At 46.3% G+C, this 70,310-nt stretch overlaps 2 protein-coding genes and 1 long non-coding RNA gene across 4 annotated transcripts in view; 2 read left to right on the top strand and 1 right to left on the bottom strand.

Moving 5' to 3' along the window:
* LOC116518889 overlaps positions 1-13,180 on the top strand; it is a 13,535-nt gene extending 355 nt beyond the window's left edge. Inside the window, exons 1-6 of one of the 2 annotated variants that reach the window (XM_032232425.1) lie at positions 1-171; positions 1,740-2,065; positions 3,688-3,836; positions 7,166-7,463; positions 11,592-11,690; positions 12,760-13,180. The exon at positions 1-171 is cut by the window's left edge and continues 355 nt beyond it. In XM_032232425.1, the coding sequence (XP_032088316.1) occupies positions 1,877-2,065; positions 3,688-3,836; positions 7,166-7,463; positions 11,592-11,690; positions 12,760-12,978 (954 nt within the window). In that variant the 5' untranslated portion in view covers positions 1-171; positions 1,740-1,876 and the 3' untranslated portion in view covers positions 12,979-13,180. Of the gene's footprint in view, positions 172-1,710; positions 2,066-3,687; positions 3,837-7,165; positions 7,464-11,591; positions 11,691-12,759 lie in introns of those variants that run through there. The other variant, XM_032232424.1, reaches the window with a different exon arrangement.
* Positions 13,181-14,860: 1,680 nt separating this feature from the next.
* LOC116518890 lies at positions 14,861-22,688 on the top strand. The gene is made up of 8 exons (XR_004256596.1): positions 14,861-15,070; positions 16,377-16,450; positions 16,830-16,945; positions 18,125-18,208; positions 18,846-18,959; positions 19,897-20,019; positions 20,617-20,677; positions 22,184-22,688. It is a non-coding gene; the product is annotated as an uncharacterized LOC116518890 (long non-coding RNA).
* A 9,629-nt stretch (positions 22,689-32,317) lies between these two features.
* On the bottom strand, positions 32,318-68,955 carry ARID3B (AT-rich interaction domain 3B). Its single transcript, XM_032233697.1, is given in 9 exon segments — positions 32,318-32,431; positions 32,433-32,548; positions 34,045-34,149; positions 34,543-34,809; positions 36,243-36,502; positions 37,329-37,512; positions 51,626-51,698; positions 53,005-53,076; positions 68,313-68,955. Coding segments are annotated over 9 exon segments (1,686 nt in total). The 5' UTR covers positions 68,886-68,955; the 3' UTR covers positions 32,318-32,395.
* Positions 68,956-70,310: the final 1,355 nt, after the last annotated feature.

Genomic DNA, 70,310 nt, shown 5'->3' with positions numbered 1-70,310 from the left:
GCGAGTAGCGACGATTAGTTGCCCCACAGTTCCCATAGCAGCCATTGTCCTATTGATTCCTCTTGGCCTGGGGAAAGCTGTAGTGCCTCCAGAAGCCAGATTGAGGGGAGATGGTTGATCACGCCCCGTTTCTTCTGAGATTGCCCACTTGGTATCCCTGATTATTAGGAGGTAAGCAGGAACGACAATCGCTTTTTTAAAATTGCTTTTCTCTGAGATTTTTCCCTTTAGAAGGAAGCTGGGCTCATTTGTTCAACGCATCAGAGAGTCTGGGAAAAACATAGCTTTCTAATTAGAATGATTTCTGATTAAGGAACTCTTCCTCTACAGATGCATGAGTTTTGGCTGAATGGGAATCTGTTTTTTCCCCCCCCCTGGGATCTCTTTGCAACAATGACTCTGCTATACAATTCCTTCTTTAATTTGGGCATTTGGTTTCTTTCTCCTCTTTTAGCAGAATTTTTCCAGGTAAAACTCCCCCAGAATCTGCCTTCTCCAGATTACATCCACCAAAAGATGCTCCGTTTTAAAAGTTTTTGCCCCCCCCCCCTTTCATTCCTTTTCTTGTTGTCTTCTGTGTGTGGATCACTTCCGCTCTTGATTAGCAAATCTTTTGTTTCGCATTCTTGATTTACTGAACATTAGTGTATTTCAGTTCTGTTAAACGTTTTCCTTTGAAATAAATAAAGATAACATTTACTTCTGGCCAAAGACCCAAATATGAAAATACAAATATTATCCGAAATTTGGCATTAGATAAAACGGTTCAGTAAACTAATCAAGATTACCTAAAACGTGTAGAACTCAAGCTTGCTATTACTAACATTACTAAAGATCTTGTTTTTATAACTGTCATCTAAAACAATCCGCTGAACAAAATAACACCCTTATCCTGAGTGGCTTAATAAATTGAACCGTCCCTTTTAAACGCTGTTTTGTAGAGTAACAACTTAATTGAAGCCATCTAGTGAATTTACAACTGCATTTAGGAAATTAGAATCCATTACTTCATTGTCTTCGGTCAAAAGTACATTATAGTACTTAAAAGTACATTCCCTCCCGATCAGCTGGGACTCAGAAGGCAGAGAATAGATGGGGCATGGCCAGCCAGAGGTGGCATTTGCCGGTTCTCCGAACTACTCAAAATTTTCACTACCGGTTCTCCAGAACTGGTTAGAACTGCTGACTACAATCTTGCTTTGGACCGTTTTAAATGTCCTGATTGTGAGACTTTCGTTCTGTTGTGAGAAACTTTTTTCATGTATTGGGGAAAATGCTGTGACCTGACAAAAGCGCGCCGACAAAATCGCGTCGCTAAAACCACGACGTCATCAACACGCCGACAACAGCGCGGCGACAGAAGGTCAATTTACAGCAGTGCGTCGACAGAAGGGCGATTTAAGTTAAGGTAAGGGTTAGGGTTAGGGGTTAGGTTTAGGGTTAGGTTAGGGTTAGTTTAGCGTTAGATTTAGCGTTAGGTTTAGGGTTAGGTTAGCGTTACGTTTAGGGTTAGGTTAGGGTTAGGTTTAGGTTTACAGCACCCTTCTGTCGGCGCGCTGTTGTCAGCGCGATTCAGCGCTCATTCATCGGCGCAGTTCAGAACTGGCGGTTTTGTCACCGCGGTTTAGTCGGGCGTGCTTTTGTCTGTCGCCCTTTTGTCGGTGAACCGGGAAAATGCTAGTTTTTGGAAAAACTGTCAAACCCCCCCCCTCTATTTTGGGTCATGGATTATTTTTTAGGTTCTTCAGGCTGGATTCACAAACCTCCATCAGCCAGAATTCCAGATTGGATCATCACGTTGATTTTGGCCGCATTGCTCAGGCAAGGGACGTTTCCCTGGGATTTTCAACGCCTTAAATGTTTCTCCGTAAGTGGGATGGATTTCGGAGTTTGCCTTCCCGTTACGGAGGCGTCGGTGGAGGTTTCCAACGCAGCTCTGGGAGGCAGGAAGCTCCAGGTCCCCAGCGAAGAGTCGGAAAATACCAGCGGAAACCCTGTGTCCTTCTCTCGGTCACTTTTGGCCTCAGAAAGGATCCTTCCTTCGAAGAGTCCTTTTCCATCGCAGGTAAGCGCTCAGGTGTCTCTGCTGGCTGTTAACCTTTGCAAGTCAGGGGGACTCGCAAAAGGAAGCCCTCAACTTGCCATCTGTTTAGGGACATGTTGTGGCTTGGCAAGATTTGGGAGCTGCTATCAGACTCTGACAGCGAGGGGCCCTATGAGTCAGGCCTGGAGGAGGCGGAGGCCCTGGACAGGGTTCTGACTCCGAGCAGGGCTCAGAGAGACTAGTTGGTCCCCAGGTAATGACTGAGCCTTGGATCTGAGGAGAGGCTGACACAGAAACCTCCTGTGAGTTGTTTCGGGATGCACGCAGGAGAAGGGCTGACCGAGGAACAATTGAGGACTCACAGGGGATGATAACGAGCAGCTGTTGCTCGTTAGGATCTCCTCCTGTGGTTAAAAGACTGATGGTGCCACGCCCTGGTTGCAGAAGTCAACATTCCATTTCTGTTCTAGTCAACGTTCTCCATTCGTGTGCAATCATCGAGAAAAGCACTTGGATAAGTGAACTTGATTTATATAATCCTGCTTTGTCGCAGTTTGTGAGTTAGGACTTTTGCCAGAGCATTTGTCTGTGTTTATTTTGGGCTCGCAGCCAGCAAGAGCCGGGACTGATAAAAAACTTTCCTTTGAACGTTCTGTTTGGCCTTTCGTTTTTGAACGGACAAGGTGGGGGTCAGAACAGGACGGTTCAAAGTTACAACAGCACCGAGAAAAATGGACTCACTGCCGTGTTTTCCAGAGTTAATCCCCATTTGCCGCGTTCCCCCATAGTCCCGTGATCAAAATTTGGATGCTTCTAGAAATTCCCTGGTGTTTTTGGACTTTAGAATGGAATAGACCTGGGAGGGATCTTGGAGGCTTCTAGTCCAGCCCACAACTTCTGGTGGCAAGCTGTTCTGTTGTGGCCTGCCAGTGGTCAGCAGAGCTGGCAGCAGATTCAAACAGTGAGGAGGTTGGGGATGGGCCAGTCCTGGAGTCTGGGGAAGGCTCTGATGAGGGCTCTGTGTCGGAGGCAGAGAGGGGCCAGAGCCTTCTGACAGTTATCAGCTGCCTCCAGAGTCAGACATCAGTGAGGCAGAAGAACAGCTGGAGCCTGTTCCCAGTGTGTGCATGCACAGAGTTGCCAGACGAAGGGACCAGCTAAAGAACAAGGGTCGACTTGGGAGTAAGGGTACAGGGGGACTGTGAATGGCCCCTCCCAGAAGGAATAAAAGAGGAGCAAAAGGGGAGTGGAGTTTGCAGGAGACAATTAGTTTGCTTAATTGGTTTTTGACTCTCCGAAACTCCTTGCCAAGTTCTGCAGATCTCGGCCTGGCAGCTCTCCAAAAGCCAGATGAGGTCTGTGACTGTAAATCCTCCCTCGAAAGACTTTGCTGGATGTGAATGAGCAGAATTCAGTCAATTAATTAAAGGGTTTTTTGTCAGGACCAGGAGTTTGCTTCCTGCTCTTGGAAAGGTTAGGACGAGCATGTTCCACTGGTTTATTGTCCTCACTGTTGGGAAGTTTCTCCTTAATTCCAAGTTGCTTTCTCTGCTTGATTTAGTTCCCACCCATTATTTCTTGTCCTGGTTTAGGATGGTCACATCTTCCCAATTGAGTTTTGAAACTCTTCCTCTCTCTTCCAGCTAAAGAGCAATGGGGTAACAGCAGCCCTGGAGCTCAGCAACCCACAGAGCAACCCAGGAGGAGCCACCATGAAGTTCCTACACCCTGCACCTCTGAGAGCCATGTCTGTGGGGTCCCAGCCTGGCTCTCAGGCCAGCAACAAAAGAATGTAGGTTTGGAATAAACTGGATACGAAGGGCAGGTGGGGCAAGGGAAGCTTTGGCATGAAATCTAATGAGGGGTTTACTCTTTTGGATACAGCAGGACTTGTTCTCCTGTAACACACTGCAGCCAGGAGGAAGAAACCATACAGGACTGGGGTAGTTTGCTCTCGGTGGTTGGGTGAGGACTTGAATCTGGGTCTCCTTAGTTCAAGTCCAACATGCTAACCACTGCATTCCGTTAGCAAGCTAAACTCTCAATCTCTAATCTACCTATCTTCTATATCTCTTCTATATCTTCTACTTTCTATCTATCTATCATCTATCTATCTATCTATCATCTATCTATCTATCTATCTATCTATCTATCTATCTATCTATCTATCTATCTATCATCTATCTATCTTCCATCTTTTTCTCTCTCAATCTATCTATATTTTCTATCTAACTATCAATCTATCTTCTATCTATCTAAATATCAATCTATCCTTATCGTCTATCTATCTTTTGTCTTCTTTGTTCTATCTTCTATTGATCTATCTATCTATCTATCTATCATCTATCTATCTATCTATCTATCTATCTATCTATCTATCTATCTCTTATCTATCTCTTATCTATTTATCTATCTTCTTCATCATCTTTCTATTTTCTATTGTCTCTTCTATATCTATCTATCTATCTATCTATCTCTATCTATCTATCTATCTATCTATCTATCTTCTATCTCTCAATCTATATCTTCTATCTAACTATCTATCAATCAATCTATCTTCAATCTATCTAAATATCAATCTATCTATCTATCTTCTATCTTCTATCTTCTTCTATCTTCTGTCTTCTTTGTTCTATCTTCTGTTGATCTATCTATCTATCATCTATCTATCTATCATCTGTCTGTCTGTCTGTCTGTCTGTCTTCTATCTATCTATCTGTCTATCTACTCTATCTATCTATCTATCTATTTTGCAGCCTGTTGTGCCTTTAGATAGCTTCTACTGTACTACCGTAAAATGGCTTCTACTGTGCAGCACAGTGGTGTTGCCATGGTAACGGTTCACCGTACTCCACAAGGGGGGGCTCCCTCTGGTAAGGGGGAAAATCCAACATTAGAAATTACGTTTGGTTCACACATTTCCCCCCCTCTAAATAAATACCCGAGCAATGCCAGGTTATCGACTAATGTCATATAATCCGCCCGGAATGTTTTTGGCGCCATCAAGGTCATGGAAGGATGGGAGAAAAACATCTCAGAGGGTTATTATACTTCCCGGGAAATGGGTGTCTCGCAACTGACTTGCTCCTGATCTAAGCGGGTCTTCCACAAGAGTGCTTTTGGGGAGCATGCCGAGAACATTTTTCAAACTTCAAGCCCGTATCCAGCCTCCCGTAACGTTGCCTGTCTCAGGTGCAGCTGAATTAATTGGACATTCTTGCTTCTTTACGAAGCTATTTCAATCCCATATTCATGGATTGTGTTTTCTGGATACCTGGAAAGATCACATCACTTCTCGTCCCATTTTGATGGCATCTTAAGAGATACAGAGCCAGTCTGGTGCAATGGTTAATAATACGTCAGGCTAGAAATGGGAGACCGTGAGTTCTAGTCCCCATTCGGGCACGGAGCCAGCTGGGTGATCCTTGGGCCAATCCCTCTTTCACTGTCCTAAGAAGGAGGCACAGCCAAACCACTTCTGGAAAACCTTGCCAAGAAAAGGGCAAGTCGAGGCAGAGAATACTCACACCCTTGTCACCTCTAGACTGGATTACTGCAATGCACTCTACATGGGGCCACCCTTGAAAAGCGTTCGGAGACTGCAGCTATCCAATGCGGCCGCGCGAGTGATATTGGGTGTACCGAGGTACACCCATGTTACACCTGTGCTCCGCAGCTGCACTGGCTAGCAATTGGTCTCCGGATGCAATTCAAGGTGTTAGTCATTACCTTTAAAGCCCTACATGGCTTAGGGCCAGCATACCTGCGAGACCGCCTACTGCCACATACCTCGCTACGGCCGGTGAGATCCTGCAGATTGGGCCTCCTTCAGATGCCGTCAGCCAGACAATGTCAGCTGGCGGCTCCCCAGGAGAGCCTTCTCTGTGGCTGCTCCGACCCTTTGGAATGAGCTACCCCCAGAGATCCGGAACTCACCCACTCTCATGGCCTTCAGAAAAGCTGTTAAACCTGGCTATTCCGGCAGGCCTGGGGCTGTTGACCTCACTGTTGAGGTCCAGTCCTGATCAGATCGAACGCATGTTGTGATTTTAAATCTGTCGTCTTTTTGTCTTTTTAATTTTTTTTTTTATTATTTCTTTTCCTCTTCTTTTTGTAAGCCTCCTGGAGTCCTTCGGGATTGGGCGGCCTATAAATTTTATTAATAAAACAAATAATAAATAATAAATTGGACACAATTGAATATAAGAGGGGAAAAAAGAGAAAGGAAGGAAGGAAGGTACGGTCAGCTAGAGGGCAGCACCAAGATGACCACTGTAGCCAAATCACCAAACAGACAGCCAGTCCCTAGCTGGCATGAAAAAAATTAAAGGACAAACCACTTGGTTAGTCCATAGAAAGTGATAAAGCAGAGATCTCAGATCCCTTGTCTAGATTGGACAGTTTTGAGCAGGAGGTTGGACTAGAAGACCTCCAAGGTCCCCTACCAACTCCGATATTCTGTTTCACTGTCGGAAAGTTTCTCATTTCTAGGTTGAATCTCTCCTTGATTCTTTTTATTTTCCCCAAGAGGCAAATGGACTTCCTTGTTTTTCTTTGAAGAGGTTTCGCTTCTCATCCAAGCAGATTCAATACAATAGCAGAGTTGGAAGGGATCTTGGAGGTCTTCTAATCCAACCCCCTGCCTAGGCTGGAAACCCTATACCGTTTCAGACAAATGGCTATCCGATAGCTTCTTAAAGACTTCCAGTGTTGGAGCGTTCACAACTTCTGGAGGCAACTTCTGTTCCACTGATTAATTGTCCACACTGTCAGGAAATTCCTCCTTAGTTCTAAGTTGCTTCTCTCCTTGATTAGTTACCACCCATTGCTTCTTGTTCTGTCAACAGGTGCTTTGGAGAATAGTTTGACTCCTTTGTGGCAACCTCTGAGATATTGGAAGACTGCTATCATGTCTCCCCTAGTCCTTCTTTTCATTAAACTAGACCTACCCAGTTCCTGCAACCGTTCTTCATATGTTTTAGCCTCCAGTCCCCTAATCCTCTTTGTTGCTCCTCTGCTCTCTTTCTAGAGTCTCCAATCTTTTTAAAATCATGGCCACCAAAACTGGTTCTTCAGCTCTTTATTTATTTATGTCTTTATTTACACATTTCTTTTGGGCAGAGATGTTCCAAGGAATCTGGCGTACAACACACAGCCTCCCGGCTCAAGTCTTAGGAGGAGAAATTCCTTTCCTAACCACCATACAAAGGAGTTTAACACCGTTCAGCCATTGGCTAGAAAGAGGTGGAGCGGCTCGCAGCCGGATCTGCAGGCAAACGTTTTGAAAGAGACACCAAGGAACGTGAAGCTTAGAGAGGCGGGCGACTCGCTGTCAGGGCAGCCTCGAGAGTCTGGAGCCCGTAACCTTGATTTGGAAGTTGACATGATGGAATTTGAGCTCTCTTCCCTGAGACAGAAGGTAATGTACGACCTCTCCCCAATCTGCGGACTGTATAGGCAGTCCTCGACTTACAACAGTTCATTTAGTGAACCCTTCAACGTTACAGCAGCACTTAAAAAGGGACTCGAGATCACGTGATTTTTGACCTTCTGAAAAGCAAAGTCAATGGGTGTTCTGACCAAGGCTTCCCAAGAGCAGGAAGCAAATTCCTTATCCTTGACAAAAAACCCTTTTCTTAATTGACTGTGAATTCTGCTCATTCACATCCAGCAAAGTCTTCTTTCGAGGGAGGATTTACAGTCACAGACCTTATCAGGCTTGGAGAGCTGATAAGCTGCAAAACTTGGCAAGGAGCCTCAGAGAGTCACAACCAATTAAGCAAACTAATGGTCTCCTGCAAACTCCACTCCCCTTTCGCTCCTCTTTTATTTCCTCTGGGAGGGGCCATTCACCATCCACCTGTGGCTTTACTCCCAAGTCGACCCCTGTTCTTTAGCTGTTCCCTTCCTCTGGCAGCTCTGTGCATGCGCATTCTGGGAACAGGCTCCAGCTGTTCTTCTGCCTCATTGATGTCCGACTCCGAAGGCAGCTGATAACTGGCATACGGCTCTGTCCCCCTCTCTGCCTCCGACACAGAGCCCTCATCAGAGTCTTCCCCAGACTCCAGGACTGGCCCATGTTCCTCCCCAACCTCCTCACTGTCTGAATCTGCGGCCAGCTCTACTGGCTGCTGGTGGGCCACAACGGGGAAGGCAGATTCACTTAACAACCATGTTGCTTGTGTCACTAACCACAGCGATTCCCTTAAAGAGTTGCAACAAGGAAGATGTTACAATGGGGCAAGCGATCTTCTCCGTGAAAGAATTTCTAAAGCAAATTCTATTTCACCGAAGAGAAATTGTTAAGGGAGAAGATACAGATTATTATAATGCATAGGGCGGCCTGTGAAATTTTCCCTGACTCCTGTCTTTCCTGCAGCAGATGGAGAGTTCCTTTGCCTACCTGGAAAAGGAAAGAAAATGGTTGGAAGTCATTCGTTCGGAAGGCAGGAAACGAAAAGGGGAACTGGATGAGTGAGTAGCCCCTTTCTTGGAGAACAGGAGTATTTGTTCTGACTTAGGCTTCCCAAAGGAGGGACGCAGTGGCTCAGTGGCTAAGACGCTGAGCTTGTCAATCAGAACAATCGGCAGTTCAGCGGTTCGAATCCCTAGTGCCGTGTAACGGAGTGAGCTCCTGTTACTTGTCCCAGCTTCTGCCAACCTAGCAGTTCAAAAGCATGTAAAACTTAGAAGTAGAACCTCCCCACTGCCTGAATCTGCCACCAGCTCTGCTGGCGGGCCACAACAGTATTTACAATATTTACAACAAGAGTAAATACAATATTTCTGATCGTATATCAGAAATAAAAGAAAAAAGAAGTTGAAATTTTCCGAATACCGTCCGTTGCTGTTCTTCAGAAGAAGCCAACTCTGTTCACTCATGAAGCTGGGAAATATTTCATAACCATGTGGCTATTTCGTGGCTTCTAGAAAACCCGAGATATTCCTATTAACCTTTCCTAGGAAAACAGGAATCCATCTTCTTGTTTGGTGTGTCTTTCAGGATCTTCAAGATGGAAATGGAGCTGGCGAAAACCAAGTCTTACTTTGGTCAAAGGGATCACTGCTTGCTTCCCCGGGTTTCAGTCAGAGCGAACATGTGGTAAGGAAAACCTTCCAAATCTTAACATCTGGATCTGAAACGAGAGGTGGGCATCACATAATGTAGCAACCAGTTCCCCCAGAATCGAAAATGTGAGCGCGCATGCTTATTGCCCACATCAATTTGGGTCCTTATTTTATCCACCTTGGAAGGATGGAAGGCTGAGGTCAACCTAGAACTGGTCAGGATCAAACTGCTGGCAGTGAGCAGAGTTAGCCTGCAATGCTGCATTCTAACCACTGAGAGGGAGGGAAGGAAAAAAGGAAGGAAGGAAGAAGGAAGGAGGGAGGGAGGGAGGGAGGAAGGAAGGAAGGAAGGAAGATAGCAATAGTGCTTACACTTATATACCACTTCACAGTGTTTTTACAGCCCTCTCTGAGCAATTTATGGAGTCAGCCTCTTGCCCCCAACAATCTGGGTCCTCATTTTACCAACCTTGGAAGGATGGAAGGCTGAGTCAACCTTGAGCCGATCGAACTGCTGGCAGTCGGCAGAATTCGCCTGCAATACTGCATTCTAACCAGAGGGAGGGAGGGCAGGAGAGGAAGGGAGGAAAGAAAGTAGCTATAGCACTTAGACTTATATAGTGCTTTACAGGCCTCTCTAAGCGGTTTTACAGAGTCAGCCTATTGCCCCCAACAATTTTGGCTCCTCGCTTTACCCACCTCGGAAGGACGGAAGGCTGAGTCAACCTTGAGCCTGATGAGATTCGAACTGCCGAATTGCAGTCAGCCGGCAGTCAGCAGGAGTAGCCTGCAGTACTGCACTCTGACTACTGCGCCACCGTGGCTAAAACAAAAGGGGAAATTCTCTCTTCAGACCCAGGAAACATTGGACGTTGGCCAAGAGTTGAGGAGCCTTCAAAAAAGCCTGTCTGCCTTGAAGACTGCATCAAGAGCTTAGAAGAAAAACGGAATGAGATGGTGCAGCAGCTGAAATGCGTCAAGGAGGTTAGTCTGAACCAGCGGAGGGAGCAGCTGGACTGCTGCCACGGGCTCTCCCGCATGGCTTGCCCTTGAAGATGTTAAGATTGAAAGAGTGGGTACTGCTTTTGGTAAGAAATAAGCAATGCATGATATAATTCATAATACAGGGGATGTGGTGGCTCAGGGCTAAGAAGCTGAGCTTGTCGATCAGAAAGATCGGCAGTTCGGCAGTTCGAATCCCTAACGGAGGGAACTCCCATGACTTGTCCCAGCTTCTGCCAACCTAGCAGTTCGAAAGCACATTAAAAAATGCAAGTAGAAAAATAAGGACCACCTTTGGTGGGAAGGGAACAGCGTTCCGTGCGCTTTTGGCGTTGAGTCATGCCAGCCACATGACCACGGAGACGTCTTCGGACAGCGCTGGCTCTTCGGCTTTGAAACGGGTGAACACCGCCCCTAGAGTCAGGAACGACTAGCACATACGTGCGAGGGAAACCTTCACCTTGAATACAATTCTTCTCAGTTGCAGGATACTCCGTTCCATCCACCACTTGTTTCAAACTGAAACACGTTCAGCCCCATGGCCATTGAAGTCTTTTTGGGGCAATGCCCCCATTCAGCATCCTCTAATCCCCTCCTCCAATTGATGTAGCTAAAGGTCTGTGCAGATTCTCAGTCACATCCAGGTCTTGGTTGTCCCAGCCAAGTCCAGTTCAGGAATCAACTGGGCTTTTGGTTCTTTCTTTGAAGTCATTTGGCTTCTCATCCAAGAAGCTTCTTCAGCTCCGATTGGATGGTGGGGAATGGAAGGACCCCTCCCTTCACTTCTTTTTCCAACACTCTTTCTTAGCCAGTTCACTCTCAGCTCTTGATTTCACTGTTGTCGTACGGATTGTTGTGGTCCACCAGCAGCCAGCAGAGCTGGTAGCAGATTCGGACAGTGAGGAGGTTGGGGAGGAACCTGGGCCAGTCCTGGAGTCTGGGGAAGGCTCTGAGGAGGGCTCTGTGTTGGAGCAGAGAGGAGGCCAGGGCCGTATGCCAGTTATCAGCTGCCTTTGGAGTCGGAGATCAGTGGGGCAGAAGAACAGCTGGAGCCTGTTCCCAGTGTGCAGATGTGCAGAGTGCCAGATGAAGGGAACAGCTAAAGAACAGGGTCGACTTGGGTAAGGCCATAGGTGGATGATGAATGGCCCCTTCCAGAGGAAGTAAAGAGGAGCGAAAGGGGATGGAGTTTGCAGGAGGCAATGAGTTCGCTTAATGGGTTCCTGACTCTCCAAGACTTCTGGCCAAGTTTTACAGAGATCGGCCTGGCAGCTCTCCAAGCCAGATAAGGTCTGTGACTGTAAATCCTCCCTGGAAAGACTTTGCTGGATGTGAATGAGCAGAATTCACAGTCAATTAATAAAAGGGGTTTTGTCGGGACAAGGAGTTTGCTTCCTGCTCTCGGAAGCCTGGGTCAGAACAGTGATGGTCTGAGAACTATTTTTAAGGACCCATTTCTCTTCCTTTGGGTCTTCAGGGAGAGCAGATCTCAGCCGGTCCCCCAACAGCCACACAGTCACTGGAAGCCAAGCGAGAAAGACGCCAACTCCATGCTGCTTACAAGAACATCAAACAGGTAGGTCTGTGTGTGTGTGTGTGTGTTATCTATCTATCTATCTATCTATCTATCTATCTATCTATCTATCTATCTATCTATCTATCTATCTATCTATCTTGCAGCCTGTTGTGCCTTTAGATAGCTTCTACTGTACTGCCGTAAAATGGCTTCTACTGTGCAGCACAGTGGTGTTGCCATGGTAACGGCTTCACTGTACTCCACAAGGGGCTCCCTCTGGTAAGGGGAAAATCCAACATTATCTATCTTTCTATCTATCTATCTATCTATCTATCTATCTATCTATCTATCTATCTATCTACATCTATCTATCTTGGTTCAAGAAAACAATTTGCCCTTGTATTTTTTAGATGGGAGGCTGTTTTCCTTTTCGAAGGAGGCTTTGTCTGTATTTTGAATGAAAATGAACTCTAAAGATTTCTCTCTCGTGGATATATAGTGTTCATAGCAAAATAGACCAATAGAGAAATATGAAATGATAATTTGATGTAATCTTTGAAGGGGCAATTGATTATGTATTAAGTTTATGTATTAAGTTTATGTATTAAGTTTATGTATTAAGAAAAAAATAAGTATAAAAATGGAAAATGACAAAAAAAATAATTTAGCTGAAAGTGAAAACCCAGCTATGATGTAAAATTGATTAAGTACTGTATTTTTCGGAGTATAAGACGCGCCTTTTCCCTCCCTAAAAGAGTGTGAAAATGTTGGTGCGTCTTATACACTGAATACAGCCATTTTTAGCCGCCCAAGCGCCCCTCCAGATGAAAACCAGAGGCGTTTTTTGCCTTCTCCCAGCCCTGCTGAAGCCTGCAGAATGCTCCTGGGGCCCAGGGAAGACAAACACTTTTTTCCCCCTTACTTACCTCTTCTAACTCTGGGTGCGTCGTATACACTGGTGCGTCTTATAGTCCAAAAAATATGGTAGGTAAATGAGAGGATGTGAAAGGAAAAGATCGGGTCAACACTTTGTTTTCTGTAATATGTGTAAAGTTGTGTTAAAAACAATAAAAAAAAACTTTGGATAGGAAAAAAGAAAGATTTCTCTCTTGTGACAACTTCATTGCAGAAGAATGTGGCTTTGCTTCAACAAATCCAGCATCTCAGTCTGGAGTTGAAGCATGCCAGAAAAACCAAGAAGGATCTGGGGAACAGATCTCGGCTCTCGAATCAGAGCTTGCGAGTGATAAGAATCGGCCAACCAAGAGGAAGAAAAGAAAGTCCTCGTGAAGGAGGAGATGCAATTCTCCTCCCAAGCGAACAAAGAGCTTCCTTCTACAGCAGCTGAGAGCCACCCAGGGCTGGGAGCTCTTGTAGAAAAGCTGCATCTTCTGGAGGAGGAGGAGAAGTCCCACGCTAACCACGTCCGGGCTCTGGAGGACGAACGGACCCAGTTACTGGAAGAGAAGGAAATGCCTCCTCGAAAGAACGGCCGAGTGGCAGGGCCAGGAGAGAGCAGGAAAGCCCTGCAGGAAAGCTGTGAACATCTCAGGTAAGAAGCTTTCAGACCTTCTTCCCAAATGCCCAAGACCTCCCAGTGGCCGATAAGATCGCAATAGCAGTTAGCAATAGCAATAGCAGTTAGACTTATATACCGCTTCATAGGGCTTTCAGCCCTCTCTAAGCGGTTTACAGAGTCAGCATATCGCCCCCCAGTCTGGGTTCTCATTTCACCCACCTTGGAAGGATGGAAGGCTGAGTCAACCTTGAGCCTGGTGGGATTTGAACAGCCGAACTGCTGAACTGCAGTCAGCTGAAGTGGCCTGCAGTGCTGCATTTAACCACTGCGCCACCTCGGCACAGGGTGGGCCTTCTCCAGGTGCCATCAGCCAGACAATGTCAGCTGGCGGCTCCCCGGGGAGGGCCTTCTCTGTAGCCGCCCTGACCCTATGGAATGAGTTACCCCCAGAGATCCGGACCCTACCCACCTCTCATGGCCTTCCGAAAGGCTACCAAAACCTGGCTATTCCGGCAGGCCTGGGCTGTTGACCTCTCGACCGAGGTCCAGCCCCGATTAGACTGGGTCATGATGTGCTTCTTTTAGCAATAGCAGTTAGACTTATATACCGCTTCATAGGGCTTTCAGCCCTCTCTAAGCGGTTTACAGAGGCATATATTGCCCCCACAACAATCCGGTCCTCATTTTACCCACCTCGGAAGGATGGAAGGCTGAGTCAACCCTGAGCCGGTGAGATTTGAACCGCCGAACTGCAGAACTAGCAGTCAGCTGAAGTAGCTTGCAGTGCTGCATTTAATCACTGCGCCACCTTGGCTCTTTAATCTCTTTTAATCTGTTTTCCTCTGTTTGTTTTAACTCTTCTTTTAAAATTATTTTAAAATTTATTTTCTGTAAGCCGCCCGGAGTCCCTCGGGATTGGCGGCCTATAAATTTAATAAATCAAATCGATCAATCAATCAATCAAAATATTTCTGGTTTTAAATCTAGATGTTGCTTTATCATTTTTTTCCAACCTGTGTGTATTTTTGTCCAATATTTTGTTTGCTTTCAAGAAATGATTTTATTTCTTGAGCATATCCATTCCATTGGTGTTTCAAGGCAGTTGACACCTACTTGTCGGGGTTCCAAAAACCCCCAACAAAATAAAACTCTGAGGCTTCAACGTTCCACTTTATTAGAGATGTCCTATTGGCACATCTGGGGAAACCCGAATCTGAAAGCTTCCAGGTTTTCCCCACCCAGTTGAAAGTTCAAGACTCTGCCCCATCACCCACAAGTCCATCCCACGGTCCAATCCTCCCCTGCCATGAAACAGAGTTCACCCATCCAGTTCCGGCCAAATGCAGAGACAAAGATGACCTTGACTTTCTAAGAAGAATGTTATTATGGCTACATATCATCCAACTCCATATAATCCCCCACCTCCCATTTCCCCACAATAGAAAGTAAACAATAGAAAGTGTGGCAGGCCTGAAGTCCAAAGAAAAGATGGCTTGCAGGCATGACACCACTTGAGTCAAGAGAACAAGATAGCCCAATGGTTAAAGGGATTGGGCTGAAAAGGACTTCCCTTAGAAGGAACTCCTTAGAAGGAACTCCATAGGTACAAAACGGTTCCCCGATTCCTTTCCAGGCAGCTTTGAAGAATTCACGAAAGCTTTTGATGGACCTTCTACCTTGTTTCCCCTTGGTTCCATACTCCCTAGGAATCTCAGATCCAGTTGCAGAAGGAGAAGGGCCTTCTACAGGTGCACTGCCAGGACCTTGAAAGACAAGCTGAAGAGTTGGGCAAACAGCTGGATGAGCAACGGACCATCTCCCAAGACTGGAGAAACCAATGGGAGGACATGGATGCCGCTTTGAGGACCAAAGGTGAAGAGTTGGACAAATGAGGGCCCAGAACCAGGCCCTCCAAGCCAAGGTGGGGCCAACAGTTTCTTGGTAGTTTCCCTCCCCTTCCTTGTCTCCTGGCTGTTCAATTGTCCTAGCTCTTTTGAACTTTCAGCTCTAGGCAAGGATCAGTAGTGTCCTTGGTGCTCTCTGAGCTTGGTGGTTTCCTTCTAGACCTTTCATTGCCCAAATTAGGTAACATCATCAGTCCTAGAAGGGAGGTGGGTTGGAGGGGAGGAGGAGGAGAGGAGAAGAAGAAGAAGGAGAAGGAGAAGGAGAAGGAGAAGGAGAAGGAGAAGGAGAGGAGAAGAAGATGACGACAACTGTGGGCTCCTTTGTGCTCTGTGAGCTTGGTAGTTTTTTCCTAGACTTTTCATTGCCCAAACTAGGTAATATCATCAATCCTAGAAGGTAGGTGGGTTGGAGGAGGAGGAGGATTGTGGGATCCTTGGTGCTGTCTGAGCTTAGTGGTTTTCTTCTAGACTTTTCATTGCCCAAACTAGGTAACATCATCAATCCTAGAAGGTAGGTGGTTGGAGGAGGAGGAGAGGAGAGAGGAGGGAAGAAGAAGAAGAGAAAGAAGTAAGAGCGACGAAGAAGAGAAGAAGAAGAAGAGAAGAAGAAGAAGAAAAAGAAGAGAAGAAGGAAGATGATGATAATGACTGTGGGCTCTTTGGTGCTCTCTGAGCTTGGTAGTTTTTTTCTAGACTTTCCATTGCCCAAACTAGGTAACCTCATCAGTCCTAGAAGGTAGTTGGGTGGGAGGGAGGAGAAGAGGAGGAGGGAAGAAGAAGAAGAAGAAAAGAAGAAGAAGAAGAAGAAGAAGAAGAAGAAGAAAGAAGAAGAAAAGAAGAAGAGAAGACAACTGTGGGGCCCTTGTGCTCTCTGAGCTTGGTGATTTTCATCTAGACCTTTCATTGTCCAAACTAGGTAACATCACCAGCCCTAGAAGGGAGGAAGGATTTAGGAGGAGGAGGTGGGTGGTGGAAAGGAAGAGGAGGAAGAACAGGAGGACTGTGGGGTCCGTGATGCTCTCTGAGCTTGCTTGTTTTCTTACAAATGTTTCCTTACCCAAACTAAGCACCATCATCAGTGCGGTGATGATGTTGCCTAGTTTCGATAATGAAACAGTCTGCAGGAAAACCACCAAGCTCAGAGAGCACCAGGGCTCCTCATTTCAACCCCCCAGCTACAAATATTCTCCTTTATTGGTCTGTCTTTTTTGGGACTTGGCTGGTCGGGCCATGTTTAAGTCTCAGCGATGCCCTGGAGGACCTCTACAGCAGCAGCATCTCAGGGCCTCTTATCTGCTGAGTTGGCTGCTTCTTTCTTGACAGAAGGCAGAGTGGAGTTTGGAGAAGCAGAGGCTTCAGCAGCTGGTCCGTGATTTGGAGGAGCAACTTGCTGAAAAGTAAGGAACACAAATCAACGAGACAGAATCTGAAGGTATAAAGGACCCCTAGATCTTCACGGGAAACGATAGGTCCATGTTCTCCGGGAAATAAAAGGCGCTTTTGACCGAGAAGGCTGGCATGTCGTGAATCTCAGAGACTCTGTGCCCAGAGTCTTTCCTTGCACAGCACCACATTTGGGAAATATTGACATGGGAGCTTTCCAAGCTAGATAAGGTCTGTGGTCCTAAATACTCCTTTGAAAGACTGTTTGCCAGGCCTTTGCTGAGTGTGAATGAGAGGAATTCATTGTTGAATAAAAGGGGTTTTGTCAGGACCAGGATTCTGCCTGGTGCTTTTTGGGGAAGCCTAGGTCAGAACAAGAATTCTTGTCTCCAGGGACCAAGCCTGGAGAGATCTCAGGCAGACCAGAGATGTGGAGAGAGCTGCGTTGGAGATGAGACTTCACCAGAGCCAAAGATAACAGAGAAGGTCCAGGGACCTCCAATGAGAAGGTTAGTCCTGGTCAAGAGGACATGTCTGTTGGATCTGGCAGATTTGGACAGTGAGGAGGTTGGGGAGGAACCTGGGCCAGTCCTGGAGTCTGGGGAAGCTCTGACGAGGGCTGTGTGTCGAGGCAGAGAGGGGGCCACCGATGCCAGTTATCAGCTGCCTTCAGAGTCAGACATCAGTGAGGAAAACAGCTGGAGCCTGTTCCCAGTGTGCACATGTGCAGAGTTGCCAGATGAAGGAAAGCTAAAGAACAGGGGTCGACTTGGGAAAGGCCACAGGTGGACGGTGAATGGCCCCTCCCAGAGGAATAAAAGAGGAGTGAAAGGGGAGTGGAGTTTGCAGGAGACAATTAGTTCGCTTAATTGGTTCCTGACTCTCCAAGTTTTGCAGAGATCGGCCTGGCGGCTCTCCAAGCCAGATAAGGTCTGTGACTGTAAATCCTCCCTGGAAAGACTTTGCTGGATATGAATGAGCAGAATTCACAGGCAATTAATAAAAGGGGATTTTGTCGGGACCAGGAGTTTGCTTCCTGCTCTTGGGAAACCTCGGCCAGAAGAACATCCAATGGGCCATGGTGAAAACCAGATCTACGACCCTTGTTGACCCAGTGACATTTTTGAATTGGGATTAATTTTTGAACAAGAGGGAAGATCTGAGGTAGTTATTCCTTTTAAACATAAATTTGGGAGCATGTAGAATTGGTGAAGAGCGGAGAGCAATTGGTCGTGCTATATAACCTTAGAGACGTTAACCAGAGAATAAGGAAGCAAGAGTTTGGAGTGGCGCGGTGGCCTAGTGGTGGAGCTCTCGCCTCACCATCAGGAGGTTGTGAGTTCAATCCTAGGTAGAGGCAGATATTTCTCTCCCTTTGGGCAACATGAGAGTATATATCTGATGAACAAAACTCCACATTGGCGACAGGGAAGGGCATCTGGCCATGAAAACATTCTGCTAGCTCCATTCAGTTGCTCCGAGTCCACCCCACAAGGGATTATTATGGGTCATTAAAAAATGATGAATATGGAAGTGTGTGTTTGGAGAGATACCTCAAAGGTCATAATAGTTCATAATCTGTAATCGGTTGACAAAACTCTTGAGAGGTTTAATTTCCTATGTACTAAAAGAAGTTACAATCAGGACATACTTGCTGACCCAGAGTTCTGATTTTCCACCCCTTCTAGGGGCGTCCTGCTGGCTTGGAGGGAAAGATTGTTGGGAACCAGCTGGAAGGTCTCCGGCTACAGCATCATTCAGTGACGGAGCAGGTGAGATGTCAGTCCTGGCATTTGTTCACTGTCCCATCTTTCTCCTTCTGCCATCTCCCCAGCCCCCAGGAGCTCTCTGAAAGCCTCCACGGCCATTTTGGTGAAGGGGCGGGGTTTCAGTAGGCAAAAAATGCTGAATTCATTGTATAAGACGCACCCAGATTTTCAGCCTCCTTTTTGAGGGAAAAGGTGTGTCTTATACTCTGAAAAATACGGTAGTTTGGGGGGGGGGATTTGCACAGACTTGCAGCTTTAGTACAGAACAGTTGGACGCCCAGACACCGAGCTGTCTCCAGCAAATACTGTTTCAGTTTCTAAACAGCCCTCATTGGCTGACTGAGTTGCTAGGCCCATTCATTGGCTGATCTTGTTCCCATGTCTCTCCCAGCCATGAATCCTCTGACTGTTCTGAATGGGGTTTGCCTTAACGAAGCTCTCTCCCATTCCTGCACACTCCAAGCATCTCTTCTGAACTTGAAGCATCCGTCAACTTTTATAACCCCACGTTAGCCAATTGCAGATCCCGCTGGATCGAGATTTAGCTCGTATGGCATTCGTAGCTTCTAGAAACCCTCAAGCCTGCGTATAATTGTCATTAACCAGACTATTCTTTCCATCTGTTTCTGTCCCCCAAAAGCTGAAGGAACTGTTTAGGCAGAGGCAAGAGCCGCGAGCCGGATCCAGTAAGCATCAGGAAGGGGGAGTCAAGGCAAGGAGCACAATGCCACCTCAGAACGTCCCGCGAGTGCTGGTGAGATTCCACCTTTCCATCGTCTTCATGGGCCACCAGTTGAGTCCCAGCTGCCTGGATACCGACCCTTGTTTTTGGGACGTTGGAGGTCCCACTGGAGCAGGGGTGATCAGCCAGTCCTAGAATGGGTTGTAGGCAGTGGTGGGTTTCAAAATTTTTTCGAACCTACTCTGTGGGTGTGGCCTCCTTTGTGGGAGTGGCTTGCAGGCCATGTGACCTGGTGGGAGTGGCCTGATGGCCATGTGTTTTCTTTCTTTCTCTCTCTCTCTCTCTTTTCTTCCTTTTGTCTCTCTGCCCCTTTTTCCTTTCTTTCATCTCTCACTTTTTCTTTCTTTCTTCCTTTCTTTCTCTTTCTCTCTCTCTCTCTCCCTCTGTGTGTGTATGTGTGTGTGTGTGTGTTTGTGAGTGGTGGGTTTCAAAAATTTTTGGAACCTCTTCTGTAGGTGTGGCCTGCTTTTTGGTGGAACCTCTTCTAACCGGTTCAGTAGATTTGACGAACCGGTTCTACCGAACTGGTGCGAACTGGTAGGAACCCAACTCTGGTTGTAGGTGTTCTGACCGAGGCTTCCCCAGCGGCACGAAGCCGAGTCCTCGTCCCGATAAACCCCTTTTATTTAATTGACACTGAATTCCTCTCCCGCAAAGTCTTCCCTCTCCCACAGTCTTTCAAGATAGTTCAAAATTACCGACCTTTGTCAGCCTGGGGGAGTGGCCAGGCCGATATCTTTCAGATGCCGCAATACTTGGCAAGAATGCAGGAACGAACTAAGTGCCTCCTGCAAACTCCACTCCCCTTTCGCTCCCCTTTTATTCCCTCTGGGAGGGGCCGTTCACCGTCCACCTGTGGCCTTCCTCCCAAGTCGACCCCCCCTGTTCTTTAGCTGTTTCCTTCCCTCAGCAATGCCCGGAATGACTTCCAGTTTGCTTCCTCCCAAAGACCACTTCACAGGAATCCCTCGGACTTCCGTCGGAAGAAAGACACTTGGAAGCTGGAGACGCATCCAAGAGGGAGGAAGGGGAACAGAGCCTTCGTCAGCAGCTGGAAGCCAAAACCGATGTGGTAAGCACAACTTATTTGTCAGCATCAGGCTCTCCCAAGCTCCGTTTTCACTTGCAGAGGGCTGCGCGAGGCCATTGCAGCCGAAAACGGAGCTCAGGAGCCTATTTCCGCTGGGCCACAGGCGCCCCCCAACATGAGTGATGGCAAACTGGCCACGCCTATCTTGGCCACACCCACTGTGGGCCCCCAAGGTGAAACCCAATTCTCCTCCAATTCCCCCCAGTTATTGAAAAATAAACTTGTCTATCACATTTGCAGCTGAATTCCACCCGTTTAAAGGATGATTGAGTAACGCAAATCTACGAAGGGCTGCATTTTTTGTATGATGTTAGTTTTATTTTATTTTTTCTTGGTGAAGTTAAGACGATCATTTCCAGGTTTTCCTCCAACCTGGGTAAGGCTGTTGCAAGCATTCAATGACTGATTTGAGTTTTGGGGAAAAGTTTTATTTGAAAAACAAAAAAAAAGCAGGAGCAAAATAATTGAAATAAGACCCCAAAGTAAATCAGTTACTTTCATCATTTGGCTGCAGGCTCTTTAAAAGGATCTCGGCTCCCTCTTTGCAGAGTTTTATTAATTTTGTCTTCTCACTCCCAGATTTCCGCCATGGCCTGTGAAATTCAAACTTTGAAAGAGAAAAATGAGAACTTAATACAAGGTGAGGAGCTTCCAGCTCTTATTTCAGTTAGTTCTCAACTTCACCGCAAGACGAGAAGAGATTAAAAAGCTTTGTAATTTTTGTTTTAAGATTCAAATCCTTTTTTTAATCCTATATTTTTTTAAAAAATATACAGTATATATAATCACTACTTTTTGGAGAAATCTTCAGCCATTGAAAGTTCAGCTCTTTTTATGTTTTTAAAAATCTTGGCTGCTTCCATTGAGGACTTTTGGGGTAAGAGGTGCAGGATGTACAAATAGTTAACGACCAGAACTGAGCCCAACATTTTTGTGGTTAAGTGAAACATTTGTTAAGTGAGTTTTGCCTGGTCTTATGACTTTCCTTGCCACTGTTGTTAAGTGAATCACTGCAGTTGTTGAAGTCAGTGACACAGTTGTGAAGTGGATCTGGCTTCCCCATTGATGTTGCTTGTCAGGAGGCAAAAGGGGTTCATGGGACACGGCAACCGTCATAAATATGAGTCAGTTGTCAAGCGTCCGAATTTTGATCACCTGACTCTGGGGATGGTGCAACAATTGTAAGTGTGAAAAACGGTGATAAGTCACTTTTTTCAATGCCATTGAAGTCTCAAAGATCAAGAGACAACTGGACTTTCTAGTTTTCTTTCTTTCTTTCTTCTTCCTTCCCTCTTCCTTTCTCTTTCCTTTTTTCTTCCTTTCTTTTTCTTTTCTTCCTTCTCCTTCCTTCCCTCCCTTTTTCTTTCTTCCTTCCCTTTCTTTTTTCTTTTGTTCTTTCATTCCTTCCTTTTTTCCTTTTTCTTTTCCTCCTTCTTCCTTCCCTCCCACTTTTTCTTTCTTTCTTTTTTCTTCTTCCTTCCCTCTTTTTCTTTCCTTTTTTCTTTATTTTCTTTCTTTCCTTCCCTCCCTTTCTTTTTTGTTTCTCGTTCCTTCCTTCCCTTTCTTTTTTTCTTTGTTTGCTTTTTTTCTTTCTTTGTGCTTTCTCCTTCCGTCCCTCCCTTTCTTTTCTTTCTTTTTCTTTCCCCTTCCCTCCCTCCCTTTTTCTTTCCTTTTTTCTTCCTTTTTCTTTTCTTTTCTCCTTCCCTCCCACTTTTTCTTTTTCTTTCTTTTTCCTTTCTTCCTTCCCTTTCTTTTTCTTTCTTTTTATTTTCTTTCTCCTTCCTTCCCTCCCTTTCTTTTTCTTTTTTTCTTTCCTTTCTCTTTCCTTTTTCTCCTTCCTTCCTTTTTCTTTCTCCCTCTTCCCCTCCCTCCCTTCTTTTTTTTCTTTCTTCTTTCCCTTCCTTTCCTCCGTCCCTCTTTTTCTTTCTTCTTTGAAGATGTTTTGCTTTGAGGCAAAACGCCTTCAAAGAAGAACAGGAAGTCCAGCTGCCTCTTGGGGAAAAAAAGCACCTTTGGGGCATCCATCCTCACCTGGATGACGGAGGATCTCCATAGACACTTGGACGGTCCCTATTTGGCTGTTGAAAGCCGAGGACTACAGGAACGGATGGTCGTTAAAACCCAAGCTTGCCTTTCCTCCCAACAGCCAACTGAGATTCCAGGAACAGATTCAACACATCCGCCAGCTTTCCAAGCGACCGCCGGGGAAAGAGGTGCAGGTTCCAAGACTTCCCACCAGCCTCGGAGAGGATGGGCAAAGGGCTCATTGCCATGAGATTCTGGAGGTTTCCTCGCGGAAGGATGGCTCCTTGCTCTTCCCATCACGTAAAGATAGAGGAAGAGTTTCAAGCCTGCACCGAGGAAGAGCAAAAGGACACCTCTTCGAACATCAGGAGGGCGCAAAGTCAGCCCTCGCTTCTCCCTTCTGGCCCATCTCTTCAATCGCTGGGACCCTCTCTGATACATCTTCAGCATCCCACAAAATTTATTAGCCCCCACAGCTTCTCCTAAATCCCCCCTAAAGCATGTGCAGGATGAGGAGCTTTGCTCAGACCCTGCAGCCCACAGCTTTTGTCCCCAAGCCTTTTGGGCCCCCCGAACCATGGTCCCCTTTCCGAGTAGGGCCGAATCGCCGGAGAATGGAGAATTGTAGCAACTTGGTTCCCAGCGAAGTGGTATTCAGCAGGTCTGACCAGTCCTGAAGAACCGGTAAGGAATTTTGAGTAGTCAGGAGAACTGGTAAATACCACCTCTGGCTGGCCCCACCCCCAATCTATTCTCTGCCTCCCAAGTCCCACTGATCGGGAGGGAATGGGATTTTGCAGTATCCTTCCCCAGGAGTGGGGAGGGAATGGGGATTTTGCAGTATCCTTCCCCTGGAGTGAGGAGGAATGGAGATTTTGCAGTATCCTTCCCCAGGAGTGGGAGGGAATGGGATTTTGCAGTATCCTTCCCCTGGAGTGGGGAGGGAATGGGGATTTTGCAGTATCCTTCCCCCAGGAGTGGGAGGAATGGAGATTTTGCCGTATCCTTCCCCAGGAGTGTGGAGGGAATGGGGATTTTGCAGTATCCTTCCCCTGGAGTTGGGAGGAATGGGATGGATTTGCAGTATCCTTCCCAGGAGTGGGAGGGAATGGAGATTTTGCCGTATCCTTCCCCAGGAGTGTAGAGGGAATGGGGATTTTGCAGTATCCTTCCCCTGGAGTGGGGAGGAGGGAATGGGATTTTGCAGTATCCTTCCCCTGGAGTGAGAGGGAATGGATGATTTTGCAGTATCCTTCCCCAGGAGTGGGGAGGAATGGGGATTTTGCAGTATCCTTCCCCTGGGTGGGGAGGGAATGGGATTTTGCAGTATCCTTCCCCAGGAGTGGGGAGGGAATGGAGATTTTGCCGTATCCTTCCCCAGGAGTGTGGAGGAATGGATTTTGCAGTATCCTTCCCCTGGAGTGGGAGGGAATGGGGATTTTGCAGTATCCTTCCCCAGGAGTGGGGAGGGAATGGAGATTTTGCCGTATCCTTCCCCAGGAGTAGAGGGAATGGGGATGATTTTGCAGTATCCTTCCCCTGAGTGGGGAGGGAATGGGGATTTTGCAGTATCCTTCCCCTGGAGTGGGGAGTTTGCAGTATCCTTTCCCTGGAGTGGGGAGGGAATGGGGTTTTGCAGTATCCTTCCCCTGCCACGCCCACAGAACGTAGTAAACATTTTGATCCCACCATTGGTTCCCGACAAGACAACATATGTCAGCATGGATCTGACTTTGGGAAGGAAAGCTCTGTGTTTGCACGGAGATTTTTTTCTCCTTCTTCTAATGAGGCTGCTCCTCTTTCTAAAATATATCTATATATATAAATGGCTCGTGTTTAGTGTGTGTGTGTGTTCCAGCGTTACTCTGGAACGCCTCGACGATTTCAACCAACTTGGTACACAGATGTCTCCAGAAAACAAATACTGGGGGGGGGGGGTAAGATACCCTATCACCCCTCGGGTGTATGTTCTATAAGATACAGCCTGTAGTGCCTTCAAATGGCTTCTACTGTACTGCCGTAAAATGGATTCTACCGTACAGCGCACTGGAGTTGCCATGGTAACAGCTTCACAGTATTCCGCAAGGGGTCTCATCTGGGAAAATCCAACGTTAAAATTATATTTGGTCCGGACATTTCCCCCCTATAAATAAATAGCGGGCAATGCCGGGTTATCAGCTAGTTATGGTATTAAAAAAAAACTGGATTGGATTCAATCTTTGCCTAGTTTATGGAATATCTCCAAGTTGATAATAAGCATCTTCCCAAGTCAGGGCTTCTTCTAATCCCAAGGTTGCTTGAAGCTCTTACTTTTGGGGGAGAGATCGTTTATCTCTTTAGCAGAAAGGGATGCGAAAATAAGAAACCACCATAAAACACGAGGAGGGCAGGAAGTTGGCTTATTTTTCAGAGCTTAGTTGGGGTCTCCAATTAAGAGTCGGCTCTTGCAACCTTGAATTTTCTCTCCCGTTGGAATTCTCTTGGGTTTGGAGAAGATTGGCCCTGGTGCTCTCCGTATCTCCAGGGCTTCTCATATCTGCCGAGATGCTCAGCCAGCTGGTGTTGATGTCCCTGGTGTAACTCAATACTCAGCATCACCTCCCTCCCCATCGATTCCAACAAAGCTATTCGCTGTTTCAGCTGGAGGGACCTTTCCTGGTGGTTCACCATCGAGATTTGAGAAAAGGAAGAATCATGTCCTCCTTCTAGAGCAGAGGTCACCAAACCTCCGGACCTTTGGATCATTAAATCCATAATTTTAATCATGCTGACCCTTAATCCGATCTGCCTAATGGCCAGGTGGTCATGTGAGTGGTTGGGCGTGGCCAGGGGTCATGCCACCACACCTCATGGGCACCTCACCGGCCTCTACTCGTCCCTCCCCTCCCACCACTCCTCGCTTGCCCGCCCACCGCCTTAGGCCCCACAGGAAGCAGTTGCTCCGAGCAAACCGTTTTGCTACCCAGCTGATCGTCAGAGCTACCGTTCACTCATCCAACCGTCTGAATCCCGCCCTTGGATTTGAGGAATTCATACGTATTCAAAATATATAATAATAATAATAATAATAATAATAATAATGGGGGGCCCGACTATAACCAATGCCAATCCGGCAAAACAACTGGCCGCTGTGATACAATTGTATAATAATATAATATTCAGTAGCACAATGATCCATTGGAATTTGTCAAAATTATAATATTAAAACAGCACAAACTGGTGGGAACATCAGCCTGAAAAAGTCACCGAAAATCAGATGTCAAGATCTTGTGGGATTTTCGCATACAAACGGACAAAATACTGGCGCATAATCACCAGACATCACACTGGTTGAGAAAACAAGGTTACAATCATAGACATCGCAATACCCGTGATAGCAGGGCCGAGAAGGAACATGAAAAATCACGAATACCAGGATTTTAAAATAGAAATTCAACGATTATGGCACAAACCAGCAGTGTTATTGGCACACTGGGTGCTATTCCAAAAGCACTGGAATGCATTTGAAACAGTTAAAACTTGACAAAACCACCATCAGTCAAATGCAAAAAGCCGCACTGCTTGGATCTGCACGCATATTACGAAATACGTTACGACGTCCTAGGCCCCTGGGAGGGGCCCGACTAGTACCAATGCCAAATCCGGCGAAACAACTGGCCGCTTTGATAAAATTCTGTTGTTGCGATATAATATAATACTAATAATAATAATAATAATAATAATAATATAATAATAATATCAAGGACGACGACAGCCACGATCTGAAGAGGTAGAAGTATTGGAATATAAACATTCAGATAACTTGTTAAGATAGAAAACAAACACAAAAAAATAATAAACAACAGAACAACAACAAACCCAACGACAACATATACAGACACTTGCTGAAAGGAAAAAAAAAAAAACATCTGAGGTATTTTAGTTATTCACCATCTAGGCTATCACTTTATTTTTTCTTTCTTTCTTTAAATAGTTAAAACGAACTAGTCGCGAGGCTGCTGTAGTGACCTGATCTTACGGTTTGACTACCCTTCCTTCCTTCCTTCCTTCCTTCCTTTCCTTCCTTCCTTCCTTCCTCCCTCCCTCCCTCCTCCCTCCCTCCTTCCACCTCTTGGGAAGGAAAGGGGAAAAACAACCAACAGCAGCAAGAAAAGGGCTGTGTAGGGTTTTGTGTGCAGATCCTTCTGGGGAGGATGGGGGGACGGGACCACACCTCCCTACTCCTTCCACTCCGATGGGCCACCTCCATCCGACTTCTGTGGCCCGTTGGCTACTAAGGGCAAAGTGGGGAGGGGAAAGACCCTGGAAACATCACGGAAGCTCCTGTGAGTAGCCCAGCTTCCTCGGCAAGATCCTGCCATTGCTTTCCAAAGGTCGAGAGATGGCGGGACCCGATTAAGATCCTCGGCCGGAAAGCGGGCGCGGAGCAGCCCACGTTCAAGGCGATGATTTGGGGTTATGTTTTAGCGCCGGATCTCCCTCAATGCCCAATTCGCCCACCCTGAAGTTGCCACGAGGCCTTTGGATGGCGAAGGGGGAGGTTGGGGAGGGGGCGGAGAAGGAAGACACCTCTGAAAATACGGATCTGTCCTTGGAGACCCTGCCCTTCCCGTCCGTACTGAAAAGTCCTGAGTGCCATACAATCTTTTTAATATCCCGAGTTACAGGTTAGGTCAAGAGAAGGGAAGGCTCCCTCCCTCGCCCCGCCGCCAACGATCCCACCCCTCTCCCCAAATTGAGGCATACTCTGTTTGCTGACTTACGCACACCCCCTCCCCAAAATCCCACAGAGGAGAGGAACGCCGCCGCCATCATCACCACAGGTGGGCAGCTCTGAAATGGAGGGGGTCCCATCTCACAGTCAAAAAGTACATAATGATAAGTGGCAGGCAGAGCAAAAAATAACAGAGCCTCCCGCCCCCCAATTAACCGAGCCAAGGTGTGATGCTGCAGCTTATCTGAATGAGGTATATATTTATATTTATATATTTATATATATATCGTTACAAACCCTCCCGAAATCTAGCTCAATCCCTCCCTCCCCCCCCCCAAAAAAAACCCTGGAGAAGAACAACAGCTTTTAAATCCCCTGCCTTGTTAGCTGCGTCCGTTGCTAAAAGGAATGAAGGCTTTCCATTCCCACCCACCCCGAGCCCCCCAGGAAAGCCCCTCCAGTGACTCAAACAGCTTTGAGTTGCAAAGTTGGGCATGGCTGGGGCAGGCACAAGGATTTTTTTTAAAAAACACGGACCTGAGATGTACCGAAGAGACGATAGCAGTGGTGGGAGGTTAATGTTTCCCCGAGACGGAAGGAAAAAAGGAAAAGAGAAAAAAAATCACAGGGGGCTTGCAAACTTCCGTCGGTTATTTACCTTTCCCCCAAATGTGGTTGTTGTTTTTTTAACCTCTCAGGCTGAAGTTTGATAGTCAAGAAGGCTCAGGTGGGGTAACATTGCTGAGAGGGGTAGGCTTGCTTAAAATAAATAAGAGTTTAAAAACCCACAAGTGTTTGGCAAAAGTATTCCTTGTCCCTCTCTCCCCCCGTCTCTCTTTCACACACACTCTCTCTCATTCTCTCTCTTTCACACTCTCCCTCTCATTTTCTCTCTCTTCACAAACTCTCATTCTCTCTTTCATAGACAATCTCATCCTCTCTCTCATTCTCTTTCACACTCTCCTCATTCTCATCTTTCACAACTCTCTCATTCTCTCTTTCATACACACTGTCTCTTCTCTCTCATTCTCACACACTCTCTCATTCTCTTTCACACACACACTTTCACACTCTCATTCTTTCACACACCATTCTTTCACACACCCATTCTTTCACACACTCTCATTCTCTTTCACACACTCATTCTTTCACACACACACATTCACACTCTCATTCTTTCACACTCTCATTCTTTCACACTCTCATTCTTTCACACTCATTCTTTCATACACACTCATTCTGTTTCATGCACTTTCATTCTCTCTTTCACACACTCATTCTCTCTCTTTCACACTCATTCTCATTCTCTCTCTCTTTCTCTCTTTGACTCTCTCTGTCTCTCTCTCTCTCTCCTCTTGCCAGCCTGCAGAAACCCTCCCAATTATGGGACGTGCTTTTAAGGTGTCTCCTCTGGAAGAGATGGCCAGGGTTTCCTTCAACTGCCGCCGAGGGTTCGGTTTTACAAGCTGGGAGACAGCTAGGATGGCTTTCTAAGCAACAGAACCGATGTGATTAATTTGAGACGCGCGCATGCAGAGCTAAATCTGCAGAGGATTCTCACGAGAATCCTAATTGGGGGGGGGGGGAATCTGCTAAAAAGCCACTACTCTCAAAAAAAAAAAAAAAAAAAGGTAGGCAGATCCTGAACTACTGATTTTTTTTTTAGGCCTCTCTGCCTTCATCGGAAGACTCCCTTAAACCATCAGGCCGTCTTTAGCTGAGGAAGAGGGGGATAGAAGAAATGGCCCCGTGGAGCACGAACTTTGGGTTTCCTGCCCTCCCTTGCAAGGGAAGCAGGAAGGGAGACACGGCCCAGGCAGATGGACATGTTTTTGGTGAGAAAGGGTGACCGCTTTCCATCAACAAAAGGCCAAGCACGGCGAAGGAGGTTCCCCTTACTCTGGTTGCAGAGAAGAGCCACCATCAGAGCTTACCTTGGCCACCAGGACCGAGTATGGCCATTTGGTGCTCTGGTTGACGGGGGGGGGGGGGGGTGGGGGGAGATAACATGGGATGTCCTCCTATAATCTGGTCCTCCTGCCTGCCAGGGGGTGCTAAAGGGACATGGGTCCTTTGGCATGCCCATCGGTTGATCTACAAAGGCCAAAGACCCGCTTCGTGTTATCTAACGGATTTCCCTTCAATCATTTTTTTAAAACTTTCTCGGTTGATGGAAGACCTGAGTGGACTGCTCAGAACTCATAATAAGGCAGGATTTGGAAAAGGGAAGGATGGGGGAAGACCACGATATGTGGCATTTTCCAAGATATCTGGGTCGATCTGAGCTGTCCAAGTATCCTTTCTCATTAATTTCTCCTCCCATTGCTAGGTAGCAAGTGGAGAACCTTGTTCAGGAGCATTTCGTTCTTCATGGGGCTACGGGGCTCAAATGTTTGTCCCCTTGGAGGTCACGCAGCCTGTTGGCCAGAGAGGGGGAGGAAGATCCTTAAACTTAAAAAAATTAAGAAATGGAGGGTTCCAGCACCTCCTTACTGGCCATTTTGTTTGGGGGGGGGGTGTCTCAGCTAGTTTTGGGAGATGACAGAGTGGTCTTCAAATACACCGCAATTATAACTTGCGTCTGTTAGGAATTCCGACACATTTAGAAAGCAATTGTGCTGTAGAGTAGGAGTCGCCACCCTTGGCAACTGTTAAGATTTGTGGGCTTCAACTGCCTGTGGGAATTCTGGGAGTTGAAGTCCACAAATCTTAAAGTTGCCAAGGTTGGAGAGAATCCCTGTTGTAGAGTAATGCTTCTCAACTCCGCAGTTTTAAGAGGAGTGGAGTTCAAGGGAGTAAAGTCCTTTTCTGGGTTAAGAGGGGGGGAAAAAAGAGGAATTAACCTGCCACCAATGCCGATTTCTCTCCCATGCCCGAGTCGGTTTGTGCCAAGGCGCTTCCCCCGGCTGACTGAAATATCAAAACCTCCATTCCTTCAAGCCTCTTTTGCTCTCTCTCTCTCTCTCTCCTCCCTCCCTCCCTATCTCGTTTGGTGTCCTCTTTGGTGCTACAATATATAAAATTCAAACTAAAAAGCAGTCGACGAGACCATATAAAAAGAAGCTTTTAACATATGCAAATCCTTCCAGAAGAGGTGGAAAAAACAAAAAACAAACAAGGGGGGGGGGACAAAACCCCTACCCACCCAACAACACAGCAATAAGTACATTTTATTTGAGGTATTTCATCTGCTCGGGAGAAGCTGTCGCAGTTCTGTAGGATGACTGAGTTTGACCAGGATGGGACGTTTTCCCTTAAGGTAAAATGGTGCTCATCTGATCAAAAGCGCTAGATTTAAAAACAACGAACCGAGAAACCAAGATGATCTCAGTTGGATTTGAGGGAAACCAAGATGATCTGTTGGATTTGAGGGAAACAACCAACCAAGAAACCAAGATGATTTCAGTTGGATTTGAGGGAAACCAAGATGATCTCAGTTGGATTTCAGTGATACCAAGATGATTTCAGTTGGATTTGAGGGAAACCAGACGATCTCAGTTGGATTTCAGTGAAACCAAGATGATTTCAGTTGGATTTAAGGGAAACCAAGATGATCTCAGTTGGATTTGAGGGAAACCAAGATGATCTCAGTTGGATTTCAGTGAAACCAAGATGATCTGTTGGATTTGAAAAAAACCAAGATGATCTCAGTTGGATTTCAGTGAAACCAAAATGATTTCAGTTGGATTTGAGGGAAACCAAGATGATCTCAGTTGGATTTGAGGGAAACAATCAACTGAGAAGCCAAGATGATTGCAGTTGGATTTAGTGAAACCAAGATGAGCTCAGTTGGATTTGAGGGAAACAATCAACTGAGAAGCCAAGATGATCTCAGTTGGATTTTAGTGAAACCAAGATGATCTCAGTTGGATTTGAGGGAAAAAAACCAACTGAGAAACCAAGGTGATCTCAGTTGGATTGAGGGAAACCAAGATGATCTCAGTTGGATTTGAGGGAAACAATCAATTAGGAAACCAAGATGATCTCAGCTGGATTTGAGGGAAGTTGGAATTGAGGGAAAATGACTATATTGGCGGGGGAGAAGCAAAAACAGAACCTAGTTTTCAGCACATCCTGGTTTCGGGAGAACGTCACAGGCTACTGAGCTGGGATTCATCAGCGCCAGAAAGGCTCTGAAAACAGACCGTTTTCTTTTCATTTGAGGAAAACGGACGAGGTCCTACATGAGATTCTACAAAGGAAGTCACCAAGACCGATGCTATTTGATGCACAGCCCATCTCTCTTACTCAAAGCAAATCCTTCCTATTTCTGCCTTTGCTTGCTATTTTTCGATCGGCGGGATTTTCCTCCCCGTGTATTTCCTTCGCTCAGGTCCGAAACCAGGAAGGATGACGCAAAGGACCCCGCGTCTTCGGAAGAGCCTCTGCGGCAGGTAGGCGAGACCTTCTAACTGCAGGTAAGACTGGTGGCGGTTCCAGAAACAGGCCGCCCATCCCTCTCTGCTGTTTACATCTCTGTTTTCCTCCTTTCTTTCTTTTCTTAAAAAAGAAGAAGACGCTAGCTACGATTTAATGGCTGTGAAGGTCCCATCCGAGGGGGACTTCTTGTGCTGAAATAATTCTTCAAAAACAAAAACAAAACCCCAAACCCTCAGGGAATGCGGAAATCTGGAGAGATGGAAGGAATAGAGGGGAGGGGGGCCGCGATAAGGATGCCAAGCAAGGGTAATCAGCGGGGATTGAGACATTTTTCTCCTGCCTTGGGGTAGAAGGAGGGGAGGATTGTCAATACACGGCAGTCGTATATGAGAAGGGAGAAAAGGGAGGAAAGAAAAAGAAGAAGAAAAAAGAAAGAAAAGAAAGGGAAGGAAGGAGAAAGAAAGGGAAGGAAGGAAGAAAGAAAGAAAGAAAGAAGAAACTAGAAAGTCAGTTGTCTCTTGACCTTCGAGACTTCAATGGCATAGAAAAGAAAGAAAGAAAGAAGAAAGAAAGAAAGAAAGAAAGAAAGAAAAAAGGAAGGAAGAAAGAAAGAAAACTAGAAGTCAGTTGTCTCTTGACCTTTGAGACTTCAATGTCATGAGAAAGAAAGAAAGAAAGAAAGAAAGAAAGAAAAAGGGAAGGAAGAAAGAAAAAAAGGAAGGAAAGAAAGAAAACTAGAAAGTCCAGTTGTCTCTTGAACCTTTGAGACTTCAATGGCAAAGAAAGAAAGAAAGAAAGAAAGAAAGAAAGAAAGGGAAAGAAAGGCACCCCCTTTAGGCTTCCAAGGCTGTGGGTGGAAAACCCCAGGTATTTTATCAGGGTCTTCTTTCGCCACTCTAACCCTGGCAATGCTCAGTCATCTACAAAAACGCTTTGCCTCTCCAGAGAATCCCTGATTGAAACACGCCTCGTGTCCCCTTCCCTCCCCTCCCCACCCACCCCTCATCTTCACTGAGGACACAGCAAGACCTGAAAGAAAAGGCTTAAAAAGCCAGGCGAGGTCCATCCGGAGGGAGACTCGCCAGCGCAGAGACGGCGCCTCCTCTCCTCTCCGTGTGCGGCTCTGGGCCCGGGGGACAGGAGGAGCTCCTCAGGGCCAGGTCGACGGGGGGAGGACGGGACTTCTCCTGGGGACAGAGGAGCCGCTCGAGGCTGGAGAGCGGAGCCCCGCCGAGACCCTCAAAGAGACCAGCTGGTGGAGGGCTCGGCGGTGCGGGGGTGTGCCTCTGGAGGAGGTGGGGCTGGGAGAGCTACTGCTTGCCCCGCCACTGGTGCTCTGGGCGTTGGAGCCGGCAAGGAGGTGGACGACGGGCTTTTGAGCAAAGAGGACTCCTGTCGGGTGGGAAGAGAGGGAGGAGAGGTTAGTTGACGGCCTGAAGCAGCTTGGCCGAGGGAACCCAAGTTTCTCCTTTGGGGAGAATCGTGGAGGAGGAGGACGAGTCCCTAAGGTGCTTTTTTCAAAAGGCAACTGAACTTCCTTGGGCGAGTTTTGTTCCCCCCCCGCTCTTGAAATCTTTCCCTTCTCATCCATGATGAGACTTTTAGTTCAGACTTCTTTAGGCTGTACAATTTGGGATGAAGACCCTTGAGTGGCGTGGGAGGAGGATGGGTTTCCAGAGAAGAAGAAAAATTGCAGACTACAGAGCCAGGAGCACCACTCAGGTGACCCTGAGGACGCAGGTAAACGCTTCAAAGTGCCTCAAAGACCCTCTAAAGGTAAAGGTTCCCCTTGCACATATGTGCTAATCATTCCCGATTCTAGGGGGCGGTGCTCATCTCCGGTTCAGAGCCGAAGAGCCAGCCGCTGCCCGAAGACGCTCCGTGGTCATGTGGCCGGCATGACTCATGCCAAAGGCGCACGGACCGCTGTTCCCTTCCCACCAAAGGTGGTTCCTATTTTCTCCTTGCATTTTTAAACGTGCTTTCGAACTGCTCAGGTTGGCAGAAGCTGGGACAAGACACGGGATTTCACTCCGTTACGCAGCGCTAGGGATTCGAACCGCCGACCTTTCTGATTGACAAGCTCAGCTCTTAGCCCCCGAGCCAAACCGCGCCCCTCAATGACTATCTAAAAAGGATGCGAATGACCGCTGCCTGCAAGGAGCCTAAATCCTTCCCTTCCCCACCACCAGCCAGAGCCTAAGAACTTCTTGGATGAGAAGGGAAACGTCTTCGAAGAAGAAGGAGAAGGAGAAGAGAAGAAGAAGAAGAAGAAGAAAAGAAGAAGAAAAGAAGAAAGGAAGAAGAAGAAGAAGAAAAAAGAAGGAAGAAGAAGAAGAGAAAAAAAGGAAGAAGAAGAAGAAGAAAAAGAAGAGAAGAAGAAAAGAAGAGGAAGAAGAAGAGAAGAAGGAAGAAGAGAAGAAAAAGAAGAGAAGAAGAAAAAGAAGGAAGAAGAAGAAGGAAGAAGAAGGAGAAGGAAGAAGAGAAAAGAAGAAGAAAAAAGAAGAAGAAGGAGAAGGAAGAAGGAAGAAGAAGAGAAAAGAAGAAGAAGAAGAGAAGAGAAGAAGAAGAAGAAGGAGAAGGAGAAGGAAGAAGAAGGAGAAGGAAGAGAAGAAAGAAGGAAAGAAAAAGAAAGAAGAAGGAAGAAAAGAAGAAGAAGAAGAAACAGAAGAAGAAGAAGAAGAAGAAGAAGAAGAAGAAGAGAAGAAGAAGAAGAAGAAGAAGAAGAGAAGAAGAAGAAGAAGAAGGAAGAAGAAGGAGGAGGAGGCGGAGAAGAGAAAGCACCTTCGGGACACCATGAACTGTCAACTCCAAAAGAGGTGTTTGAGGATGCCTCTCTGCCCTGCACCTCCCATGTCAGCCCTGGCCTTACTCCCAAATGCTCTCACCAGCATAGATTGTGCCGTTGATTTCCACTGACATATTGATGCTGCCGAAGCCAGAAGGAGTCCAGTTTAATGCTGCGGATGCAGCTGCTGCATCTGATTTATCTTCTGAAGAGAAAAAGAAAAGCAGAAAAATAAGGAGGCTGTAAAAGCACTATAAAGTGGTATATAAGTCTATTGCTTGCTTGCTGCTTGTTTCCTTCCTTCCCTCCCTCCTCCCTCCCAGTGCTTAGAATGCAGTATTGTAGGCTAACTCTGCCTCACTGTCAGCAGTTTGATCTTGAGCAGTTCAAGGGTTGAAGGTTGATTCGGCAGATAGAATCTCACCAGGCTCAAGGTTGACTCAGCCTTCCATCCTTCCTCAGTCACTAAATAAGGACCCAGATTGTTGGGGGCCAAGAGGCTGACTCTGTAAACTTGGTATATAAGTCTAATGCTGTGGCTATGATGAAATGGATTGGGGCCAGTGAGGGGACCAGAGCGCTTCCCTAGGGGGCTCACCTCGGCCGTTGATCTTAATCTTCATGGGCAGCTGTCGGGCCATGCTGAAGAGGTTCCTCTGAAGGGCCTGCTGGACGAAGCGCTGCTCTTCCTCCGTCATCCGTGCCATCTTCTCCGCCGGCTCTCCGGATTCCAGCCGTTCCTTCAACTGTTCCAAGGTGGCCGTCCTGGTGGCCGCCGCAACGGCTACCGTGGCCTGCTGGTTGGCCAAGCTGACAGGCATGGCGAGGCGATTTGGCGCGGAGGCGGTCAAAGACAGGCCATCACCTGCAGCGGGGGGGGGGGGGGGAGAGGTTCTCAGGGCCTTCCAGAAGGCATCCTTCCATGGAGAAGCCCCTGGGTTCCCTCAAGACACAAGTAGCCACGAAACCAACAGGCCAAGCTTTATCCGAGATGATAAAGATGGGCCTGACACGGAAAGCAAAACCAGCCACAGAGACCGCTGAAGACTCAGGACAGGGATGGCCAACAGGAAGTCTCTAAAATGGCAATTCTGCCCATTGGTGGACTTCAACTCCCAGAATCCTCCTGCCAGAATGGAATTCTGGGAGCTGAAGTCCACAAGCCTTAAAGTTGCCAAGGTTAGGCGTGTTCTGACCGAGGCTTCCCAAGAGCATGAAGCAGACTCCTTGTCCCAACAAAAAACCCCTTTGATTAATTTGCTGTGAATTCTGTTCATCCACATCTAGCAAAGTCTTTCCAGGGAGGATTTACAGTCACAGACCTTCTCTGGCTGGGAGAGCTGCCAGGCCGATCTCTGCAAAACTTGGCAAGGAGTTTCGGAGAGTCACGAACCAATGAAGCGAACTAATTGTCTCCTGCAAACTCCACTCCCCTTTCGCTCCTCTTTTATTCCCTCTGGGAGGAGCCATTCATCATCCACCTGTGGCCTTCCTCCCAAGTCGACCCGTTCTTTAGCTCTTCCCTTCATCTGGCAACTCTGCGCATGCGCACACTGGGAACAGGCTCCAGCTGTTCGTCTGTCCCACTGATGTCTGAAGGCAGCTGATAACTGTCAGATGGCTCTGGCCCCCTCTCTGCCTCCGACACAGAGCCCTCATCAGAGCCTTCCCTGGACTCCAGGACTGGCCCATCTTCCTCCCCACCCTCCTCACTGTCCGAATCGGCTGCCAGCTCCACTAGTGGGCCACAAACCGGACGCCTTTGTTTAGGATAAACCCCAAAAGAGATATATGTAGGGGGTGCCCAACAGGATAGTCTGCTAATAACTACACAGAACAACTACAGGTTTCCTGCCAGGCATCCAAAATCTACTATATTTCCCATGGCAGTTTCTTAAAGGTTTGACTTCTCAGTTTACCATCCTCCCACTTGCCCTAAAATCCTGGATTAACCTCAATCAGAGGCAGTGATGGAGCCTCAAAGGCTCAACCAAGACTGGTTAGCTCCTTTAATAGTCTTAAGAGAATAATAATAGTAATAATAATAACAACAACAATAATAAGGATGATATTTAAGCTCATCATCATACATTTTAAGAAGGTACCTGACCAATACCTAGGATGCTGGCAGCAACCCGAATCAACCATCAGTGCCAGTCAATGATATTTGTGATACATTTTTAAATGTTCAGTTGACTGAGTTTCATGTTGAATGAATAACAGAGAGAATAATAATAACAGCAACAACGAAACAACGCTGATAATAACAACAATAATAACAATAAGGCTCTGCCTGACCTTTCCTGAGAGGGCCCGCCGAAGAGAGGTGTGGGTTGCTAGTTGTGCTGCTGGGGGCGAGGCTAACAAGGGGGAAGCGCATCTTGGGGGGACACAGGAGCGAAGGCGGTCCCGGGGTGGCGGGGGAGAAGCCGAATAAGGGGGAGCTGTAACTGGGCCGCCGGCCTTCCCGCCTGTTGCCGTCGATGGCGGCCTGCAACTCAGCAGGCGAGCTTAAGGACTTCTTCTCACATTCGTAGGCGTAGAGGTACTTCATATACCTGGGGGAAGAGAAACAGGAAAGGCTCAGCTGGGTCAGGAAGTTGCATTTGTGTGCGAGAGAACTAGATGTAGCGGTAACGCATCTTGCTCAATGCAGGAGAAGGAGATGGGCAGAGCCTGGGGGGAGGAGTCAAGAGAGGAATCAACCTGGAATCATTACATTGTCACAAACGGTCTAATCCCTTTTGAATTCAGCTAACTCTTAAAGGTAATGGCAAAGGTTCCCCTCCCACACAGGTGCCAGTCGTTCCCGACTCTAGGGGGTGGTGCTCACCGTTTCAAAGCCGAAGAGCCAGCGCTGTCCGAAGACGTCTCCGTGGTCATGTGGCCGGCATGACTCAATGCCGAAGATGCACAGAACGCTGTTACCTTCCCACCAAAGGTGGTCCCTATTTTCTATTGGCATTTTTTAAAATGTGCTTTCGAACTGCTAGGTTGGCAGAAGCTGGGACAAGTCACGGGAGCTCACTCCGTATCTAGCGCTAGGGATTCAAACCGCCGAACTGCCGACCTTTTTGATTGACAAGCTCTGCTTCTTAGTCACTGACGCTAAGATAGCACCAGGTAAATTAACTTATCGACCAATTTAATCCCGACTGTTAACTGACAATAGATTTTTGTGTATAGCCTGAGCAATACATTAGCCTGGCTGAAATTTTAATGTGCTCCTGATCCTTCGCACCTGATCATAAATCATTGTTGAACGAGGGACTGGCCTAAAGAAGTAAACCACGATCCACAAACCATACACAGACCAGATGGGACCGAAGGGGCCTGACTCTTCTTCCTGCAATGCCCAGCATCCCACCCCCCCCCAGCACTTACTGGGTGCGAAGCGTGAATGCTGCACTGGTGATGGAGGTGGGAAGGTTAAGGCCTTTGGTGATCTCCCTCCAGATTTTCTTGTTGATGATCTCCACCAAGCCTCCTTTCTCGGTCACCAGCTTGTAGAGCATGTAAAGGTCCAGGATCTGCTTGGCCATAATGGGGATGCGATTGATGGGTGTCCCTTAACGACGACACGGAGGGGGGGGGGGGGGAGAAAGAATGAGAAAGACAAGATTATCGAGAGACCTCCTAGTTTTTCTTTAAAAGGTTCTTTATTTTTCTTACTCATGCATGCATACATTTCACAAATATACATTCTCATAGATATTATTAGTGTTATACATTATCCTTTAACATTGAAAATTCCATTCCTCCCCTAAACGGTTCACCGAGAAATGCGCGATAAGACATATGCGTGCCGACAAAACGCGACAGACAAATGAGCGCCGTCAAATCGCTAATTGATTTTCGACAAAAGCGCGCCAACAAATGCGCGCCGACAAAATCATGTCATCAACAAACTATAGACAGCCCAGTGAGTGTGCTGGGCCTTTAACATAGTGGGACGTGTACAGGGCGGGGCATAACCTTTTCCTAGGGGGTCACAGCAACACTTGTAATAACAACACAAATAATTCATACACCATTCGAAAGCCCATCAAAAACTGAGTTTATTGACACGATTTAATAGTCAGTATGACCACCATTAGCCCTTCGAACAGCATTCAAACGAGGTGGATAAGAACACAACAAATCTTCAAACAGTTCCGTTCGATTTTCCAGATTTTTCAACACAGTTTTCCAAATCATTCTCAAAGTTTCAACCGAATATCGATTTTGACCTTGCTCCTGAATCATCAGAGCTTCCACTTCATCCTTAATTATGGCCTCAATGTTCTCTGCCGGATTGAGATCTGGCGAATTGAGATCTGGCTCCAGCATCGCGAGCCTCTCGAAAGGCAATGCATTTTATTCTGTCAATGATCCTTTGTTCTTCCGAATTGAATTTTCCAGCCATTCTTAAGCAAATTTAACATTTAATAGCTCATTCAATTCAGTTTTTTATGGGCTTTAAAATGAGGTGTCGCGGAAGTTGTAAACTGCTGTCGATCTTGCTGTGACCCCCTAGGAAAAGGTTATGCCCCGCCCTGTATATGTACGTTATAACCCTAACCCTAAAATTTTTTCGATTTTATTGTGGTTGTCATCGCGCTTTTGTCGGCGCGCTTTGACATCGCAAATTTGTGGGCGCGCTTTTGACGTCGCGTTTTAATCGACGCTATTTTGTCGGCACGCATATGTCTATCGCGCAATTGTCGGGTCACGCCCCCTAAACATATGATAATATATTCGAGATTGCTTTCCTGCCATCCCATACCTCTATCTTATTTTACAATAACTCCAATTCTTCCCTCTCTCTTTCTCCTACCCTCCCTTCTTCTCTACTTTCTTCCTCCTCTCCTTTCTTTCTTCCTTCTTCTCTTTCTCCCTCCTCTCCTTTCTTCCTTCTTCTCTTTCTTTCTCCTCTCCTTTCTCCTTCTTCTCTACTTTCTTCCTCCTCTCCTTCTCCCTTCTTCTTTCTTCCTCCTGTCTCTTTCTTCTCTACTTTCTTCCTCCTCTCCTTTCTCTTCTTCCTTCTTCTCTACTTTCTTCCTCCTCTCCTTTCTCCCTTCTTCTCTACTTTCTTCCTTCTCTCCTTTCTCTTTCCTTCTTCCCCTTCCTCTCCCCTACTCCTCCACCCTTCCTTCCCTTCCTACCTTCTAGCTTAAACCTCATCTACAAACCACTGAGAGCTCATTTCCTTCTGTTGGGGCCCGCTAGTGGTCAGTGGAGCTGGCAGCAGAGCCGGACAGCAGGGAGGGTGGGGAGGAACATGGGCCAGTCTTGAGGGTTGACAAAAGCTCAGAAGAGGGCTCTGCGTTGGAGGCAGAGAGGGAGCTAGATAGCAGTGAGGCAGAGGAACAGCTGGAGCCTGTTCCCAGTGTGCGCATGCTCAGAGCTGCCAGAAGACAAGAACAACTAAGGAAGCAGAGTCGACTTGGGAGTAATGCATGAAATGACACACCAACAGCAGCTTCCTTTGGTCTGAAATAATCCTTGACAACCCAAAGGTTGCCTGTTCCTCTTTCACTAAGCACTACCTATACAACTACCTCCCCATCGATCAAACTCTGTGTCAGGCCTGCAATTATATTCCTTTTAGAACTGCCACACTTTCTCTTATTTCATTATGCTGTTTCATTAGTATAGTTGATGGGAGGGGGGAATAGACAGGAGTAGGATTGTGGAATGTATTGTTATCATTCTTACTAGAAGCCAAGGTCATCCTTTGTCTCTGCACTTTTACACCTGACCGGAAGCAGCTGGGTGGAGACGCCAGCGTGGAAGAAGAAGATTGGACCATGTGATGGATTGTGGGTGTGGGGACAAGATCATGAACTTTCAACTGGGTGGAATTCTGATGTCATTTCCAGTATTGGGATTAACACAGATGTGCCTAAGATGTCTGCTTTATTAAATTGGAACTTTAAGGATAGTTTTGCCTTGGACTCTGATTAATTTTACACGATACTTGGAACGCTGACACTCTTGAGTTTTCAAAACCAGTTTTCATCGTTGACACAAAATAAATGAGTAGGTTTGATCTGAAGATGTGAGAAACGTGCATCGTCTTCCATGAGACATGCTTTCCTCTGAGAGCCGTTCTTCAAGCAGTAAAGCAGATGATGATGTTGAGACTTTGGCATTGCGTTAGCATTTTATAAACCAATCTAGCCAATGAAAGACATTCTCTGCGGAGAAGAAAATAGAAATGCCACAGATAAGAGCTGGCTTGACGGGAAAGGGGGAGAAAACACCAAACCTCTTACCCATAATACAGATTTCCTGTAAATTGGGCTCAAGGTCCAAAGCAGAAAGCATGGATGTACTGCTCTGCTCGAGATAAGATGGATAACTCTTTATTCTTCTCTAGGATTTTTTTAAATGCTTTTCACCACTTTTAATGTCTTGACAGATTAACATGTAGAATAGAACAGAGAATAGCAGAGTTGGAAGGGACCTTTGAGGTCTTCTAATCCAACCCCCTGCCTAGGCAGGAAACCCTACACCACTTCAGACAAAGGTTTGGCCAATTTCTTCTTAAGAACTTCTAGGCTTGGAGCATTCACAATTTCTGGAGGCAAGTAGTTCCGCTGATTAATTGTTCTAACTGTTTCTGGGTTACCAATTTCAGAGCTCCTGTTCTCGACCGGAGACTCTGGTAGGTTTGCTGATTCAAAATTCACACACTGTCTCTTTCAAATCTCTTCAAACTGAGATTTGAAAGAGACACCTATAACAACAGAAAAAGAAAGGGAGAGAGAAGAGGAGAGAACGAGAGGAAGAGGAGGGAAGGAAGAAAGAGGGAAGGAGAGGAGGGTGGAAGGGAGAGAAAGAGAAGGAGAGAGGGTAGGAAGGGGAAGAGTAGGAGTAGGGGAGAAGGAAGGGAAGAAGGAAGGGGAAGGAGAGGAGGAAGGAAGTAGAGAAGGGAGAAAAGAAAGGGAAAATAAGGTGGCGTTACAACAGGTGGAAGGGATGGTAATTAAAGCAACCCAAATTGTAAATTATAACCTTTTAAATGGAATAACAAATGCATAAACATACAAGTGTAAAGAAGAATAACAATTATGGGAATGTATACGTACTTAAAATGGTATGCAAGAGAATAAAAAATTAAAAAAAAATTGGCACAAAACCCCCCACCTTCCTATCCTCCCTCCCTCTCCCTCTCCCTCCCTCCCTCTCTCTCTCTCTCTCTCTCTCTCCTCCTTTTTATTTTAAAATAAGACTCCAGTGGAAAAAAAATGGCGAGGAGGAGAAGATGCAGTTCCCTTCTTCTCATTCTGGAGAGGTCTGTGCCCTCAAGAGCTTCACAAGCGAAAGGGAGGAGAAATAAGCACGCGCTCCGCACGCATTAAGTGTGGAAAGGTCCCGTATGGGGTGCCCCTTCCCCCCCCTCACGCCCTCTTTCCCAGGCCCAGGCGCCCATCCCTGCGTGCAAGAGCTCCCGGTCGGAAGAGACTGGTGATAAGTTCTTCCTGGAAGCCTTCCTGGTGCTGAAAAAAAGGGAGAACGCTGAAAAACGAGCATCTGGGGATGGAAGGAGGCCCAGCAGATCTTTTCACAGCTGGCTGCAAGGCCTGTCAGGAGCTCATGATGGATGAGTGTCATCTGGCAGGGGTGGGATTAATGATCTGTGGGTCAGAGGGGAGAATTCCAGCGGGAAAGGTCAGCGACCAGAGCAGAGGCATTAAAAGAATTGTTGCTGGTTTTGATAGAAGGCCCAGGTTTTTTTTCCTTCTTCTTTTTTTAACTGTACTTTCCAGTCTTTTTTATTATTATTAATATTAGAAAGTTCTCTATTTTTCTCTTTCAAATTCATTCACAAAAATACACTCTTATAAATTACTTTTAACATTTATCTATTCATCTTTATCATTACTTTCTTACAAATATATAGATTACAGTTTGGGTCACTTTCTTGGCACCCCATCTCTCCATCTTATTTTGCAACAACCTTGTTCCTTTTCTCTTCTCAACCTCCCTTCTCTGCTTTCTTCTTTCCTCTTCTCCTTCCTCCTTTCTTCTTCCCCTCTCTTTCCCTCGCTCCTCCTCTCTTGTCCTCCTTCTTCCCCTCTCTCCTTTCCTTGTTCCTCTGCTTTACCCTTTCTTCCTTTCTCTCCTCTTACTTCCTTTCTTCTTCCCCTCTTTCTTCCCCTCGTCCTCTCTTGTCCTCCTTCTTCCCCTCTCTCCTTTCATTCTTCCTCTGCTTTACCCTTTCTTCCTTTCCCTCCTCTTACTTCCTTTCTTCTTCCCCTCGTCCTCTCTTCTCCTCCTTCTTCCCCTCTCTCCTACTTGTTAATTCCCCTCCTTTACTTCCTCTGCTTTTACCCTTTCTTCCTTTCCCTCCTCATCCTTCCTTTCTTCTTCCCCTCTTTCTCTCGCTCCTCCTCTCTTGTCCTCCTTCTTCCCCTCTCTCCTTTCATTCTTCCTCTGCTTTACCCTTCTTCCTTTCCCTCCTTTTACTTCCTTTCTTCTTCCTCTCTTTCTTCCCCTCGTCCGCTCTTCTCCTCCTTCTTCCCCTCTCTCCTTTCCTTATTCCTCTGCTTTACCCTTTCTTCCTTTCCCTCCTCATACTTCCTCCTTTCTTCTTCCCCGCTCTTTCTTCCCCTCATCTGCTCTTCTCCTCCTTCTTACCTTCTCTCCTACTCTTAATTCCCCTCCTTTACTTCCTCTGCTTTTATCCTTCTTCCTTTCCCTCATCCTTCCTTTCTTCTTCCCCTCTATTTCCCTCCTTCCCCTCTCTCCTCCTCCTTACCCTCTCTCTTCCTCTTAATTCCCCTCCTTTACTTCCTCTGCTTTACCCTTTCTTCCTTTCCCTTCTCATCCTTCCTCCTTTCTTCCCCTCGTCCTTTCTCCTCCTTACCCTCGCCTACTCTTAATTCCCCTCCTTTACTTCCTCTGCTTTTACTCTTTCTTTCTTTCCCTTCTCATCCTTCCTTTCTTCTTCCCCTCTCTCCCCCCCCGTCCTCTCTCCTCCTCCTCATCCTCTCTTCTCCTAATTCCCCTCCCTTACATCCTCTGCTTTACCCTTTCTTCCTTTCCAGAGTCTTTCTTTCTCTCCCTATTTCCAAACCTGCATGGAGGGTGACCTCGAGTTTTGTAACTCTGCAAAAAAGTCCACAGTTTGCTTAGAAAGAGAGGTCAGCACCTCCTTCGCCCTGGGATGTAATCTGTATGTCCCATTCCATTGCTGGATCCTCCCCTCCCCTCGGGCCCTGGTGCCACCGGATCCCAAGCTATGTGGGTAATCAAATTCAGACCGGGTTTAAGGCACACACAAAAAACAACAGTTGCCCCAAGACTTCGGACGAAAGCTTTTTAACAAAGAACGGCTCGAATAATTTTGCAGCCCAGAAGCACGAAAATGGCTGTTGTTTTCTCTCTCTCTCTCTCCGTAAAAAAAATGTCCAAAATACACTATATTGCCAAAAGTATTCGCTCACAACTGCTTCTGATTATGTGGATGGGTGAGCGAATACTTTTGGCAATATAGTGAAACTAAAATGACATCCTTGAGGCTAAGTAAAACTAGTTAAAGAAACACACTATTTTTTTTCCCTCTCTCAAATTGTGAAAACTTGAGGTCCCTCCTCAGCGCTAGCTCACCAATTCACCACCTGGATATCTTTAGAAATAGTTGGGACAACAATTCCCATCTACTTCACCGAGTCTGAAGTCTACTCAAGATAATTAAAAAAAAAACAGCTATTCAGTTTCCCCACCCCCAGGGAAAGTTGAGGTTTCTACACCACTTCCTTTCCCCTAAGGTCGTTTCCCTCAATTTCTCCCCAACACACATTCACACATGGAGAATGGAGTTAATAAAAACAGAGGTAGATTATTGATTGATTGATTGAGCTTTGATATGAAAGGACCGAGGGCCCCAAAGCCAATTTTGGTAGTGTGAAGCCACCAACACACACACACCCGAGACAGAACAGTATAACGGAGTTGGAAAGGACCTTGGAGATCTTCTAGTCCAACCCCTCTGCTCGAGGAGACCCTATATCATAGGAGCCCTGAGGGCGCAGCGGTTAGTATGTAACATTGCAGGCCGACTCTGCTCACAGCCAGGAGTTCGATCCTGACTGGCTCAAGGTTGACTCAGCCTTCCATCCTTCCTCAGTCACTAAAATAAGGATCCAGATTGTTGAAGAGGTGGACTCTGTAAACCACTTAGAGAGGGCTGTAAAGCACTATGAAGCATTATATAAATCTAAGCGCTATTGCTAAGTGGGAAGGAAGGAAGAGAGGGAGGATGGACGGACAATGGTTAGAATGCAATATTACAGGCTAATTCTGCTGACTGCCAGCAGTTCGATCTTGACCAGCTCAAGGTGGGCTCAGCCTTCCATCCTTCTGAGTTGGTCTAATGAGGACCCAGATTGTTGGGGGCAAGAGGCTGCCTCTGTAAACCACTTAGAGGGGGCTGGAAAGCACTGTGAAGCATTATATAAATCTAAGTGCTATTTGCTAAGTGGGAAGGAAGGAAGGAAGGAAGGAAGGAAGGAAGGAAGGAAGGAAGGAAGGAAGGAAGGACGGACAGCGGTTAGAATGCAATTTTACAGGCTAATTCTGCTGACTGCCAGCAGTTTGATCCTGACCAGCTCAAGGTGGGCTCAGCCTTCCATCTTTCTGAGGTTGCTCAAATGAGGACCCAGATTGTTGGGGGCAAGAGGCTGACTCTGTAAAGTGCTTAGAGAGGCCTATAAAGCACTGTGAAGCGGTATATAAGTCTAAGGGCTATTTCTATTCTTTTTTTTTTTTTTGACAAGTGGTTCTCCAGTCTCTTCTTAAAAACCTCCAGTAAGGGAGCACCCACAACTTCGGAAGGAGGGAAGAAAGAAGGAAGGAAGGAGGGAGGAAGGAAGGAAAGGAAGGAGGGAGAAAAGGAAGGAAGAAGGAAGGGAGGAAGAAAAGGAAGGAAGGAGGAAAGGAAGGAAGAAGGAAGGAATCTGAAGGCATTAGTCATGAAGAAATGTTGCTTGCCACTAGCTTCTCTGCCCTTGAAAACAAGCAAGGCAAAAGCTGAGAAGCAGCTTCTGACCTCCCATTTCCCAGGACAGCCAGTTTAATTTACTCTCGTCCCCTGACCACCTTTGTCCACTTCCACAGCGGGTATCTGCAACCCCCCCCCCACCTCAAAAAAGCAGGGCTCAGTTACCCGATTTCACAAGCCTGCAGACCATCACGCCTGGTTTCCAAAGCCGGAAAGTAATCAATCATGCCTTATTTGACAGGCAGCCGAGAGTTTTATCGGCACCTATGGAAATGCCATCGAGTCCGGGCCTGACTGAGCAATAGATCCCAGCTATTTCGGAACCTGGTTGCCAAGATGAAGGCAGCCTTAACTGACACCCCCCTCCCCCCAAATCTTGCTGCTAAACCTACTTGCTGCCCCATGGAGCTTTCTGGGGAAGTCTTAAATAGAAGGGGTTCCTGGATCTCTTCAGCCGGAGAAGGATTCCGTCACTTTTGGCCCAGCTGGGTTTAATATCTTTTGCTCTCTTTCAACATCTCTACCAGATGTTCAACTGCTCGGCTACTGCTGGAGTTCTCACCTTCCTGACCCTTGAACCAACTTTCCTCCCCTGGTGAAACTTGGGAGTAGAAGCGCAGTTCTTCTGAGGAGGAGGAGGGAGGAGGAGAAGGAGAAAAGGAAGAAGAGGAGGAGGAGGAGGAGGAGGAGGAGAAGAAGGGGAAGAGAAGAAGCAGAAGAAGAGGAGGAAAAGAGGAGAAGCAGAAGAAGAGGAGGAGAAGCAGAGGAAGAAGAGGAGAAGAGGAAGAAGAGGAGGAGAAGAAGAATCAGAGGAAGAAGAAAAAGGAGGAAGAGGAAGAAGCAACAGAGGAAAAGGAAGAAGAAGAAGAAGAGGAAGAAGAGGAAGAAGCAGTAGAGGAAGAGGAAGAAGAAGAAGAGGAAGAAGAGGAGGAGGAGAACAGGCCACCTGGGAAAAGTGAGGTCACGTACAACCTTGGGCAGCAGCAAAGGGATATATATGTATATATATAATCTGAAGCCTTCTTTGAGCCGAGGTGGCGCAGTGGTTAAATGCAGCACTGCAGGCTACTTCAGCTGACTGCAGTTCTGCAGTTCAGCTGTTCAAATCTCACCGGCTCAGGGTTGACTCAGCCTTCCATCCTTCCGAGGTGGGTAAAATGAGGACCCGGATTGTTGTTGGGGGCGATATGCTGACTCTGTAAACCGCTTAGAGAGGGCTGAAAGCCCTATGAAGCGGTATATAAGTCTAACTGCTATTGCTATTTTGTGTGTGTGTGTGTGTGTGTGTGTGTGATTTTTTTCACAAGGGAGGTCCACTAGGGACACTATAGAGCACTGCACACCCGAACAACTAGACACAAGAACAGTGTTTCTCCCCCGAACGCCATCATTCTGCTAAACAAATAATTCCATCAACATCGTTAAACTATTTACTAAGTCTGCATTACTATTACTATTAGTCTTCTCATCATTCCTATCATCCATCTCCTCCCACTTATGACTGCATGACTGTCCCTTTGTTGCTTGTATCATTATGATTTATATTGATTTGAGTAGCGTCCAGCATTGGGAAAACGTCTGGCGTGAAAAAAAACTGGAACAAGAGGAAAGATACCGTCCTTTGTCACAACTGTCCTCATTTCTCAACAGCTTCTCAAGCTATCAACCATAATTGTTGACACCATCACTGCTTTAGATCAATGGGAACTCTTAAAGGTAAAGTTCCCCTCGCACATATATGCTAGACAGTCCCAGCTCTAGGGGACGGTACTCATCTCTGTTTCAAAGCCGAAGAGCCAGTGCTGTCCGAAGACATCTCCGTGGTCATGTGGCCGGAGTGACTAAACACCAAAGGCACACAGAACGCTGTTACCTTCCCACCAAAGGTGGTTCCTATTTTTCTACTTGCATTTTTTTTTTTTAATATCTTTAAATACATTTTATTTATTTCATTTTCATTTTCATTTTATACAATCACTTATATACTGTGCGTAAAAAAAAAGAGAAAAAAAAAAACCCAACATGACACTTCATTCCCCCATACACCCTCTCTTCTCCCCCTCCAACTTTCATTTCACCCCTCCAGCATTCCCCTCTTCTACTTCCCTTCCCCCTCAGACATCTCCCCCTCCCTCCATCTCACCCTCCTTACATTCCCTCTCACTCCCTCTTTACTTCTCCCTCCTCTTTCCCTCTTCTCCTCGCTTTGGTGTATCCATACATTTCAGTTTGTTTTTTTTTTTTTAAAAAAAAAAAAAAAAAGAGAAAAAGAAAAAAAGAAAAAAGAAAAACGAGCCGCAGTATACAAGTGAATTCTTATTGTTCTAAGAATTGAAACTGTAATTCCACCCTCCCCCCTCCCCCCTATAATCCCCCCTCCCTAACCCCCTTACGGCTTCGCAGGTCCCATACCCGGCATAATTCTTTAACAAGCATTTGAGTATAATAAGGCCAGCTAACTTTAAAATTAAAAAAATAAAATAAAAGTAAAGCCAAAGAAAAAAAAAGAGAATAGTAAAAAATACAAAATAAAAAAAAACACACACACACACAAAAAGAAAGGAGAAACAAGAAGGGTCAATAAACCCACTACGTTAACACAGCTTCCCATTATCTGTAAATCTTAAACAATGTAGCTCATTCCAAATTTCGGTTATTTTACTACTTGCAGGGTTTCAAACTGTATTAGAGCCAGGTAAGTTGATCAATTAGGATTCCCCAACTAAAAGTCTCATTGCTTTGTCTATCTATTCAGACCTTTAATTTATCTCTTTTTTATCCGAATATCCAAACCTTTCTATAAAACCATTAAACTCAAGTACTTCTTTCATTTTTCATTTCCAACACCTCCCTTTCTATCCTTACCCACCTCCACATGTAAATTTTTTTACCTTCCACCCTGCCTTTATCCATATCCACATATATATTTTATCCGCATCCATTGCTCCTCCCATATTTACTCCACTTTCCTGAAGACTCTCCGACCAATCTTTCTTGACCTTATATTGAAATAGCAACTCAAACAAACATCAGCTTGCATTCTAGCCCCAGGTAATCTAATTAAGCTTTCGCTACCCTTCCCTCTCCCACGCGCCTCCCAACTCCGTTCGTCCCAGACCACAACTCAAAAGATCGCAATCTCCGCTCTCCTCGCCTAGGAAAATAATTCATGCGCAATTTGAGTTAGAGTTCAGACAAATCTTATATACAATATGTGTCCACAATCAGCAACGCTTCTTTCAGTCTCCATGTCTCATCATCGATATACAACTTTTCCATTTTATCCCAGACGGAAATCATAAAGCTTTAAGAACATCGCTAAGTCTTTATTCTTTAGTCTTCTGCCCTTCCGGAAGAGGAAAGCAACACCCTCCGCCTTGTAGCCACGTGTCTCGCTGTTTGTCTTCTCCTTCTCCTTGTCTCTCTCCAGGTCCGGATGAATCAGGAAGTCCCGCCTTCAGGGTCTCGTAGTAAAATTCTCGGGCTTCACAGACAGAATTAATGCGGTGTTTTTGGTTGCCAAATGTAACTGTAATACCAGCTGGGACTTCCCATTTGTATGGAATCTGAGAATTTCTGAGTTCTTCGGTTAAGAAAGCGTACTCTCTCCTTGTTCTTAATATTTGAGATGGTATCTCTTTAAAAACAATCAAGTCCTGTCCATCAATTCTCAACCTCTTGCTGTAAAGCCTCTGTATTATCTCATTTCTGGATTCCCTTGTGGTAAAGTATATAATTATGTCCCTCGGAAGCTGTCGCTGTTTTGCTACCCACGAATTCTGGCGGTAAATTCTTTGAATCTGCCAATCAAAGTTAAATCCCGGACTTCCCACCAAGCGGCTGAAAGCCTCAAAGAAGATCTGTTTCAAATTCTCCTGTTGGTTTTCACGCAATCCTCTAACTCTTATTGCAAAGGCAGTCTTATTATAATTTATCATGACAAGTTGTTTTTGAGCATTTTCAATTTCCTGTTGTAACGTTTGAATTTTGGATATCAAATTAAGATTAGTTTCTTCCAAAAGTTCCAATTTGTCCTCCGTTTCAGCAATATAATCTGTCATGACTGTCATTACTCCGATCATATCCTTCTTTGCCTGAGCAATTTTAGCATCAAATTGATCATATAAATCCGATATCAGTTGATTAATTTCCTGTCTGAAATCATTAAGCGTTTTGAGAAGAAATTCTTGTGTTAACAAATCTCCCGTGGAGGGTGTAGGAGGCAAGGGTAGCGGCTTCATAGCAGTTTTTGGAAATATGTTATTAAGGAAGCGCTTCTGTTTAGATTTGGGAGCCATTCCAGAGTAAAAATAAAAGACAAGCAATCAAGCGAGCCAAAAATCAAAGTCTCTGCTCCCCTCAGTTAATCTTTTAGCAATTAGTACGGAGAAGCCTTCAGGAGGGTAGGGCTGACTAAGTACGTCACATCAAACACAAAAGCTACGAGATCGCCATCTTGTGACGCAGCTAAAAAGAAAGGGAGCCTTTTGCGAAATTGAAGCTGGTATTTTAGATAGTAATAGAAGAAATTCCTCAGGAATGGTCCCCCGCCCGGATTGACTTTTAAATAGCTTAGCTTTGTCCTGGGGGGGGGGGGGCAATCTGCCTGGGGCTGCAAAAAAGGCAGCGCGGAAAACTGGCCGGAGTAAAGGCTCAGCTAATGTTGAACCTCTTCTCCATTCACAGCAAAAAAAAAGCTATGAATTACAAAGAGATCCTAACGACTGACCTTCTCCCTGCCCCTTTCTGCCAGAAAGGGGAGATATCTATAGATCTTATAAGATATACGAACCAGAATCCTGACAGGAGCTTCGTTGAGCTCCCGACGGCGGCAGGCTCCTCCCCCCGAAGCCCTCTACTTGCATTTTTTAATGTGCTTTCGAACTGCTAGGTTGGCACAAGCTGGGACAAGTCACGGGAGCTCACTCTGTTACGCAGCGCTAGGGATTCGAACCGCCGACCTTTCTGATTGACAAGCTCGGCGTATTAGCCACTGAGCCATCTTTATTGGAACTCTTAGGGTTCTGACTCCGAGCAGGGCGCAGAGAGGCTGGTTGGCCACCAGGAGGCGCCTGAGCCTTGGACCAGTGGGGAGGAGACAAGAGAGAGTGATCCGGACGCCAGCAGTGAGTTGTTCCTGGATGCCCGGCACCGGAGAGCTAATAGGCGTCAGGAACAGTTGCGCAGTTACAGGAGGTAATTGTACTCAGCTGGTGTTCATTAGGCTCCTCTCCAGACTATAAAAGGACTGCTTGTGCACATGCCCCTCTTGCAGAAGGCAGCGCAGGAACTAAAGTCGGAGAACATTATTGTGAGCTTGGCAGGCTGGATTGCTGCCACGGCGTATCTGTGCTGGATTGCTGCCCAAGCTTGTCTGTGCCGGTTTGCTGCCAAGGACCTGTCCATCTGTTAATTAAATGCTGTAACTTATCTTTGGCTCGGAGTGTGTGTTGGTGTGGGACAAGGGGGGAATCAGAACAGCCAACCATGGATAAATCCAAGAAGAAAACAGAATGTTTAATTCAACTACATATGCTATTTCTGTGGCCGCTCAGGAAATAGTCAGGCACGGGAAGGTTTCTGTGGCTCCCGGTGTTTTCTTGTGTGGGAATTGGGTCCAAATGACTCTATTGAGTGTTTAAGGTTGCCGATGATTTCTGTCTTAGCTCTTGTGAGTTATCACAAAGAAACACCCAACCAAAGTAAAAGCATAAACACCACAAAGATTTTCTTTTTATGATAAAAGTGGCCCCTGCATGTGAGCATTCCAGCTACATCAAAGTTTTCTCTCGCCTGAATATTGGTTTTGTTTTTTTAAACAATCAAGGAGAGGGGATTGATTTTTAAAAAAATCCATTTTTAGTTCAAAGACAGAGGTGTTTGAAAGATAGATAGGCAGGCTGTTCGAAGGCATCTCGGCTGACTTCACAACCTTTCAAGCTTTGTGTTCAGCCTTCCACGGGACTTAAAATTGACCTGATTGTGGCAATGTTTCCATCAAGGACAATCTTGATGGCTGGATCCTAAGTAGGATCAGGAGCTCTTCGTCCTTGAATGAGGACCACTTTGAAATTCTGTCAGCTGGATTGGAAAATTGAAAACCACCCCAAAGGGCAGAGCAACGGAAAGCAACTTTCATATTATTGTTGCGGGGGGAAAAAACCTACATAAATTAGGTCACCAAACCTGTTGGATTTTACAGGTGTGGTGTCTAATTCCAGCATACAGAACAAGTGGTCACATACCGTATTTTTCAGAGTATAAGACACATCTCCCCCCCCCAAAAGAGGGTGAAAATTATGGTGCGTCTTATATAAATACAGCATTTTTGGCCTACTAAAACCCCTCACCCTTTGCAAAAATGGCCATGCATAGCCTTTAGGAGGCTTCCAGAGTCCTCCTGGGGGCTGGGGAGGGCAAAAACGAGCAAAAAACAGGTTGTTTTTGCTCATTTTTGCCCAGCCCCCAGGAGCATACTACAAGCCTCCCAAAGCCTCTGCATGCCCCTCCCCCCCTTTTCTTTTGCAAAAAATGAGGCGTGCAGAGGGTTTGGGAGGCCTGCAGAGTGCAAAGTCTTTTTTTTTTTTTTTTAATTAACCTCTTCAAAATCATGGTGCGTCTTATACTCCGGTGCGTCTTATAGTCTGAAAAATACAGTATTTATTTCCCTTGTTTCCTAAACACCACTTACCCCTCTTATGCATAAAAATGAAGAGATCGTCCAGGAATTTCTTCCGTTCGGGGTCGCTATCCAATTCATACAACTGTGGAAATGAAGCAAGGACAATTTTAACTTCGCCTGAGAGGGTAGAAAGGGGAAAACAAGATTTCACAGGCGTATTTAGTGGGTGGAAAACCACAATTCAATTCAGATTGGAAGTCATATCTCCACCCCCACCCCCCGAACAACAACAATAACAACAGCAGCAGAAAAAGATTTGAAGCTCCTGTTCAATGCAGCCTCGGGTTACAAAATATATATATATATATAAAACCAGATTGGTGACGCAGGCAGCTTGCATTCCAGTCACTGATTATATGGCTCTGGAAACCAAGTCCTTGGAGGCTAATGCTGTGGCAGGTATCAATTTTCTAAAATGGATATGAGGATTGGAGGAAGAGGAGGAGGTAGCTCAAAAGAAAACAAATGTCCTAACTAGATCAGTGTTTCTCAACCTTGGCTTTAAGATGCGTGGACCTCAACTGGGGAACTCTGGGAGTTGAAGTCCACGCATCTTAAAGAGGCCGAGTTTGAGAAACACTTTCCTAAATATGTCAATTTGTTGCCGAAAAATCAAATCCAGAAATCACACACAGATAATCGATTCAGCTGGAGTCACTAACTTCTTTATATACATAATAACAGACGAATAAATGTACAATACCAATAGTAGATTCTTTTAACGTGGTAGAAGTTATGAGCAGAACACAAGCAGGAGAGAACAGTTTGTTTCATTTCAGAGTTCAGAGCAGATAGAGTAGTTTCGACTATTTTACTTCTCACAGCAGCAGACTGCTAAAGTTTCTGTTTCAATTCTCTGAACAGACTCAGATCTGTTTGAGCTCCCATCAGCTGACTTACTTGCTGTGCCTATTCATTGGCTGACCTTGTTCCCATGCCTCTCCCAGTCGTGAATATTTTAACAAAATAATCAGAGAGAAACCTATCAAACACCAAGACTCTCCTTTGCCACTAAAAAGCTTCATTTTACTAAATCAATCACTGTGGATTTGATCATAGCCCGGGCTATGATTCAGAGGTACTAAAAATTACAACCGAAGAAATCTAGATAAGGGATGATCAAGAGATGTTGATCATCCCTTATCTGAAGCTGATTTGGAAGGAATCCAAAACTAAGAAACTTCACTTTCCCTTTTGAAAGGTTCATGTTATTGTTTGAAAACGTCTTCTTTTTTCAACCCCACCCCCTCCCCGCTTTCAGGTTGCAGAGTCAGCCCAAGCGGTGGAGTTTTCGCGACAGGCACTGTTTCTTTTGCCGAAAACAGTTCAACGAGTCGTTTCCGCCCTAAATGCAAACCAAGAATCAAGGCTAGGTTTTTGGCACTGACCTTGGCAAAGTCGCGGGAGACCTCTCTCCCTCTGCTGCTGTCGGCTTCTTCGCTCCAAGTTAGGTTCCCGTTCTGAAGAGGGAGAAAAACAAAAGGTCACACGAAGTGTTAATAAACCACATTACAAGGCCTGGGTAAGGCCACACTTGGAATACGGCATCCAGTTTTGGTCACCGTGATATTAAAAAAGATGTGGAGACTCTAGAAAGAGAGCAGAGAAGAGCAACAAAGATGATTAGGGGACTGGAGGCTAAAGCATATGGTGAACGGTTGCAGGAACTGGGTATGTCTAGTTTAATGAAAAGAAGGACTAGGGGGACATGATAGCAGTCTTCCAATATCTCAGGGGCTGCCCCAAAGAAGAGGGAGTCAAGCTATTCTCCAAGGCCCCTGAGTGTAGAACAAGAAGCAATGGGTGGAAACTAATCAAGGAGAGAAGCAACCTGGAATTGAGGAGAAATTTCCTGACAGGGAGAACAATTAATCAGTGGAACAACTTGACTCCAGAAGTTGTGAATGCTCCAACATTGGAAGTTTTTAACAAGATGTTGGACAACCATTTGTCTGAAGTGGTGTAGGGTTTCCTGCCTAAGCAAGGGGTTGGACTAGAAGACCACTAAGGTCCCTTCCAACTCTGTTATTCTATTCTGTTCTATTCTATTCTATTCCACCCTTCCCGGTGGAGAACGATGGCCTTTTATGACTTGTGGACTTCAACTCCCAGAATTCCTGAGCCAGCCCGGCTGGCTGGCTCAGGAATTCTGGGAGTTGAAGTCCACAAGTCATGAAGGGGTTCATTGTTCCCCACCTCTGGTTTAAGACAATGGCTCTCAATCTTTTCTTTAGCACAGGCCCCCTTCAAAATACTTTTTGTGGCCACAGACCCTCAAGATTTAAACCATCACATTTTTTTCTCAAGCCTTGCCGGCCCCTGTGATGACATCATACCCACTCTCTACCCCTATGCCCTCAGTGGTCCACAGACCCGCAGGTCGAGAACTACTGGTTAAAGAGGCTCCACTCTCCCAGGGATTTCTATTACAGCCCAAGGAGGGGCTGCACCCAGAGGCTACTGAAGGGTACCCTTGAAGAGTATTCGGAGACTTCAGCTTGTCCAGAATGCAGCCGCGCGAGCGATTGTGGGTGCACCTCGGTACACCCATGTTACACCTATTCTCCACGAGCTGCACTGGCTGCCCATTGGTCTTCGGACACGCTTCAAGGTGCTAGTCATTACTTATAAAGCCCTTCATGGCATCGGACCTGGGTACTTGAGAGACCGCCTCCTGCCAATTACCTCCCTAAGACCTATCAGATCCCACAGATTAGGCCTCCTCCGAATCCCATCCGCCGGTCAGTGTCGACTGGCAACTCCCCGGGGGAGGGCCTTCTCTGTGGCTGCTCCGGCCCTCTGGAACGATCTACGCATTGAGATCCGGACCCTCACCACCCTTCCGGCTTTCCGCAAAGCCACTAAGACCTGGTTGTTCCGGCAGGCCTGGGGGTGATGAGTTCCCTCCCCTCTCGACATGTATGGTTGTGCGACTGTTGGCCCCATTTGAAGTTGCGACTGTTGTTGTATCTTAATTATTTGTCTTTTATTTTTCTTATTTTTATCCGCTTCCCCTTCTGGTTGTTAGCCGCCCTGAGTCTCTCGGGAATAGGGCGGCATACAAATTGAATAAACTACTACTACAACTACTACTTCTGACTTTCTAATGACGGTGGGAATGGAAGGATGGCTACTGAAGCCCCCATCCCAAGCGCAAACATTGCAATGTAAAAATGCCCGGGCAACGGTCAAAAAGCGAAACCCATAAGGTCAAATGCCAGGGGATGTGTGTGTGTGTGTGTGTGTGTGTGTGTGCGCGCGTGTGTGTGTGTCCCACCATCTAAGCACACAGGATCTTAAAAATTGGATGAAAAGCCGCTGAATTCAGGGAGGGATCTTCAAATAAAAACAAGGTGTTTTTTAAAAAAATTAGAACCACTTTAATGTCTGCAGTTTTGTGTCATCTGACACACAGACACACACACGGAATTAGCAAGATGAGTAGCTCAGGGGCAGTATCTCTCTCTCACACACACACACACACACACACACACATGCACACACAATCTTTTGAATGGCACAGGTTGCCTTCCCAACCCTACTGGTTTTATTTGAGCCAGCAATTCCGGCTGAAAAGTCAATTATCCAGTGAGGCCCATCAGTCCAAATATATTTAACGGAGGATTATGACCTGCTTCTTGTTGTGTCAGCTGTTTCGTTAACAGCTGCCGCCTCTCTTGAACCAACTTCAGAAAGAACTACAGATGCAACGAGGCTTGTCGGGACAAGCTAAACATTCCCCACGCAGCCAAACTGGCCGCTCACCATACCGGCTAACCGGCATCCCCAAAATGCAAGTTTAATATCCCGATAGATCAGGGGTGTCCAAACTTGGGAACTTGTGAGACTTGTGGACTTCAACTCCCAGAATTCCCCAGCCAGCCGACTGGGGAATTCTGGGAGTTGAAGTCCACAAGTCTTAAAGTCCCCAAGTTTGGACAGCCCTGCAATAGATAGAAGGCACAATTAGTTCCTCGGCTTACAACAGTTGCGTTGAGGGACCGTTTGAAGTTACAATGGCACTGAGAAGTGACTTACGACCGTTTTTTCAGAACTGCTGCAGCATCCCCCATGGTCACGTGATCAAAATTTTAGACGCCTGGCAAGTGACTCATATTTACGACGGCTGCAGTGTTCCGGGGCCAGCATCCGCGTTACTGACTTAACAATTGTAGGGATTCACGTAAGCACTGTGGCAAGAAAAGTCGCCAAATGGCGGCAAAACTCACTTAACAACTGTCTCGCTTAGTAACGGAAATCCATGGTCATAAGTGGAGGACTACCTGAATAGATCCGGTCCCACCCAGCCACCGGATTGTTCAAAGTTAACTACAAGGTACAGAACAATGGATGAAGCTGCATCCATTGGAGCTGGGAGAGAATTAAAAAAAGAACATTTTCTTATTGGGTATTCTACCAGAGAAATACAGTAAAGAAGACTCATGTCTGATTGTACAAATAATAACAGCAGCTAGAATTGTATTTGCACAAAATTGGAAAGCAGACAAAATCCCATCAGAAGGAGAGATAATAAAGAAGATATTAGATTGAGCAGAAGTGAATAGGTTGACACTGAGAATAAAGGACAAAGAGGAATCAGTGTCCTACAGGACATGGGGGCGATTTTACGATTGGCTTGAAAAAAGATACAAATAGAAAGAGAAAGGAATAAAGCACAAAACAAATATCTCAGACTACACATTATTGAATCAGAGGGAGGGGAAATAAGAAAGTATGAAAATGTAAAAAATATACAGGCGGAAAAATGATATGAATTGACAAATGTTAAACAGCAATTATAAGAATGTATATTTAAGAATGAATTTGGAAGGGAAAATTAAAAGAAAAACTTTTTTCAAGAAAAAGGCACATTTTCTTCCCGCACGGAGTCAAAAACTTTAATTTAATTTCTCCTATTAAAACCACGCAATATGAACATGTACATTTCTGAGATTGTTTTTTAAAATGTGCTCAAGACACGGGAAAATATTCACCTTTTATTGTGCATAGCTTGCAACTGGTGCACTTATTACAGTAGCAATTTTTTAAAAGAGTTTTATTACTTTTTAATTACAAAAATAAATGTTCCATCTTTCCTGATGCAGTGTGTCGTCTGGCTGCAAGGATCTCTGTGCCACATCGTTCCTCTTTTGCCACAACTTTCACATTCATATTAACATGATTTCCCTAAGTTTAGTATTATAATGCATTGAGCATTTAAACGTTATGGAACTCTCCGTTTTTCTTCTTAATACCTTCTAGTAATAATACATCGACATTAAACATCATTATTCTCATCGTACATATACTAACAGTTTTTTAAATGCATCCAAGGCACGGAAAAATATTTATCTTTTATTATGCATAGCTTGCAGCTGATGCACTTATTATTACAGTAGTAACTTTCGAATGTTTATGATAGGAAATAAACACTCTTGCTGTTGATATCTCAAAACAAGGCAAAAGCATTTCTCCAGTGACCAGAGAAAAATCAGTTCTGCCTTTATCTTCAAGGAAGTGACCATGCTTCACATTTTGTGTATATATACAGGAAACCAAGGTTTTTTTTTTTTTTTAAAAAAAACCTATCAATTTTACAATGCCTTCTCTGCCACGGCAAATGAATAGGCTCTGCACTGGGGGACAAAAATGAGAATTGTCTAGTCAGTAACTCTGAATAATTGTCTCAAAGCTCTACCGCGTTTATTTTCAAAACACTCTAAGAGTGACCAGTTGGGAGATTTTTTTTTTTTGTTAATAATAGAATAAGAGAGTTTTGGAAGTTTGGGCCTTGGAGGTCTTCTAGTCCAACCCCTTGCTCAAGCAAGAGAACCTACTGTATTTTTCTTTCTACGGTATATACTACTATTCTGGACAAATGGCTGACGAATTTCTTATTAAAAGCGATCCCGTGCCAAAATGGATAAACCAACTAAAGAAATCCAGGGAAAGGAAGAATCAGAATTCTACCAGATATGGGATAAAGGGTATAGGTGGATGGAGGAAAGAAACAAGAATCAATGAAAGAATATAACAAAACTCAAAAAATAATAGTTGTGAGAAAAATAAGAGGGTTAAGAATAGTGAAATCTAAATGAAATACAATAGAAGGGGAAATAATATAAGGTGAGCGGTATCGATTGATGATGGCCTATTATAAAAAACAGGAAGTTCCTGTTCGCACTGTATTGTATAAATGTGGTGTACATCTAATTTTTGTGTGTATTTTACATGTTTATTAATAAAAATCTTTTTTTAAAAAGCGATCCTAAAATAGGAATGCAGAGGGAACGTTTATTAAAAACTGCCAATTTAAAACAAATCACCCCAATTTTTGAATGATGGTGGGGAATTCCGATGCAGTAAAAATTAAGAGCCGAGGTGGCGCAGTGGTTAAATGCAGCACTGCAGGCTACTTCAGCTGACTGCAGTTGAGCAGTTCGGCTGTTCAAATCTCACCGGCTCAGGGTTGACTCAGCCTTCCATCCTTCCGAGGTGGGTAAAATGAGGACCCGGATTGTTGTTGGGGGCAATATGCTGACTCTGTAAACCACTTAGAGAGGGCTGAAAGCCCTATGAAGCGGTATATAAGTCTAACTATTGCTATTGCTAACTATTGCTATTTCCTCTTCTCCACAGCTGGCAGGAGACTCGGTTTAGATCTCCTTAACATCAGTCGATGATAAACATTTCTTTCCTGCCCATCTTTTCGTAGCATTTATTCTAGGTGCTTTTTTCTTCCCTTAAGCAAAACAAAAAAGAAAAAGGAAGCACGTATTGGAATTCCTTTTCTGGCTTTCCCCACACTTTATTCCTTGATAATCTTTTGTCCCCAACTCATCCTGCAGAGCAGGCGTAATCAACCTGGACCACTTTGAAGACCTGTGGACTTCGACTCCCAGAATCCATGCTGGCTGGGGAATTCTGGGAGTCGAAGTCCACAAGTCTTAACAAGTTGCCAAAGCTGGACACCAACGCCATAGTACAGTGTTTCTCAACCTTGGCCACTTGAAGATGTCTGGACTTCAACTCCCAGAATTCTCCAGCCAGCATTTGCTGGCTGGGGAATTCTGGGAGTTGAAGTCCAGACATCTTCAAGTGGCCAAGGTTGAGAAACACTGCCATAGTAGACCATCTTTTGGGCGCCAGGAACCAGTCAGTGGTGGGTTGCCAATTATTTTTACTACAGGTTCGGGCAGGTTGGAAGGGACCTTCGAGGTCTTCTAGTCCAACCCCTGCTCAGGCAGGAGACCCTACGCCACTTCAGAGAGATGGTTGGCCAATCTCTTCTTAAAGACCTCCAGTGTTGGAGCTTCCCACAACTTCTGGAGGCAAGTTGTTCCACCGGTTAATTGTTCTGACCGTCAGGAAATTCCTCCTTGATTCCAGATTGCTTCCCTCCTTGATTAGTTTCCATGTGGTGGGTTGCCAATTTCTTTGCTACTGGCTTGCTCATGCGCGGGATGCTTCTGGGCATATGCAGAAGCATCTGGGTGGAGCTTCCGGCCGCTGCTACCACCGGTTCGCCCAATGTGGGCTGAACCGGCAGCAACCTACCTCGTACCGGTTCCATAGAGGTATGATTTTTCTGCAGATCGGGAAGGGGGTGGGCATGCACACCGCCTATACCTCGCGTGGGCTTCACGCGTTGGCGTGGGCTGGTTTCCGGCGTGCTGCGGACCGACCGGTGCCGATCCCCCACTGGATTCGGCGACCGGTCCTACAGACTTTTTACAAGCCAGTTTGCAAGCTGTTTCTCGTAGGCTTCCTGGGAATTTTGAACGGACACCGCAACACAGCACCCATTTTATTCTATTGCCTCTGGGATCAAGACTGGGTAGAATTCACCCGTGCGCGTGTTGTCGCAAGCCGGCATGTGGGGGCATGCAGCCACTTCTGCACTCGGCTCTTAAAAGGACGGACTGGAGCCCAAATAAGGATTTGGAAGTGTTGCTCTTCTACAGGGGAGGGGATTAAGTCCTCCAGGCATCTCCAAAGCTGCCTGCAACAGCCCCCACCCCCTCGCAACTGACACCTACCAGTTAACGATCCCAGCATGTCAGGCCCCCTTCCCCAGAGCGGGCAAGCCTGATTTTTACAGAAGCAATTAAGAGAGGCAGCTATTTTAGGATTACATTCGAGCCACCTGGAGTATCTTATTAAGAGTGGAATTCAGAGGTCCAAAACAATTGTGGTCTCTCTCTCTCTCTCTCCCCCCTCACCCCAGCCACCACCACCACCACCACCATTCCCCCGCTCGCAAAGAGCTAGTCCAAACCTTTCCTTGAGGCAACACTAGAAATTCCTAACGTGATCGTGAGCCCCCTTCCACTCCTCTGATGATTTTGGAATTCGACAGAAGAAAAACGAAAAACACCCTGCCAATCATTTTAAGGGACTGCTGCTGGAGAAGAGGGTATTTTAGTACTGGCGTGCGTTCGTGTGTGTGTGTGTGTGTCTGTGTGTGTGTGTGGGTGTGTAAGACAGAGAGAGACAGAGACAGAGAGAGAGAAACACACACAGAGAGAAAGAGGCAGAAACAGAGAGACAGAGAGATAGATAGAAACACACATACAAACACACAGAGACAGAAACAGAGAGAGAGATAGAAACAGAGAGAGGGGGATAGATAGATAGATAGATAGATAGATAGATAGATAGATAGATAGATAGATAGATAGATAAACACAGAGACATAGAGAGATAGAGGCAGAAACAGAGAGAGAGAGACAGAGAGAGAGAGAGGGATAGATAGAGAGAGGGAATGGATAGATAGATAGATAGGTAGATAGGTAGGTAGGTAGGTTAGGTAGGTAGGTAGGTAGGTAGGTAGGTAGACAGACAGACAGACAGACAGACAGATAGCTATCGAGAGGAACAGAGAAAGAGATAGAGAGAGAGAGAGGGAGAGAGAGAATCTCATGGCGAATTGTCACCAAATTCAAATTCAAAGAATTTATATGCCACCCAATCCCGAAGGACTCCGGGCGGCTTACAGAAATAAAACACTAAAACAATAAAAATTAAAAATAGAGAAGAAAAGCAGATTAAAAAGAAACACTTCATGCACTCAATCTAGGCGGGGCTGGACCTCATTCATGAGGTCAACAGCCCCAGGCCTGCCGGAATAGCCAGGTTTTGGTGGCCTTTCGGAAGGCCAAGAGAGTGGGGAGGGTCCGGATCTCTGGGGGTGACGCCTCCGTCTTTTTTCCATAGGAAGGAGTCATCCAAAGGACTTTATTCTCATTGCAAAATTGGGGCGTGTTTGGGTGGGACAAACAAGCAAGACACAAGCCAACAACAACAACAAAAACCCACAAGGCTGATGTGTGGAACACCGAAAGGTGCTTTTCCCCCTCCCAAGAGGCCAACTGGGTTTTCTTGATGTTCCCTGAAGGGGTTTCGCTTCTCAGCCGAGAAGCTTCCCCACTTCTGACTCAGTTGTCGGTCAGAACTGAAAGCTTTCCGGGTGAGAAATCGAAACCTCTTCAAGGCAGAACAAGAAAGTCCCATTGCCTCTTGGGGGAGGGGGCAGCTTTGGGACAACCGTGACCTGGATGTGACTGAGAATCTCTAAAATTGTGCAGGACAGACTTCTCAATACGACAGGTTGTTACAGAAAGGCAGTCCCCTCCAGTTACAAGGTCTCTGTTGGGTCCCCCCCTCCCTTATCCTCTTATTTCCTATCACTCTTTAAGGCCTTTGTGGCTTAAATCCGCGTGAATTTGGGAAGTGTTTAGAAAGGGAGAAAAGGAACTAAATTGACTTTTCTTTTGAGAGTTTGCCAGCCCTGTGAAAGACAGCCAAGCCTTTCCTCCCCTTTCTCGGTGTTGACAAGATTCTCACCGCCCCTTCGGTCATAAGCCGAGCCGACTCTTTTGTCCTGCGAGGGTGTTCGAACCATTGATTACTTTGTGGAGGGACGACTGCATGGAGCTCAAAGCCGACAAGCACCCCGAACAGCCTTCTTCCTTTTGAGAGAATTCTTGGCTAACAGAAAACATTCAAGGGGGCTTTGAGATGACTTTTCTACAAAGAAAAGGGCTGCGTTTCTTTTTTTTTTAAAGAAAGAAAACGTGGAAAGTGAAGAGGGAAATAACCCCCCCAAAAAGAAACCCCAGAACAAACAAAACACCAAGGATACCTCTTAGCTCTGAATGCCTCGATTTCAAATAACGTTAGGCAGAAAGACATTTTTAGAACGATCCACCGTGCAAAATGCAAATTTAAGTAGCCCTTGACAGGAGGATATTATTAAGGGCAGGGAAAAAGATTAATCCCCCCCACCCCGGTCCCCGCCGACACATTAAGGGACACGAGCGCTGTCCGGGACAAAAAACAGGAGATCTTGTTTCTCTTACAAACTGAGTGACTGACATCTACCCCGATGTCAATCTTGCCTATTAATAGGCAGCACAATCCTGGGTTAGGGAAACGAACGGTGGATGGAGAAAGGCCTTTAATGGATGTTCCTCCAAAGCAGTGTTTCTCAACCTTGGCAACTTGAAGAGGTCCGGGACTTCAACTCCCAGAATTCCCCAGCCAGCATTCGCTGGCTGGGGAATTCTGGGAATTGAAGTCCCGGACCTCTTCAAGTTGCCAAGGTTGAGAAACATTGCTCCAAAGAATCCCTTGGCAAGCAAGAGATTCTCCTTTGGATTAAATAATGAGAATGGATTTCGGCTCTCTGGTTTACAATGCAGAGGCATGTAAACGATGTGTACAGGCAGTCCTCAACCTACGACCATAACTTTATTTTTAAAAGGTTTTTTTTTTTCATTTTCATAACAAATAACCACATGTAAGGTCCTCTCCTACTCTTGTTATTCTACCTCCTACCAAGCCAATGGAGAAAACCAGCTCCACTTAAAAACTGTGCTGGTAAATTTATCACTTAACAAACACGACAGGAAACATCGTAAAACGGAGCACAAAACTCCCTGAGCAAATTCCTCACTTAGCGACATACATTTTGGGCTCTGTTGTAGTCGTAAGCGGAGGACTACCCCTACTGCAGCTTGTTGCTTTGTTTCCTTCACTTTCCTGTCCTTGCTTTGATGATGATGATGATAAAGAAGAAGAAGAAACAGAAGGAGAAGAAGAAGGAGAAGAAAGAAACAGAAACAGAAGAAGGAGAAGTAGAAGAAGAAAAGAAAAGAAGAAACAGAAGAAGAAGGAGAAACAGGAGGAGGAGGAGGAGAAGAAGGAGAAGAAGAAGAAACAGAAATAGAAGAAACAGAAGAAGAAGAAGGAGAAGAAGAAACAGAAGAAGAAACAGAAGAAGGAGAAGAAGAAGAAGAAGAAACAGAAATAGAAGAAGAAACAGAAATAGAAGAAGAAACAGAAGAAGGAGAAGGGGAAGAAGAAGGAGAAGGAGAAGAAGAAGAAGGAGAAGAGAGTGTCAGAAATATATTAAAATTACCCTGCGTGACTTTTCTTTGAACAAGGCAGTAAACAGTCCTCCAGTGCATAGAGAACCTAACTCCTGAGAGCATCTTAAAACCAAAGCCACTTAAAGGAATCGGGATTCCAGGCCAGATCGTTTCTCGGTGTCCTAGGTGTGGAATTCGACACCAGGGCACAACACAGCTTTTCTTTTACAGCGATGGGGGCCCCCCCCCCCCCCCCCGAAGAGGAAGGAGTTCCTCATTAAAGGCTAAACTGGAAACATTCTTAGAAACTGCAAACATCCCCCACCCCACCCCACCCCACAAGTGGCTTCACGGACTGGACAGAGGAACGAGGATGGGGACCGATGCAAACAGCTCCAACTGCAAATATTTTTTAAGGGACAGGAATTGGGTAGATGGAAGGAAGCAATTTTCATCCTTCTTATTCCCAGGCTGGAGGGCCGAGAGAGTTCAGGAAGAGCAGAAAGCCACTCTTTCCATTCAAAATTTTCCAGGAAACCCACCGCTTCTCACAGCACAAGGAAAAAAAGAAGATTATTTCAGGTTAATGGCTGAGGCAGGTAGGTTTCTCCAGGCATTCTGCAGAAGGTATTCTGCGGTTTGTTTAGTGGCATTGGAAAAAAAAAGGGACTTATGACCATTCTTCATGCTTAGGACTGTTACAGCACTCCCGTGGTCAAGTGAGTTACATTCCGACGCTTGACAAATGGTTCATATTTATGACCTGTCCTGGGGTCATGCATTCGATCCCCTTTTTGCGTCCTTCTGAAGAACAAAGTCAATGGGGCAGGGGAGCAGGATTCACTTAAGAACCGTATTAATGGATTCACTTAACAGCCCTGTTACTAATTTAATGAGTGGGAGGCAGTGGCTCGGTGGCTAACACGCTGAGTTTGTTAATCAGAAAGGTCGACAGTTCGGTGGTTCGAATCCCTACCGCCGCATAACGGAGTGAGCTCCCGTTCCTTCTCCCAGCTTCTGCCAATCTAGCAGTTTGAAAGCACGTAAAAATGCAAGAATAGAGACCACATTGGTGGGAAGGTAACAGCGTTCTGTGCGCCTTTGGGGTTTAGTCATGCCGGCCACATGACCACAGAGACATCTTCGGACAGCGCTGGCTCTTCGGCTTTGAAACGGAGATGAGCTATGCCCCCTAGAATCCGGAACGACTAGCACATATGTGCGAGAGGAACTTTTACCTTACGCATTTAACAACGGCAGTGATTCCCTTAACAACTGCGGCAAGAAAAGTGGTAGAAATGGGGCAAAACTCACTTAACAAATGTTTCACTTAGCAACATAGCTTTTGGGCTCATGCACGGACATAAGGACCAACTCCTGCTTTTTTGTTTCAGGAAAAGGGTTCAGAATGCAAACAGTTGTGACTAAAGCAGTTTGTTCTTAATGCAGCCTTTCTCCAGTGTAGCCCACAGAGTGCACCGTTCATACTTGTGGGGTGTAAGTATCCCTTGCGTAAACCTCAATTACGGTAACATGAATAACCTTCCAGCCCTCGGAGCTTATAAGCAAACATGCAAAATGAGAAGGATATTTTGCAATCCACTGGCATTCTTCCCCCCCTTCCCCCCCATCACTGTGCGAAATAACTATGGTACTTTTCAGAGTGTGAGACGTACTTTTTTCTCCTATAAAAGAGGGTGGAAATGTTGGTGCGTCTTATACACCGAATACGGCCATTTTTGGCCTCCCGAAACCCCACCCTGCAGGTACGTTTTCGGGGCATGCCAAAGGTTTGGGAGGCCTAGGGAATGCTTCTGGGGGCTGGAGAGAGCAAAACAAAAAAGGATGCACGGAGACCCAAAACTATTTTTTTCCCCCTTGTTTTTCTCTTCAAAATTTTGGTGCGTCTTATACTCCGGTGCATCTTATAGTGTGAAAAATACGATAATTCCCGCAATACTGTCCAACAATCTAGGAAGGCAGCATTTCATTAACTCATCGTTATTCTTATGGCTATAACCATTTTTTTCCAGGTAGTCCTCAATTTATGAACACAACGGAGCCCCAAATTTATGTCGCTAAATGAGCAATTTGGCTCCATGAGTTTTGCTCCCTTTTACGACTTTTCCTGACACATTTGTTAAAAGCATCGCTGCGGATCTGAAATGTGTAACGAGGTTGTTAAGTGAATCTGGTTCCCCCCCACTGGCTTGGCAGCAAGTAGAACGCTAACAGAGCTTGAAGGGGCCTTGTAGGTCATCTAGTCCAACCCCCTCACTCAAGCAGGAGTCCCTATATACAAAAGGGGATCACGTGACACACATACACCCCGGGACACCGCAGTTGTTAAATGGGTTGTTAAGTGAATCTGCATTCCCCATTGACTCTGCTGGTCAGGTGGTCGCAAAAGGGGAATCTGCTACAACCGTCACAAATGTGAGTCAGCCATCAAGCATCCGGATGTAATCATGGGGAGGCTTCCATGACTGTAAATGTGCGCATTTCGCTCCTGCTTAATTCACGGTGGCAGCCAGGAGCCTCCGAAGGTTTTTCCCTTCGGCCTTTTTCAGTGCCGGAGTGACCTTGGATGGTTACCAAATGAACTATTGTTAAATGGAGGAATTGCCTGCACTTTTAAGGCAAATTCTTTCTTTTTTCTTTTTTAAATAGGTACAGAATTTTTTTTAAAAAAAACAACAACCTTGCACTTCGAAATTAATTTTTAAAGGCCTGCTTAGAAAATGGGTCTTTTATAGATTTCTGAAAAGGGGGAGGGAAGAGCAGAGGCTTAGCCCCATTCCTGAGGGCCTGCATTCCTGAGACCGAACGCAGAGCAGAAATGTAATGCAAAGGCGAGGGGCCAAAATATCCTGGGGAAATAAAAAGGATGATTGAATCACCTGCTCTCAAAAGGACCAGTGTGCTCAGCGTCTGAGAGGCTGCGGCGTAAAACGGGGGCATTGAAATATGGTGGGAAAATAAGCGGGAGGAGAAAGCAGCCGAGTGACTTTTCGGGAAATGAGCGGCGAAAGTTTTCTTAGATTCAAGTTATTTTGTTTTCTGAAAATGAACTGTGAGTCTTCCTAGATTCTCACCTGTTTGCCATTGGTTGCCAACTCAGTTGTGTTTCCCAATATAATAGCTTATTTAACAATAGCTTCCTTAGGTACTTAAGGCTCACAACTGCCCGGAGAGTCACCCACAACAGCACTAGACACCGCAAGAAGCATTACACAACACCCCTAAAAAAGCGGATGCAGTTACGCACTCCAAATGTCAGGAAAAGTGCTGGGTTTTTAAAAAAAAAATTGCTGTAAGAATCCGACACAATTACCCCTCAACCCTTGCACACGGCAACGTTTGTGCAGCGTGCACCACCCCAGAAATGGCAAATATAATCAGTGGTGCCACTTGCTCGCTCAAGATTCAGCGGGCCAAAAGGCCTACTTGCACCGAGGAGGAGTAAAATACTCCTAGTTGCATCAGCCGGCCTGCTTTTTAATTGCAACACTTCAAAGTGTTCTTTGGCCACCGAAAGCACAAGGGCCCTGTTATTATTCTCAAGGCCGGGGGGCCGTCCTGAAGCTGTTGGTGTGAACTGCAAACACAACTTGTGAGGGGAAACGGGAGAGGCTTCCCAGGGTCTGTATAAATAGGAAGCCTACTGTCTTTCTTTTCTTTTCTATGCGCACTTCCCCCTTGCTTAATTCACGGTGGCAGTCAGGAGCCTCCGAAGGTTTCTCCCTTTGGCTTCTGCTCGTAAAAAAATAAGGAAATGTGCAAAGGAGCTGCTCCTAAGTGAGTGGGGGGGAGAGAACGGGGGGGGGAGAGGAAGAAGAGAAAGAGGAGGAAGAGAAGGAGGAAGAAGAGGAAGAAGAGAAGGAGGAGAAAGAGAAGGAGGAAAAGGATAAGGAAGAGGGGGAGGAAGAGGAGCAGGATGAAGAGGGAGAGAAGGAGAAAGAGGAAGAAGAAGAGGAGAAGGAAGAGGAGGAGGAGGAAAAGGATAAGGAAGAGGGGGAGGAAGAGGAGCAGGAGGAGAAAGAGGAGAAGGAGGAGAGAAAGAGGAAGAAGAGGAAGAGGTGGACGAGGAAGAGGAGCAGGATGAAGAGGGAGAGAAGGAGAAAGAGGAAGAAGAGGGGGAGAAGGAAGAGGAAGAGGAGGGAGGAGGAAGAGAAGGAGAAAGAGAAAGAAGAGAAGAAGGAAAAGGATAAGGAAGAGGGGGAGGAAGAGGAGCAGGAGGAGAAAGAGGAGAAGGAGGAGAGAAAGAGGAAGAAGAGGAAGAGGTGGACGAGGAAGAGGGGGAGGAAGAGGAGCAGGATGAAGAGGGAGAGAAGGAGAAAGAGGAAGAAGAGGGGGAGAAGGAAGAGGAGGGAGGAGGAAGAGAAGGAGAAAGAGAAAGAAGAAAGAAAAGGATAAGGAAGAGGGGGAGGAAGAGGAGCAGGAGGAGAAAGAGGAGGAGAAGGAGGAGAGAAAGAGGAAGAAGAGGAAGAGGTGGACGAGGAAGAGGAGCAGGATGAAGAGGGAGAGAGGAGAAAGAGGAAGAACAGGAGGAGGAGGAAGAGGCGGAGGAGATGGCTTAAGAAACAAAATTGCTCACTTCCCAGAGTTCACAATGATCAAAGGCTCGGCTGCAGTCAAAGGCTGATTTATTCAAGGTTTCTGAGCCAGATTCCTGGGGGTTTTTTTTTTGCTTCCTCAAAAGATCCCATCAAATATCTTCTGGCCCAACTACCTCACAGGGGCCTGGCTAAAAAAAATAACATAAACCGAAGGGACCAACTTCATGGAGACAATCCTCGTCTTATAGCCATCCCAACAGTTACAACGGCACTTGGGAACCATTTTTTCCACACTTACGACCGTGGCTGTAACCCCCCATGGTCAGCTTATCCAAAAGGTGGATGCCAGGCAATCGGGTTCATAGTTACGAAGGTGGCGGGGCCTTGGGGGTGATGGGATCACATTTTGGGGGGGGGGGGGACTTTCTGGCAAGCGAAACCCAAGGGGAAGCTGGACTCGCCGAACAATCGTGTTGCTAATTGAACAACGGCGGCCATTCCTTTAAGGACGGCGGCACGGAAGTCTGTAAAACGGGGCAAAAGTTCCCTTCGCCGTGGTCTCGCTTAGCCACAGAGACGCCGGGCTCGATTCCGGTTGCAAGGCGAGGACGGTAAGTAAAAAGGGAACTAACGTCCAACTACGGCGCGCGGCTGTCCCTGCGCAGCAAAGAAGAGCCACATTAACACAAACGCCACGCAACCCACAAGCTTCCGACGGCATCCTGTGTGTGTGTTTGTGTGTGTGTGCAAAACCATTGGACTGACCTGCTTGTGCTGCTCCTCCAGTCTCCACGCCTGTCTCCCAGTTGGAGCCCCGGAAAAGAGGACGTTGGGGGCTTCCTTCCCCGCTTGGTCCTTTCCCTGGGGATTCCGCTGGGCCCCGAGAACCGGCAGAGGCTTAGAGGAAGGAGTCACTCTTTGGTTGTGGGAAACCGCTTTGGAAGCGTGAAAGTATTGGAGAGCCGATCGCGCCTCCTGGCCAGTTCTGGGGGCGCTGTTGTCCTCCAGGTCGCCGTCTTCTGAATCTTCTTCCTCCTCCTCCTCCTCCTCTTCCTCCTCCTCCTCTTCCTCCTCCGAGTTCAGAGCGCTCTGGTCAAATGTCCGAGACGCCCCCAGGACGGGGGGCATCCTAGCGGAAGGTCCAAGGATGGGCCCACCGGAAACTTTGCCGGGAGTGGCAGCCAGGCCGGCTTGCTGGAGGGTCATCTGTGGAGGGAACTGCAACGGAGGGTCCCTCATCAGCCTCGGGGGTCGGTCTCGGGGTTCCATCGGGGGAGGAGGCACCTGCTGCTGCTGTTGCTGCTTCTGCAGCTGCTCCACTACGGCCTCCAGCTTCATCCTGGGCTTAGCATGGCTGGGCGGACAAAGGAGTTCGGAAGGACGTGGCTCCAGACGAAGCCTTCGCAGGAGATCTGAAAGACAAATATTGGGCCTGGGTAAATTACTTCTTCCTCCACCGGGCCACAAAACAAAAGCAGACTGGGGAAAGCCCACACACAATCCCGCCTTTATGGAATTCCAGATTTCCCTACAAAGCAATGACTTCCTAGTAGTTTAAAAAACCCAAATCTGCATCAGAAATGACTTTATCATACCGGGGGGGGGGGGGCTTTCTCGTCCTGCCATATTTTCTTTGGAAACATCTGTCACTTTCTCTTAAAATGGTAAAGCTTCCCCTGCTAGTCGTTCCCGACTCTAGGGGGCGGTGCTCATCTCCGTTTCAAAGCCGAAGAGCCAGCGCTGTCCGTGGTCATGTGGCCGGCATGACTAAATGCCGAAGGCGCATGGAAACGCTGTTCCCTTCCCACCAAAGGTGGTCCCTATCTTTCTATTTGCATTTTTTACCGTGCTTTCGAACTGCTAGGTTGGCGGACGCTGGGAGAAGTCACGGGAGCTCGCTCGGTTACGCGGCGCTAGGGATTCGAACCCCCAAACTGCCAACCTTTCTGATCGACAAGCTCAGCGTCTTAGCCACTGAGCCACCCCATTTCTCTTAATGCTATGCATAATGGGAGCAAAATAGGATTTACAACCCCGTGGAAGGGGAGAGGAAGGAAAAAAAAAACTCTACCAATTGTTGTTTTGACATTACAGTTTAAGAAAGGCATGCGGAAAGTTCTTTATTCCGAAATGTACACAAGTCAATTTTCTTCCTCGTTTGCTATATATGCTGCTTTAATTCCAGGGTTAGGATAAAAATGGAGGCGGGGCCTGAATGCAAACACAATATTCGGCAGTCCAAATTCAAGGGGCCAAGACAACTGAAAGACGAACTTACAACCTAGTCCTCAACTTGCAACAGTCCGTTTAGTGACGGTTCAAAAAGTTACGACGGCACTGGAAAGAGTTCCCACACTCACGTCCGTGGCAGCCGCCCCGTGGTCGGGTCGCACGATCAAAATTGGCAACTGCCCCACATTTATGACCACCGCCGTGTCTGGGAACCATAGGATTCCCCTTTTTGCGACCGACTCACAAGCAAAAGGGCGTCGTTAAGGGAATCACGGCTGCCTGTTCAGTTACTTAACACGGTCGTTAAACGAATCTGGCTTCCTCACTGACTTTGCTGGCCAGGTGGTTGCAAAAGGGGATCGTGTGACAACACCCCCCCCCCTCCCGGGGACTCAGCAACCGCCATATAAATACATGCCAGTTGCCAAACGCCTGGATTTTGATCACGTGGAGGCCGCAACAGTGCAAAACAGCCGTAAGTCAATCCCACCCACCCCACTCCAGTGCCCTTGTTAACTTCACTCACTATAA

Source organism: Thamnophis elegans, chromosome 16, assembly GCF_009769535.1.
Source record: "Thamnophis elegans isolate rThaEle1 chromosome 16, rThaEle1.pri, whole genome shotgun sequence".
In the NCBI taxonomy this organism is placed as follows: Eukaryota; Metazoa; Chordata; class Lepidosauria; order Squamata; family Colubridae; genus Thamnophis; species Thamnophis elegans.
Note: the sequence above shows the minus strand (reverse complement) of the source record. Positions and strands in the feature narration are given on the sequence as shown.